Source organism: Brienomyrus brachyistius, chromosome 23 (genome assembly GCF_023856365.1).
Source record: "Brienomyrus brachyistius isolate T26 chromosome 23, BBRACH_0.4, whole genome shotgun sequence".
NCBI lineage: Eukaryota > Metazoa > Chordata > Actinopteri > Osteoglossiformes > Mormyridae > Brienomyrus > Brienomyrus brachyistius.
Window position 1 is genome coordinate 10,520,720 of NC_064555.1, and position 72,089 is coordinate 10,592,808.

Below are 72,089 nucleotides of genomic sequence, written 5' to 3' on the forward strand. Positions count from 1 at the left end.
TTCCTTAGTTGATTTTGTTTACCCATGCCAACGGTTGCTAAGGGAAGAAAAGCCATGCTTTTAAACAAGGGTATTGTTAATTTCAGCCCAATTGGTCAGTAATAGCAAATGCACATGGATTTGACAGAAAATTAAGCAATTTAAATGAAGAAAAGAAAATAATTATATGGGCGTGCGGTAGACGTTTCTAGTGGGCATTCCCAAGTTGAAATCATGGATATGTTTTTCTTGTCGTGGCGCAACGTGTTTTTTTTTGTTTCAATCTGTATTATAGTATGCTTGCCCTCCTAAATCTATATGGCATAAAGTAAAAGAACGAAAAGTAATGTAATAAAAGTAGATCTACAATCGCAAATTTAAACTGATAAAGACTTCCATGAGCCGGCAAGAAGACAAAAGGATCACACAGCTAACGACAACATTAACTGTAGCTACGAAGTTTTAAGGTAGGACAATAGGTTTCATTTATCATTTGCCCGCCGTGGCTCTAGTTGGCAAGAAATTCACAGCACATATTATTTTGACTGCATCATATTTCTTGTTGGGTCTATTTGTTGCACCTTATACCATCGTCAGATTTATACGTCAACTTGCATCTGGCAAGCTAACGCCCAGCCACCTCTCAACTACACCAGCGCACTTCTCCACAACATTCTGACAACCCACGTGTAAACCTGCTGTTTATCTAAGTTATTGGTTTATTAAATATGACACGGGTGGGTAGTATTTGTGATTTCGCTTACTTTACCATTTCATTCTGTTGGTGTCCTTGAATTTATTTGTTCCTGGCCCTGCGCATGATATGACCTCCCCCTAGCTACGAGGATGCAATTGTCTTCTTTGGGAAAGCTGCAAAGCAACAATTGCAGATTATAACAGGTACATGGCATTTTGGTTCACTTTTATAGACATTTCTATTTCGAACTAGCACATTCTGGATAATTCAAACAAATAATGTTTATTATGGTACGATCTGGTTGTGCTACGTTGCTACCTGTCTCTATAAACAGAGATGGGTAACCTGGTGCTAACATTAACGTGAGGTAATGGCATTAGGCTGTACTGATTATAATTTGAGATCCAATTTACTGTATCAACTTAAGCCACCTTCTTTTCACTTTTTCCGAGGTAAAAAGCGGCAAAAGATAGTTTTGTCAACATCATTCTGCTTTTACAACACGGTACGCGTACGACGCACTAGTTTGGACCCACAAGTGGCATGATGACGTAGCAACTAGTCATCCCAGACAATGCTGGCGTTTTTTTTTTGTTTTTTTTTTTGAGGGGGGGGGGGGCTCGCGAACGTTTTGCCCAGGGGCCCACACAACCCATAATCCGTCCCTGACTATTGAACGTTTTTAGGAAGTAAATCACTTCTTGTTAATGATATGGTGCTGGAAACTGGTGCAGACCTGTGCTTTTTAACTGAAACCTGGCTCAGACCCACAGATACTAAACCTCTTGTTGAAGCCTCACCTGATGGGTTTAGTTTTGTACAGAAATCACGTGGTTCTGGGCGTGAGGGTGGCCTGGCAACTATTTTTAACACAATGTTAAAAATTGAACCTAAGATTATCAAAGATTTTATAACATTTGAAGCATTACTAATCCACTTGGTGTCTGACCCACCCATCTATATTCTTATAGTTTATAGAACACCGGGATCATACATTTCATTTCTGGCAGAATTTGGGGAACGTTTTCTAATTATCATGAGCAACCCTTTTTGACTATAGCAGAGAAGATTATTAGGACGCCTAACCTAAATGATAGAAATTCTCTATGATTTATTAATGCAGTAGGGCATTTGGTGACCTTCTTGTCTAGTACAGATGTTAATGAAGTCACCCATGACTTGAATACCATGGTTAGACAGATTTTAGATGAAACGGCTCCTTTGAAAAATAAAGTAGTAAAAACCACCAGACACTCCCAATGGTTTAAAGATTACACACGCTCTTGCAAACAGGAGTGCCACATATTGGAGCTCAAATGGAAATCCACGAGCTTAGAAATGTTCAAGTTGGCATGGTCTGACAGCGTGCAACAATACAAACTAGCCCTTCATAGGGAATGTTCAGCCTACTATTCTAACCTCATTGATTGCAATAAAAATAACCCTCGCTACCCTTAAAAGGTAAAAAAACAATACCTATTGTTTAAAAAAACAATAGCTCATCTAATAGACAAGGCTGAACCTCTGGTACCGAGTAATTTTAGTAGCCAACATTTTATGAACTTCTTTAATGATAAAATTACAAACATGTCCCAATGGCTCACAATTAACTTCAGTGCAAACACACTCAATGATTTTGAATTAATTAATAAACAAGAGCTAAAAACTATTCAAATTAAAATTAAATCAACCACGTGTCCACTGGACCCAATCCCCACTAAGCTTCTTAAAGAATCCTCGGGAGTTCTGGCAAGACCTATAACTGCCATACTGAATGCATCCCTGTTATCATTCCATTGCTGGTGATGTCCCTGACCAACTGAAAGTAGCAGTAATCAGGCCACTACTGACGAAGCCAAGTTTGAATCCACATGTACTCAGCAGTTACAGACCTATCTTGAATGTACCATTTTTGTCTAAAGTTCTGGAGAAGACAGTTGCTGCTGAACTTAACTCATACTTGGAGAGAAACAGTATACTGGACTGTTTCCAGTCGGGCTTCCACCCAGGACACAGCACAACAACTGCCTTGACTAAAGTCATAAACGACATAATAGTAACTGATGCTGACAGTGCGACTGTGCTAATGCTTCTGGACCTTAATGCTGCTTTTGAGATGGTTGATCATTCTGTCATATTAGAAAGACTCAAATTTGACGTTGGGTTATGTTTAATTTTATGTTTTGAGGTGGTTTAAATCATACTTAACCAATCATTATCAATATTTTCAAGTGTCAAATACTTGTACTCCATCATCAATGTCATCAGTCAAATATGGGGTACCACAGGGATCCTTTATTGTTTTCCCTCTTCATGCTGCCATTAGGAAACAAACTGAGAAAACATAATGTTAACCATCACTCCATATGCCGACGATACCCAAATATGCATTTTGGTTACGTCTAACGACACCACACCCATTGTCACCTTAGCTAATTGCTTTAACGAGGTTAAAACCTGGATGGCGGAAAACGTCTTATCACTAAATGCTCAGAAAACTGATGCTCTGTTGGCAGGTCTGCAGATAGGAATTGTATAATCTCTGCACTTCACTCCAAAGGGCTGAACTTTTCCCTCAGCAGCTCAACCCATAAACTACATAGGTGTCATCTTAGATGCAAGCCTCTCATTTAAATCATATGTAAATGCAGTATCGAAGGCGTGCTTCATACAGCTATGCCAAATCGCCAAGTTGCAACAATTTCTTACTATTCAAGACACTGAGAAATTAATACATGCCTTTGTATACAGTAGGTGAAAGAACTGCAATGCTCTATTATCTGGGAGCACACACTGCACACAAAATACCTTGCATCGTATTCAAAATGCAGCAGCACGAATTCTCACCAGGAGCAGCAAGTTTGAACACATAACCCCTGTTCTTAGTTCCCTGCATTGGCTTCCTGTTAGGTTTAGAGCTGATTTCAAAGTTCTCCTACTTACATATAAGGCACTTAATGGTCTAGCTCCTGCCTACCTCACAGAATTACTTCAAGTTTAAAAGCTGTGTTGTCTACTCAGTTCACAGAACGTAGGTTTCCTTGTCATTCCACATATAAAGTGAGAGTGGATGGTAAAGCATTCTGCTACAGGGCCACTATATTTTGGAATGGTTTACCAGCCTTTGTTCGGGATGCCGATTCGGTCACGGCCTTTAAATCTCGACTGAAGACCCATTATTTCAGTTTAGCTTTCCCGCAACCTACACACCATAACTATGGCGGCTGCTATTATGTTTGTTATGTGTCTACGCATGTTCATTCTTAATCCCAGCATATACCTCCATTTTAGCAAACATGTCTACTCTTTTCTGGTTTCAGTAATGTCAGTATGCTCAGGGGGGTTGTGCAGCCAGTTGACCTTGGACCCCCCCGAGGTTTTTTTCTCCCTACTTGGGAGTTTTTGGTTCCTCTCCTCCGTTGTCTTCTGGCTTTCTTTATTCAATTTCTTTCTTTCCTTTTCTTCCCTGTTCTGTATCTCCCTCTGATTCAGTTTTATGTATCACAACACAACCCTGTAAAGCGCTTTGGAACATCTCTGTTGTGAAAGGCGCTATATAAAATTGAACTGAATTGAATTGAAGTTAGGGCTGGGTAGAGTCATTGTTGGTATGAGGGTTATGCCCAAAGAAATTAATGAATGATGCTAACAAACATATGAATACAAACATTATGTGGGTGTGTATATGTCTGTGAGTGTATCTGCATATGTGAATGAGACCATGTACAGTATGTGTGTCTGCATATGTATGTGAGACCATGTATGAGTGTGTGTTTTTCTGATTGGGTCCCTACCAATATTGAAACCAAACCTACACCCTTGGAACCATAAAACCTGAAGGATGAATAAGCAGAGGACGCAAAGAGGGGCAGCATTTGTGGATGCTTATGCTAATGATAAACAAAATATGATAAATAAACAAAAAGGAGCAGGAAAAGTGCATATGAAAAATCTGATGTAACTGACAGGTGCTGATAGAAAATATTACCCTGTTACATGCTTAACTAATAGCACATTGTCATTGTTAAACACCATGTTGTGTGCTTAACATTATCGAGGTTTTTATGAGCTCGAATACCTGAGTTTACTAATTTAAAAGTACTTGTTAAGGCAGTAGGCTCACAGCTCCTACAAAACTATTAAGGTAGGTTGTTGAGGATAGAGAAATCTCAAGTTCCTGATCTCATTACCTCGAATATATCATCTGAGCCTAAATCACCTTCCATGGTGTATAAATCAATTAATGCTAGTGTCAGATTGTAGTAACCATGAAAACCTCTGCCCATTTACTTTGGCCTCATTATCAATGACCTTAACCAATGGAGGACTGAATTATTTTAGTTCAGTTTGCATCCCTCATATGGCCCTAAGGATAAATCAGCTGAAAGACATGTCCAGTTGTTCCTTCAATTGCATATTTTGTCTGTTTCGGATTATTCAAAGGCAGAGCATAATAATGAAAATATACAAGATGATTAGCAAGCTCCATTTAGAACTGAATCCACTTTATTGGAACAAATATCCAATATCATCTGATATATATATATATATATATATATATATATATATATATATATATATATATATATATATATATATAAAACAGACATAAAAGAAGGTTAATTAAAATTATACAAACATTGCCAAAAGAAACTGTTCCGAGTTCTGAGAGTATCTGGAAGTTACACAAACTGTGTATACACACACACACACACACATATATGAAGACACAATATGAGCCTGAATGTGGTGTTATTCTGTATTTCGTGCCATATATAAAAAACAGTAAACAATAATTTTCAAAGACAAATGGGAAACACACACACATATACATGTACACACAGTTTTTGTTGTTTAGCTGAAGTGCATGCATTACCAGCTGTATGTGCCTGTCGGTTGGCGGCATTTTTTTCAAAAGCTTCACTTTGCCACTGTGCTGTCGTATCAAATGTTTTAGTAAATTAGATGTTGTGTTTTTCACTATTGAAAGCGTTTTGCTGCTGGCACAAAGTTTGTTGTTACCTGACACAAAGTTGAAATAATGACTATACTTCCAGCTGCTGAAAGTACACCTCTCGATCATCCTCCATGATTTATTTAGCTTTTTGGATAGTGGTGAGCATAATCTAGTCTGATCTGTCGTGCGATTACGGCATCATAAAATAACATATTTAGAACAAAATACTGATTGCGTTCACCCGTCGTGGTAACGCTGCGTTACTGAAATAATAACTGTAATATTATTAGTGTTTCGGAAATTGTAATCCCTTACGCTTGCCATTACTGGGAAAAGTAATAATATTACTGTAATATATTACTGAGTAACGTGTTACTGACCAACACTGTTGATAAGAATGTACTTATTAATGACAGTAAGTCACCCACCTTTCTGTCGCTGAGTCCAGAGACAGTGTCGATGTACTCCTCCTGGATCATGAAGGCAGCTAGGTTTGCAGTGTAGCTGGCCAAGAAGATGACGGCAAAAAAAGCCCACACCAGTACCATGATTTTGCTGGTGGTTCCTCGGGGGTTTTCCACAGGAACCGAGTTGTTGAACACCAGAGCCCACAGTAGCCAGATGGACTTCCCGATCGTGAACTTGGAGCCTCCTGCTTCTGACACGGGTTGGGGGTGGTAGGGGATGCAGGAAGAGAGGGGGCAGACATTTGGGGGGAGAGAAACAGAAAAGATAGAGAGAGAAAATAAAACAACCAGTTTAACAGCTACTGGTGTGTCATTCAAAACAATGCAACAGCAATGGGATGATTAGGAGAGTAATTCATATTTGCCAGTAATTCATATTTCAGATATGCCACGAAAATGGTTTCCATGAACCCATCCATCCATCCATCTTCCAAACCGCTTATCCCACTGGGTCGCGGGGGGTCCGGAGCCCATCCCGGAAGCAATAGGCATGAGGCAGGTTTCCATGAACCATAGCCATTATATAAGATGAAAAGATGCAGCTCTTACTCTTTCCAGTCTGCAGGCTGCGGTTGTATCCCACAGGGCTGAAGAACTCGAAGATAAAGACTGTGACCGCCACCACGGTCAGGCACATCACAAACATCATCACCCACACGGCAGGACTGTAGGGTTCTGCAACAGAAATCCATGGCATGCAGAGAGATCGCTCCAGATGACGACTTCTGGCAAAAGAGCCATTCTAAACACAATGTCATCCACGCTTCAAAAAATCCTCATCTATATATAGATAGCCATAATACAATAAAATGTCATGTCACCCTATCAGGAGAGAGATGAAATTTAAATTTAAAGATGAAAGTTGTTAAGTTTATAAAACTCATTTAAATAAAGAACCCATTTTCTGTCATATGGTTCTGACAGAGCAACATGAAATTTGAAGTAAGAAATTGTAAATATATACCAATGAGCCAAAATAAATGTGCATCCCCATGTGAAGTGAATAATGTAAAAAAAAAAAATTGGTGCATGTCAAGGTCTGGGATATTTGATGGTAAGTTAGCATTCGGTACTCGTAGTTGACACTTTTAATGCAGAAGAAACGAGCAGTGGTAAAAACCAGAATGAATTTGATGAGGACCAAATCATTATGATCAGATGAATAGGTCAGAGTATCCCTCAAATGGCATGGTTTTTCTTGTGCTCACAATCAGCTGTGGTGAGAGTGGGAGTCTGATGAGGGAAAAACCACAAACCGCTGACAACAATGCCTTGTAAAGCTTGATGCCTTGTGGGTTGTGACTCATTACTCCTGTGATCATCATCAAAATTTGTACCACAGTAACTCTTCCGTTGGTTTGTACCACATGTGATACTCTTCTTTCACATCCAGCATCAACGAATCCTGGCCACCCAACACACTGTCAACGGTTCATGGTGACAAGCCCTGCTGTTTTACAGATGGTCTGACCCAACCGGACCCAATCGTCTGGCCATAATGATATGACCCTTGTCAAAGTCACTCATTATGACCCCTGCCCATTTCGACTGCATTCCACATGTCAAATACAAGCACCGAGTGCTAGCTTACTGTCTATCCCAGACCCTGACATGCATAATTGTTTCTAGATAATTGACATTATTCAGTTTACTTGGTTGGTCATAATGTTTTGGCTCATTGATGCATATTCTTGAATGTTATGTTAATGTGAAAAGAATCCAAGATACTGAATGATAACTGAAAATGAGGATAAAATAATGAGCTTACAAACATTGATTTTAGTCATCTTAAAAACAGTCAGAATCTAAATGCAAAAGTGCCATGGTACATTTGAATAAAAAGCACTACTCTACAATAAGACTACCCTTATAAAGGGTTTGTGAATGGATTATAATCAAGGTTATTAATTAGGTTATAACACTTTGAATATCGTTAATAGATAATTATAAACAAATTATGAGCTTTTTTTTAATTAATGAGTCACTACCATCTAGGGGCCTTATTGTAAAGTGGTACCGAAAAACATTTATCTATATAGCAAGTACCCAAACTTATTAACAGATTCCAATTTGCAATACTGAGTTCAGTATGGGAAGTGGACCCCAGTAGCCTAGAATGTAACACATAGCAACTGTACTTAGCAACCAAAGAAATGTCTTTGAAGTCTCCATTCTGTTCTTTAGTTTAATTTTAGATTAAAGTTGGATTTTCCCTTTATCTTCTTCCTATCCACAATTAAATATATGAATGTAGTTATATAATACTGAATTTGAGGTGGTATTTCACACTATATAAGGGCCGCAGGCGGTTAAGGAACTGAGATAGAATCATGAGACTCAGTTCATTTTCAAGGATGACATTACCTTTACATGCTGAAGAAACACACAGAGCCTAATTCATTTTTTCAGATACCCAGAAGCACACTCTCGATAACAGCACTGAAAAATGTCACAGCATTCAGCAGACCATAAACATCTACAAACAATAATCATTTTGTTAACTACCTAAGCAAATTATGCAATGCTTTAAGAGCGTAAACATAAAAAAATTTGACTTTCATACATTTATGAAGTAATAAGTAAATACTTTAAATTGACAGCAGGTCCATTTATAATACTATCTCTTTTAATTTTCAATGCAGGTTAGAGCCCTTGCTAATTTTTCATTTAACACTGCAGAGGCAAACGTTCATTCTTAATTCAGTCAAAGAAAACCAAGTTTCTCAGCTGTCTTTTCCAGTTTATGAAAATATGCCCAGTTTACAAGCCATTTTCAGCAGTCTCTGTATCTGTTTTAGGCTGTTTATGTGCTCTGCTGATTCACATCCCTTTGTATGCTACACTCTCTTAATCACTGCACACACCAGAGAGAATAGTGCCTTGAAAGAGTACCCTTTGAGAGACTGGGGGCATCGTTACTAACCTATTACTGCGAGTCATGGTAAACTGGACAAGCCCACCAGCTGGTAAACAGCCTCTGAGACACCCACAGGTTGCAGTACTGGGTGCCTGTTGATAAACAAATGCTATATAGCAGTATAGTTGGGCACACAGCATGGTTTGTCATTTCACAGGGAAAACGTGGCTTTTTCAGTACTAATACACTGCTTGGATCGCTCTGGAACACAATGGCATTTAAATGCTGATGCTTTATTCATACTGTAACATCTGCCCCACTCTGTCAGAATGCCCACTTGCTCTTATTTGCCAAATCCCTGCCATGGCTTTAATTTCTCACCCAGGAAGGCAGATGGTGACACAGTGCCATTGCTGCGGGATACCATCACGCTGATGCCCGTTTCCACAAAGGGCACAGAGAAATCCACAACCTCTGACCTCTCTTCATTGATTGTCAGAGAGCCAATAGCCATGTCGGCACGCTTGTACACCACCTAGTGGATACAAGAAGAGCTGCAGTCAGAAACGAACACATGCTACATGTAGTCTGGTCCAAGTCTGATCAAACTTCAGTCTGAAGAAGTACACAAGGTGATGCAAGACAATTTTAGGCATTAAATAATACATACTTGGCAAAATAATATTTCATTTATAAATACTAAGTTATCCTGACCTCTCCCACCATGCCATTCCACTCCCCGTTAATCTTCTTCCCGTGCTTTCCATTGGTCACTAGATAGAGGTCATAGGTGAAGCCAACTATCTTGGCCAGTCGTTTGAGGACATCGATGCAGAATCCTTTACAGCACTGTTTCACTGGCACGACCCCTTCCAGAACCGCACTGGAAAGAGAAAATGGAGACAGGTGATGAAGGGGAAAGAAAGATATCATGGGTCATCATTGTCCCATCCATCAAGATGCCCAACCTGGTGTTGAGGGGTAGTCGGCAAGGCACAGAGTCACGGATGCAGGTGCCGGTGGCGGCGTCAGCGGGCTCCACAATGACAAAGGGCCGTTCCTCCAAGGTGACCACCTGCAGGTGCTGGGCATCATCCGGGGGCTGCAGGAAGATCCCGTAGCGGGACCAGGCCGGGTAGCGCAGCTTCAACACCCCATTCTCCCACGACCCCACCTAATAGTTTTAGGATCAGAATTACACTAATTCCCAATTAAGGATCAAACTAAACTCTACAGTAAAACCCCCTTTAAGTTAACTCCTAATTGTGAAATTAATATCTCATTTAGATGTATCTGTCAAATGTCAACCTGTATTCGTGTTACATGGCAGTTTATGCCAAATTAATATTGAGTAATGATCCATGGCACATGAACATCAGAAAAGGGAACTGCAGTGCAGTATAAATAGACAAGCCCTTAGACAGCTTGAGATTAAGGCAGGTGACTTCTTTCCACCAGAGGAGAGGTAGAGGAAGCAGAGGTTGTACAAGATGTTCATAGGCATAGGAATATTTTAAAAGCACATTGTGGCAAGTGCAAGAGGACTTCATACCTGTTTCCAGCAAAACTAAATCTAGAAAACTGCAAACTAGGCATTTTACTAAGGAAATTAAGAATATAGTCAGGAGGAAGAGGGCTCTGTTCCATAAATGGAAAATAACTAATGATTTCAAAATAAAGCAGGAGAATCTAAGTCTATGGGTTGAGTTAAAAAATAACATTACACTTTCCAAGAGGAATGTTGAAAGAAAGATTGCATTGGAGGCTAAGGATGACAGTAAAAGTTTATTCTAATATTTTAACTCCAAAAGAGCTCTAAAAGCTGAAATCACTAATTTGCAGGATACTAAGGGCCTAATAATTGAAAATTAAATTGATATAATAAATGAGTTTAATTATCATTTTACACGGGTCTTCACAGTACAAAACATGAGTAACTTACCACCATTTAGTACAAATACAGCGTCGTCTATGACAAATATATGTATAACTGAGACTGATGTGGTACAAAGCTGAACTCAAAATAAATAAATTGCAGGGCCCTGATGGCATCTTACCTATACTTCTAAAAGAAATGAGGGATGTTATTAGTCAACCTTTAACTTTACTATTCTAGAAATTGTTATCTGCTTGTGTGGTACCTTCTGATTGGAAGCATACTAATATAATGCGCATATTCAAAAAAAGTCCCCTTTAAAAAGTAATCCAGCAAACTATAGGCCAATCAGTTTAACTAGTATTACTGGAAAAATAATTGAAGCTATAATCCAAGAGAAAATGTTGGATTATCTGGATTCAAATAATATTTTGAGGGATAGCCAACATGGATTTAGGAGCGGTAGGTCCTGTTTAACTAATTCACTTGAGTTCGTTGAGGAAGTTACAAGAGGAGTTTATCACAAAAAAACCTACAAGGCTAACAAAGGCTTCCAGGCGGCTTTTGATGTTATCTCCTACAAACAGCTCTTGCTTAAGATCAAAGCTGCAGGGATTTAGGAACTGTAGCAGTTTGGATTGAAAACTGATTAACAGACAAGAAGCAGCAAGTTATTATTAGAGACACAATGTCACAGTGGGCCTGCGTTCATAGTGGGGTACTGCAAGGTTCAATTTTAGGACCACTATTGTTCCTAATTTACATTACTGATATTGACAGCAATACATACAGTAAACTAGTTAAATTTGCAGACGACACCAAGGTGGGTGGTGTAGCAGTTACTGATCTAGCAACACAGAGGCTACAACGGGATCTTGATTTAAGTAGGGCTGATACCTGGCAGATGAAATTTAACATAGATAAATGCACGGTAATCCATGCAGTGAGCAGAAATATAAAGTACAGATATTCTATGGGTTCCACTGAAATAAAGGTAGCTGTGTACAGTATGTTGATGCTTCCATGTCCCATTCTCACCAGTGTGAGGAAGCAATAAAAAAGGCCAATAGAATGTTGGGTTATATCTCTAGGTGTGTGGAGTTTAAGTCAAGAGAGGTGATGCTAAGATTATATAATTCCTTGGTAAGACCCCACCTAGAATATTTTGTGTAACTAGAATACCTTAAAAAGGACATTACTGCCTTGGAAAGGGTGCAACTTAGGGCTACAAAAATGATTCCTGGTCTTAGAGGAATGTCTTATGAGGAGAGGTCAGCTGAGCTGAATCTGTTTAACCTCGAGCAAAGGAGACTAAGGGGGGACATGATCCAGGTGTATAAGATTCTAACAGGTCTGGATGCTGTTCAGCCAAATGGCTACTTCAATATTAGTTTAAATACTAGAACTCATGGCCATAAGTGGAATTTAGCGGGAGAACATTTTAAAATGAATTTGAGAAAGCACTTCTTTACATAGCGTGTAGTTGGAGTTTGGAATAGTCTTCCTGCTAGTGTAGCGCAAGCTAAAACCCTGGGTTCCTTTAAATCAGAGCTAGATAAGATTTTAACAATTCTGAGCTATCAGCTAAGTGCTCCCCAAATGAGCTTGATGGGCCAAATGGCCTCCTCTGTTTTTACCTCCCTAAGGAATAGCTCTGGGAAGAGTATTAATTAAAATATATATATAGTAAATGTATATTATATATACAGTAAATAAAATATATACAGTAAGGAAACTATTTTGATTGATTTCTGGTAAGGCCTGGTCAAGGAAAATATATACTCAACAATCTCAGGTAATCAATCAATGGACTCAAAACCAGTGTTTTCCTGTTTTGAGTGGCAGAATAAGCAGCACAGCTTAATTAAGCTCAATGAACAGCAAAGACAGTAATCAGAATAAACCCTTGTGCTGAGCCTGCTCTCACTACTGCATCAGCCATCTCCCTTAGCATTAATATATATATATATATATATATATATATATATATATATATATACACATACACACATATATACACACTGTATGTATACTTATTTATATATGTATTACACTTTTGCAATTTTTAGCTATTATGCAAATTGCCCTTGATAGAAAATGTTAATAGTTACCAGAAGTCCTTTCAAAATGGAAGCTAACTGGTGTATGATAAGCAAAAATTACATAATAAGGAAGCAGCTTTAAAAGAAAAACCAAGAGAGAGGTACAACTGTCCTGTGCCTAGCACAAAATAGAAGGCCATTAGCAGATGGGGAATAAATAAAAGGAGCTTCCTTCAGATGTTTGGTCAATTATGTGCCAGATAAAATCATAACAAAAGCTACAGCAGGCTGTCTGGCTGGGCTCGGGAGATGAGCTGGAGAAATGGCAGGAAAGAGCAAAACCACAGGGAGCCTTAACAGCAAAGATGCTAAGGGATCAGAAAGACGTGGCTCTGTCCTGATGGAGGTCAGCTTACAAGCTGCTGTTTTCTTTATCTGTGGAAAGATGCCATGTTGAAATGTTTAAAAAGTAAACAAAATCCTGAAAGAACAAATGATCTTATAGATCTCAACTTCTTAACCTGACAAATGAAGAATATGAGGTCCTATGGTCAATATTTTTCTGCCAAAAAAAAAATGAATTATATACAGCATTAATAGCAAATTTTGCTGTTTATTTTATGTGATAAAAGCCATCCCTAATGTTACTTACATGATTCAAAAAAGTATTATAATAGTGAAATTTGCCAGGGACCCTCACCAAGTCAAATGGCAAAGATGGATTGTCACATATATTCCCATCATAAAAATATTTAAAGACAATTAAAGATTGGTGTTGCAGCAATTAAACCGATAGCCAGATCAGATAAGAGAGTGAATGTGCAACTGTCTAAATAGGGCAGTTGTGGGGATACAGGATCCTAATTGACATGCAGGGTCACCAAAACACAAGATCAGTGTCAGTCTCCATGGTCCAAGGCAGACCACTCCAACACTGAAGAGATGCGGAGATCCTCTGGGATGCACAATGATGGGCAAAATTTCTAATGCATTTAAATAACTGTATGACCCCTCTGAAGCTCTTAGCAGCTTCTATGAGTTTTTATAGCACTAGTGTTCATCTGGCCCCTGGCCTCATTCCCCCACTCTAATGAGCCTGCCCTGGGGAGGCACTCAAGCATCTGCCTTCAGCTCCTGTTGCCTCGGGCAAATGTGCAGGCTACTTTTAATGGCTCTCTTGTCCACAAGGACAGGCTAAATGCCATGCAGTGGTATCCACTGAAAACATCCACAAATTCTTTAGCAAAATCCAGGAAAATACAGTCTACCATTCCCCTAAAATTGCTTTTACAGGGGATGCTGAATGCATACTAAAAACAAGACTTCCCTTCTATAGCATAATCTCAAGATAGGGAACAAAACAGCTTACAAATTCATCTGAAAGAGGCAACAGCTCAGAGCTCCAGGGGCCAAATCCGCTTGCGTTATTGATATTGCTTGCTGTGGCACTATGTGTTGAAAGGTATGTGCAGCTGAATTGTAGTGCTCACCTCCTCCCATCCTTTCCCCAGTGAATAAGAGATGACATCCATAGAGGGGTTGGCCAGATAGCCGTCGCTGTTGAAGGAGTAATCACGTCCACCCAGTGTAATGTTACTGAAGTACCTGAAGGAAGCAGGCAGGCAGGCAGGCTAAGCATAAAGATGGCATCATTCCACAGAGCTGTGTGCTGACCACAACGAGATTTGGTATAAAAATCGATTCGGTACGAAGAAAATGGTGATTCTTCCACCCACACGCAATAGGGTTTCCCCAACACCTACTCGAGGACCTGAAAAATACTACAAATATCTACTATATTTCCAGTGCTTGATAACTCAATTCATTGTGGTCTTTAAAATCAGAGATGGGTAATACAGGCCCAAATATTAGAAATCCATACCGAGATTTTGTTTCAACCAACCAATTGAGCAGAGAGAGCTACAGTCACAGAGTACTCAGCTGGACCTGGATTACCCTCCACAGTTTAAGATTAATTGATTAATCAGACTGTCCGTGGGCTGACAGGAGCAATCGAGACATTTCACCTATACTGTAGGGCAAAGTTGCAATGCTATTCTGGAAACTATTTTGAATATTTGTATGTATGTGGAACTGTGCAATTTGTCCTTGATTTTTTTTTTCCCGTTCTCAGGAAAAGGGGGTTATACCTAGTTACTGGGCATCATGCAGGACATAGCATTAAGTCAGTAGTGACAGCATTAAGTCAGTAGTGACAACATTAAGTCAGTAGCGACAACATTAAGTCGGTAGTGAGAGCATTAAGTCAGTAGTGAGAGCATTAAGTCAGTAGGGACAGCATTAAGTCAGTAGGGACAGCATTAAGTCAGTAGTGACAGCATTAAGAAGTAAGGGCAGCGCTGGGGGGCAGGGAGGGGGGCATCATTAACAAATCTGGTAAAGTTAACAACCAGGAGAAGCAAAACTGCATCAATTATTATTCCCTACTATTCTTCTCATCAGTGTTATTAAATGCAGAATCCCAAATTATATTAAACAGGCATCAGAGAATTCTTGGATGCTGGCACTGCTCACCTGATCCTGCCAGGCAGCCTTTGGGTTTGATTGTTGTCTGTCTGACAGTTGCCAGCAAAGCTAGGTTCTGCTGAGGCCCCATAGTCCTTCCTCATAGCCACAGCTGCATGGGTCAGGACTAACACCCCCTTAGCGATCCTTCGGCGTGGCTCGTCCCTCCAGCCCTGAGGCCTGACAGCAAAGATAGCTTTGGGGAGTCCCTCCACTCCAAGGCCAGACAGGGCAGGCCCCACCGCGAACCACATGTGTGAGGGGCCAGCCTGACCTGAGGCCCAGGCTGCCCTGAACACCAGCTCGGCCTCCTCGTGCGAACAGTACAGCAGGCGCACCTGGGACGTACAGGGAAAATAGAGTAAACTACACTAATAGGGAGGGGTGCGACAAGGAGGGTGGAGAGCAGGAATACAAGGGCATTACAGTGGGAATCCATACAGTATTATCGAAGGGAGAGACACAGAGGGTGGAGAGCAGGGAAATAAGAGCATTACATAGGGAATATATACAGCAGTATGGAAGGGAGAGGCACGGAGGACAGAGATCAGGGATATGAGGGTGGAGCCTCAAAGTCTGGGTCTTATGCTCGCAATCAGCGTCTTTGCTTATTGGTGCCTGAACCAAATTCAGAGTTGTTTGTTTGGAGATTTTTTTACACTTTTAGGGGATGCTGTGCTGAAGAGGACTCCTTCAGAGTGTCTCACCTGCGCCTCATTCTCTTTCAGCTGTCTCCGTGTACGTGCCCCCCCTGGGTCATCCGTAAGGTTCAGCATCACCACACTCCTCTTCTCCCAGCCGATGAAGGAGCCATCCGTGAGGCCCTCTATCATCGCCAGGAAGTCCTGGTAGCCATGGTGACGTGTAGAAACAACCGAGAAGGATGTCCAGTCGTATTCTTCTAGAACTTCAAAAATAACCTCTAATTGGAGCGCAGTCGAGGAGCTGAACTGCAGGTAAATTGAGCCACTCTCCTGCCGGGGGGGGGGGGGGAGGTACAGAAAAATAATACCCAGTGGAATTTGGGTGATAAACAGATTCTATCTTCCATGACTATCAGTGATGCGAGTGGGTGTGCTGATTCACATCACTGTCATCACCAACATCCATGGTACTAAATATGGCATTGCAACATCTACATGACTCTAAAAGTGTAGCTCACACCTCTAATGCCGCTAAAGGATGCCATACAAACAGCACTTAATGTGCAGGCTTGGGCATCATTCGGGTTTTTTCTGATACCGGTGCTAAAATGATTCTTTTTAAATGGTGCCGCTGCTAAATCGGTGCCTGACCCAGTATTTTTAAGGGAAAAAAAAGCACAGACCAAAGCTTGATAATATTAAATAATAATATTAATAAATAATAATAGCTTTTTATTTCTAAGGTAATTTTGAACTTAAAATTGAACAACAGGCCTTTATTAACTTAACACCTTACATATAATTAATACAACACACTTGACAAAACATCCTGGTGTCAGAATCCTTTTCAGTGAAATAGAGCCTTTTAGATTTCAGCCTTTTAACGTGTTTCTTAAGGTAGCTATTAGCTAATGGCAGTCATCTAATGACATCAAAGTGTAATTTCAACTGATGTACAGTGATTAGGCATGTAACGATGAATCACGAATCGGTTAAGAATCAATGTAAATATATGACGATTTAAACTGGCTGATGTGGAAAATTACTCGCTATTATGGGAGTACTTCAGAGTACTTAGAAAAACTAGTATAATATTACATTTTATTTCACGACGTCACTTCGACGTCGATGTCACTGCGTACAATCAGGTGGTACGGTAGCACAATGGTTAGTGCTGCTGCCTCAGAGTTAGAAGGTCCTGCATTCGTCCCGGGTCCTTTCTATGTGGAGTATGCACACTCTCCCTGTTTTCGCGGGGGGCTCCGGTTTCCTCCCATGGTCCAAAAGCGTGCAGGATAGGTTGATTGGTGAGTCTAAGCGAGTATGTGCACCCTGTGGTGTGTAGGCGACTGGCCGAAGTTGGTTCCCATCTGCGCCCATTGTTCCCGTGGCTCGCCCCCCCCCGAACCTCAGTTGGGATTAAGCGGGTTCAGAAAATGGATGGATGGATGCACTGCCCAATCATAAATCAGCGGTGTGCCAGCATTTTATCTTTCTGGAAATCACAAACGAAAACGGCGAGAAAAGCACAGACAAGACAAAAACTGTGTGCAAACATTGCAAAAGACTGATAACATACAGAAATAGCACAATGAACATGTTTCAGCATGTCCACCGGCTCTACAGTGAGCTGAACGAAGATTATTAAAAGGGCAAACCATGCTAAAAAGCTGCACATGCAAGCCTTAGTTTATTTATTTGAATATATATATATAAATAATACATATATATATATATATATATATATATATATATATATATATATATATATACACACACACATACTTATTTTGATTTGGGATTTTTTTTTAAACAGTATTTTTAAATTTCAGTTGTACTGTTAAGAAGAGGACACATTTTGCACAGTCTAGGAAGATAAAGGAATATTTTTTAATAAATTTGCCTGAAGCTCATTCTGCTAAAAAAAAAAACGTATCGTGAATTCAGAATCGTGAATCGTACTAAATCGTCAGTTGAGTGTATCATTACATCCCTAACAGTGATACTTGTTGTCTGAGCACCAGGCAAACATTTCAATCAACAGCTCAGACATTTAAGTGGCACCTGTAATGGCATGGCATGGCGCAGGCAGTAAAAAAGGACAACTATCCACTGGCGGCTTAGTAACAAAAGGGGTTTATTAACAAAAAACAGAACACACAGGGGGGAAAAAACACAAAAAGAACCATGAGGGATCAAAAAGCAAACAGAAAAAAATAATTAAGACTCCTAAAGTAACACATGTAGCAGGATTATAAAACAAGCCACAAACTCACAGCAACATGAACACACAATGACTGACTGGGGAAATGAACAAAAGCAAGCACTTAAATACACAGGTAACGAGGGCTAATAAAGGGCAGGTGTGAATTGTCAAAAACAATCAACAAAGCACAGGACAACAAGCAACAGGGGAAATAAATTACTAATACTTGGCACAAGAAACTAGGGAACATAACACAGGGCTGATTACACTAGGAAAAAACTAGGAACAAGCACAAGCAGAAGATATTTAACTCGTGCACAAACAGGGAAGACCAAAATCAGGAACACAAAGCAATGACAAAGAAAACAATACCAAACCCTAAGGAAAATAAAACCAAAACATGCTAAACTCAAGACTATATGATTATAGCCTCCATATCACACACTCAATCCTCTGAGCCATGCAGCAGTCCAGAGAGCAAGGGAACACACAAGGGTTAGACAGGGAGTGAAAAGGCAAGATGGCCAGCGACACCTGCTGGTCAAACGGGATAGAGACACGAAAGGCAGGGGTGGACATGCGCTGACTCTGACAGTACCGAAATCTGTATTCTGTAGTATGGTCCAGTACATACCAATAGTATAAAAATTGGTACTCAACCCTATTAACACATCCTTCAACAAGGCAGGTATACATCCCAGCAACCAACTTACCTGTGGCTCCCTTCCCAGGCCTGCGCCGCCTCCCACGGCCACGATTGGCAGGGATGTCTGGGCAGAAACAAACTCCAGCACCGGGGCCAGGGGCCCCCTGGGCATGGATGGGGGCCGGTCATCCTCATACACTAAACCCTGCAGGGGCCGTGTGGCCAGCAGGTCACAGAGCTGCAGCAGGAGGCTCTGGGGGCTGCTCTCATTCACCGCCAGCCAGATCATATTGGCAGAGCCATACTGGGTCACCACGCTCTCTGAGATGCTCCCTGCAATGTGTCCGTAGCCAACCCTAGGGGGCAACACCCTTCCCATCCCTGGCTCCATGCCTATCCCATCAACCCCCAGCTCCGGGTGCAAGGATGATCCAGAGTAGATAACTGCTATGTTGATGCTTCCAGGGGAACCAGGATCTCTGTCTCTCTCTCGGGGACGGAGTAGCACAGTGGGCGAGGAGCGGGCCCGCCCAGTCCAGGCCATGATGGCCAATAGGAGAGAGAGAGCAGGTTTCGCAGCCATACAGGTGGGCAGGATGGCAGGGCTGCAGCACTTTCAAGCAAAGAGTACCTAGAATGGGGAAGACGAAAAAAAAAAAACCTGCATGAGAATGATGCAATTAGTCCTTTGGATATAAACTGTTCAAAAAAATTAAAGGAACACTTTTTAATCAGAGTATAGCATCAATTCAGTTAAACTTCTGAGATATTGATCAGGTCAGTTAAGTAGCAGAGGGGGTTGTTAATCAGTTTCAGCTGCTTTGGTGTTAATGAAATTATCAACAGGTCACCTAGAGGGGCAACAATGAGACGACCCCCAAAACAGGAATAGTTTAACAGGTGGAGGCCACTGGCATTTTTCCCCCTCATCTTTTCTGACTGTTCTTTCACTACAAAGGTTGCACAGGTAGTCCAACTCCTCCAGGATGGTGCATCAATGTGCCATTGCTTGAAGGTTTGCTGTGTCTCCCAACACAGTCACAAGGGCATGGATGAAATTCCAGGAGACAGGCAGTTACTCTAGGAGAGCTGGATAGGGCCACAGCAGGTCCTTAACCCATCAGCAGTATCGCCTCCTTTGCGCAAAGAGGAACAGACCAGCGCCATAGCCCTACAAAATCACCTCCAGCAGGCCACTGATGTGAATGTCTCTGACCAAACAATCATAAACAGACTTCATGAGGGTGGCCTGAGGGCCCGATGTCCTCTAGTGGACCCTGTGCTCACTGCCCAGCACCATGAAGCTAAATTGGCATTTATTGTAGAATACCAGAATTGGCAGGTCCGCCACTGGTGCCCTTTGTTTTTCACAGACGAGAGCAGGTTCACCCTGAGCATAAGTGACAGACATGACAGTGTCTGGAGAAGCCATGGAGAATATTATGCTGACTGTAACATTGTTCGGCATGACCGGTTTGGTGGTGGGTCAGTGATAGTCTGGTGAGGCATATCCATGCACAGACCTCTACAGGCTAGACAACGGCACCTTGACTGCCACTAGGTATCGGGATGAAATCCTTGGACCTGTTGTCAGAGCCTATTCTAGTGCAGTGGGCCCTGGGTTCCTCCTGGTGCATGACAATGCCCAGCCTCATGGGCGCAAGTATGCAAGCAGTTCCTGGGAGATAAAGGAATTGATACCATTGACGGGCCCCCATGATCACCTGGCCTAAATCAAATAGAACACCTCTGGGACATTATGTTTTGGTGCATCCAACGCTGCCAAGTTGCACCTCAGACTGTCCAGGAGATCAGTAGGAGCATGCTCCAACATTGTCGGGAATGCATACAACCACGTGGGGACCATACAAACTACTGAGTACAATTTTGAGTTGCTGCAATGAAATTTCAGCAAAATTGATTAGCCTGGTGCATCATTCTTTCACTTTGATTTGCGGAGTGTCTTTGAGTTCAGCCCTCTGTAGGTTGATAATTTTCCTTTCCATCAAACGATGTGGCATCATTTAGTTCCTAACACATTACCCAGTCCATATCAGTATAGGTATCCAGCATGATTTTTTTACCCCATTGAAATATGATATGTTTTCAAAGTGTTCATTAAATTTTTTTGGGCAGTGTATATAGAGGGAGAGTCAAGTAGAGGGAGGGAAGTAGAGAAGGAAACAGGGATGATTCAGTCATGCATGAGCGGAAGAGTAATGAGGAGATGGGTGGGTCAGTTTCAGACTGGAACATGAACAGCACCAGCAACAATAAGGAGGCTTAAATGAGGAATGATAAATGATGGGAACAGAGATCAGCACTGCGGGAAACGCACACACAAACACGTGTGTGTACAGCCATACATAGGGGCAGGCAGGTGGGTGGACACTCGGATGTCCCTGCCCCTCTCTCACTCCGTCTTAGGTTGCCTGTACCTCATGGCTTCATGTGCCTTTCATTACCAGCTTTGGGCAGGCAGCTGGCTGGCAGAACATGAACGCCCTGGCCAGCATCCTGCAGGCCTTTGACCCAGAGGAACAACTGGGGCACGTGACAGCATGGGACTGCGACTGGGGAACAGCAGGAAGTCAGGGCACTAAAAAGCAGGCAAGCAGACAAGGACTAGCAGTAAGTGGAGAGCTAAGGGACTGTAAACAGCAAAGGAGTGTGAGACAGCAAAATGGAGAAAGGGAGAGAAAAGAGGGATATGCATAAGGCAGGAGTGATGTGTGTGTGTCTAATATGTGCTAAAGCCGCGGATTATATAATAGTGTTTCCTGAAAGACCCATGTAGACATGTATAGGGTTAGGGTGTTAAGTTATTCAGTGTTACATTATTGTAGTTGAGTAGGTTTTATTTGTTATGCATTAAGTGTTTTGTATTTGAATTTAGATATTTAAGGTGTGTGTGTATGTGTGTGTGTGTGTGTGTGTGTGTGAAGGTACAATTGAGGTGCTTCCAGGTAAGCATTGTGAGAGCTATAACAGCAACTCAAAAAGTATTCAGTCAGGAGGGGACCACATGGGGCTTAAAGGTGCCCCTACCCCCACTGAGAAGCAGAAGATGACAGCTTGGTAGCTGGCTGACAGAGAGAGGACTCTGTGCACTGCTGCTGGATAAGATTGCAGACAGTTACCTGCAGGAGCACAGGACTGAGATGCTCAATAGAATGGTTATTCACATGCTTCACACATATACCAGACAATGTAATGTCTCTTCTGGAGCTGCATTACACAGTTCTTATTTTTCTTTAGAGTGCTTGGATGTCTAGCTGCCTAAAGAGCAGCTGCCCTAGTGCATTACACTTCCTATACTGAACACTGCTGAATAAATGCTGTGTTCAGTTATTAAGATTTTACCTAAAGTCAAAAGGCATTACTTCATCATAGCATTGTAAACAGTCCATTACAGGCACAGAGCTCTTATGTTGGAAGCTGACTGTGCGGTTTAGCATTTTAGAGCTTAAAGTTAAACCAGCAGTACCATTAAGCAGTGATATTCAACAAAAATGTCAATGTCATTTCAGAGCTGCACACCGAGTTCCCCAACAACGCTCATACGTGTAACCAAATTGGAAAGATACCCCCACATGTTTGGCATCTTACTTCTGGGTCAGGGAAATCTGACAAAATATGTCAAAATATACGTAATTCATGCATACAACAGCATGACAGAATAAATTTTAATTTGTTTCTGCTCTCATACACAAAGAGACGAGTCTTCAATGTTTCACAGAACTTAGCTTTAAGTGCAGTCTATTAGTAAGAGAAATTATAATTAATTAGCACTTATTTTAATGAGCTGGCCCACAGCAAATCACACAGTACTGCACAGAATATGGCATAAAGTATTACCTTCTCCGCCTGTCTTCCATATGTCAGCCGCGGTTTATTCCTCCTTTTATATAAAGCCTATAAAATAAAGGTAGCCAGGTTAAAATAGACAGGATCTATCCATATGAATAAGCCTCAAACAAACAGTCCATGCTCCTCATTTCTAGCCCTGAACTTTATCCATACTACCATTTAAATTTTCTCCTCCCCCCTGCTCTTTCTGCACGAAGGTGGGTCACCACCCTTTTTATTTTTCAACATACCAACAGAGAAAGCTGGCCCATCATCAAGGCCAGGGACTCACCACCACTAAGAAACCAATGGGAAAATAGCTTCTGGCCTGTAATAAGATTGTTCTTTTACTGTCCATTAGCTAGTGATGTTCACAGGAGACACAGCATCAGTAAATAAAGCATTAGCACCTGATTTGGAATGTATGTGGATAATTAACGCATTAATGCATGCGATCAATTTTAAAATAATATTGCGTTATTATTTTTAATTATGTTAATGCACTTGCAAAACCTGCCCGTAGAGCCCCGTTTGGGGTCAGGACATTTATTGAGTTTATTATACCACATTGATCCATCTGCTCCCATCATGTTTTTTAGCCTTTTGAAGTTACTTACCATAGTCACCTCCTTATATTTCTCACCGGAATCCCCAATTGGGACAACACATGTCCAGGGACACCAGTGTAGATTTGCAAGGCTATATAAAATCAGAAAGCAAGGCGCAACAGACAAACACAGTGACGGTGTCTAACCGCTTTCAGGTGCTTCCAGCTTTAGAGCTGGAAGAGACTGGGGAGGCAGGTGGGCCCTTGGGCACCAAGGAACTACCTACCGCCAGGAGGAGGGGGGTTGTGGTAGTAGGGCATTCAATTATTAGAGGTATAGATAGTTATGTTTGCACCCATTTTAGAGGGTCCTGTACGGTGTCTTGCCTGCCTGATGCCCAGGTCGGGGACCTTCTGAATCATGTAGACAGGCTTTTGGCCCCAGGAGGGCTGGATCCAGTGGTCGTGGTGCATGTTGGCACCAAATGACATAGGCAAGGGGTGGAGAGCTGTTCTGCAGGATAAATTGATAGAAGTCGTGGATACGCTTAGAAGCAGAACATCCACAGTGGTATTCTCTGGAATACTTCTCATGCCACGTGCAAGCCAGGCTAAGTTAGCTGAGATAAGGAGATTAAATGCATAGCTAAAATGGTGGTGTAGGGAAGAGAGGTTCAGGTTTATGGGGCATTGGAAGATCTTCTGGAACAAGTTGGACCTGTTCAAGCCAGATGGGTTGCATCTGAACCAGAGGAGAACCAGTGTGTTGGGAAGACATATGTGTAGAGTAGTTGAGGAATGTTTAAACTAGGGACTGGGAGGGCAGGGAGGTTAGTTAAGAATATTGGTGGGGAGAGACAGAAAGCCCCAATTAATATAAAAATGGGCACTGTAAAAGGCCTACCATTTGCGGTCTGTATCTAAATGCTAGGAGTATTAGAAACAAAATTCATGATTTAGAGGCTTTCATTTCATCAGACACATGACTTTATAAGAATAACTGAAACATGGATGAGCGATAATGATGGAGAAGAATATAATATGGAAGGTTATTCGTTGTTCTGTAGAGACCGGATAGGCAAGAAGGGAGGTGGTGTTGCAGTGTACGTAAAGGAAAACTTGCAGGCAAGGGAGCTCACTGGTAAAAATAAAAGTAAAGAAGCTGTATGGATAAAAGTAGATGCTAAAATCTCAAATAGCCTAATTGTTGGGGTTTGTTATAGAGCACCTAATGTAGCTGCAGAGGAAGGCAGAATGTTATATGATGATATCAGGATTATGAGTAATAAAAATTATGTGGTTATGGGTGATTTTAATTCCCTCTACCAAGGGATTTAGCCCTTCTTGATCTTGTTTTCTCTAATAACCAGGATATTTTTGGAAAATTAGAGCTTTTAGAACCACTGGACGATAGTCATCATAACATGGTTAAATTTGACGTAAATTTTTGTGTCCGAAAAGCAAACTCCAAAACATAAGTATACAATGTTAGGAAGGCTAACAGTAATGGTATGAGACTGAAATTAGAAACTGCAAACTGGATGGAGTTACATAGTAAAACTGTTGAAGAGGGATGGGGATTTTTTTAAAAGCTCATTGTTGCAAGTGCAGGAGGACTTCATACCCATTTCCAGCAAAACTAAATCTAGGAAACTATGACCAAGGTGGTTTATTAAGTAAATTAAGAATAAAGTCAGGAGGAAAAGGGCTCTGTTCCACAAATGGAAAATAAATAATGATTTCAAAATAAAGCAGGAGTATTTAAGTCTACAAGTCCTGTTAAAAAATAACATTAGATACTCCAAAAGGAATATAGAAAGAAAGATTGCATTGGAGGCTAAGGATGACAATAAAGGTTTCTTCCAATATTTTGGAAGCTCTAAAAGCTGAAATTACTCATTTGCAGGATAATAAGGGCCTTAAAATTGAAAATTTTATTGATATAGTAAATGAGTTTAATGATTATTTTACACAGGTGTTCACAGTAGAGAACACGGATAACTTACCACCATTTAGTACAAATACAGCGTCGTCTATGACCAATATATGTATAACTGAGACTAATGTGGTACTAAGCCTAGCTAAGCTTAAAATAAATAAATCACAGGGGCCTGAAGGCATCTTACCTATAGTTTTAAAAGATATGAGGGATATTAGTAGCCAACCTTTAACTTTACTATTCCAGAAATCGTTACTTGCACGTGTGGTACCTTCTGATTGGAAGCATGCTAATATAATGCCCATATTCAAAAAAGGGGATAGAAGTAATCCAGCAAACTACAGGCCAATCAGTTTAGCTTGTATAACTGGAAAAGTAATGGAAGCTATAATCCAAGTGAAAATGGTAGATTACTTGGATTCAAATAACATTCTGAGGGATAGCCAACATGGATTTAGGAGAGGTAGATCCTGTTTAACTAATTTACTTGAGTTCTTTGAGGAAGCTACAAGAGAAATTGATCACAAAAAGGCCTACGACATGATCTACTTAGATTTCCAGAAGGCCTTTGATGTTGTCCCCGACAAACGGCTCTTGCTTAAGCTCAAGGCTACAGGGATTTTAGGAACTGTAGCAGTTTGGATCGAAAACTGGTTAACAGACAGGAAGCAGCGAGTTATTATTAGAGGCACAATGTCACAGTGGGCCTGCGTTCATAGTGGGGTACTGCAGGGTTCAATTTTAGGACCTCTATTGTTCCTAATTTACATTAATGAAATTGACAGCAATGCATACAGTAAACTGGTTAAATTTGCAGACAACAACAAGGTGGGTGGTGTAGCAGATACTGATCTAGCAGCAGAGAGGCTACAACGGGATCTGGATTTATATCATTAGCGACTGGGCTGATACCTGGCAGATGAAATTTAACATAGATACAATGCAAGGTAATCCATTGCATGTAAATGCAAGGTAATCCATGCAGGGAACAGAAATATAAAGTACAGGTACTTTATGGGTTCCATGGAAATAAAAGTAGCTCATTACTAGAAAGACCTCGGTGTGTATGTTGATGCTTCCATGTCCCACTTTCGCCAGTGTGGGGAAGCAATATAAAAGGCCAATAAGATGTTGGGTTATATCTCTAGGTGTGTGGAGTTTAGGCCAATGGAGGTGATGCTATGATTATACAATTCCTTGGTAAGATCCCACCTAGAATATTGTGTGCAGGTTTGGTCACCATACCTTAAGAAGGACATTGCTGCCTTGGAAAGGGTGCAATGTAGGGCAATGAGAATGATTCCTGGTCTTAGAGGAATGCCTTATGAGGAGAGGTTAGCTGAGCTGAATATGTTTAGCCTCGAGCAAAGAGACTAAGGGGGGACATGATCCAGGTGTACAAGATTTCAATATTAGTTTAAATACTAGCACTCGTGGCCATAAGTGAAAATTAGCAGGAGAACATTTTATAATGAATTTCAGGAAGCACTTCTTTACACAGCGTGTAGTTGGAGTATGGAATAGTCTTCCTGCTAGTGTAGCGCAAGCTAAAACCCTGGGTTCCTTTAAATCAGAGCTAGATAAGATTTTAATAACTCTGAGCTTAGTTAAGTTCTCCCCAAACGAGTTTGATGGGCCAAATGGTCTCCTCTCGTTTGTAAATTTCTTATGTTCTTATGTAAATACTTTCATGACAAAATGAATTCCTTTGCTTTTTATCATTCATTACATGACACATTACAAATCTACAGTATCTTTTCCATCCATCCATTTTCCAAACCACTTATCTTACTGGGTTGCGGGGGGTCCGGAACTTCCGCAACCAATTAGGATAAGCGGTTTGGAAAATGGATGGATGGATACAGTATCTTTTAAATTTTGAATTTCACTATCATGGGGAATAGCGAGCCTGGAAAATTCAGAATTGAATCTTCAAATATCATCCATAAAGAATGATACTCAGTGACACTCAGTATACTCAGTGGCAAAAAAAAAAAAAGTTAAGCACCAAGAAAGTGTTGCAAATTAAATGAATCTGCATGTGGTAAAAGGTCATTTGACTGTATCACAATGATACCAGATGAAATGCACAACAGAGTTAGCAGTATGGGCACTACTAGCGAACACTCAACCAACACAAAAAGCACAGACGCTTAATTTCAAATGCACTGGCATATCCGATCATATTTGTGTGATAGGCATTGATTGGTGTAAATTGCAGTGGACTGTGTGCTTGATCATGTCATTAAATTAACCTATACTTGATATGAGATTGCAATTGAGCTGGCATGGTAAACATTGGGTTGCAGTGCAAAAAATACTGAGAACCACTGGGTTATGGTATGCTGAGGGGCACTGAAGACAATATGGCTACTGTACATGAAAAGCAAATAGTAAATTTAAAACCATTGCTCTGTCATTTTGACAATTTGTCAAATTTTTTTAGAATCCATTTTTTTTAGACTTTGACCTGTGTAATATGTGGATGTATAAAAATCCAGTTATTTTAAATTTGAAAAACGGTTTGAATGATTCACTGAAAACAACCGGTTCAGGGGAACAATTCGCTTATTAATTGGACATCACTGTTCTTCACTTCGGTAGGTGTATTTGCATGCAAGTAGAATTTCTTCCTATAGGACCATATCGTGTTGTAGTTGGCATCGTGCTTCTCTCCAAATGAAAATCGTACAAATACAAATGCGATTTGAAACTGATATAATTCTTGTAGCAGGACTGAAAGAAACATTATTTACTCCTGTATAGTCTGTCACTTTTTAAATCAATTTAAATTACACTTAAATTTATGTCTTAACTTCATGTGTAAATTACATACAGTATGTAAATTCTCTCCCCATGTGTTTTATCCATGAATGCAAATTTGTAGAATATAATGCTGGCTGACTGCATTTTAAAATTAACTGAAATTATGATTCAACTTCTTGATGTATAAGTAGTGGAGGAATGCAGACATTAACATAACCTCTATCGATAGTTTATTTTCTCCCTCCTGTTTCCCGTTATGGGGGCGGCATGGTGGTGCAGTAGTTAGCACTGTTGCCTCACACCTCTGGGACCTGGGTTCGAGTCTCCGCCTGGGTCACATGTGTCACGGAGTTTACATGCTCTCCTCATGTCGTCATGGGGTTTCCTCCAGGTACTCCGGTTTCCCCCCACAGTCCAAAAACATGCTGAGGCTAATTGGAGTTGCTAAATTGCCCATAGGAGTGCATGCGTGAGTGAATGGTGTGTGAGTGTGCCCTGCGATGGGCTGGCCCCCCATCCTAGGTTGTTCCCTGCCTCGTGCCCATTGCTTCCGGGATAGGCTCCAGACCCCCCACGACCCAATAGGATAAGCGGTTTGGAAAATGGATGGATGGAAGTTTCCCGTTACTTAACTTTTTAAATTTGTAAGTAACACAATGTAAGCAAGGCAAGCAGGATTGGCAGGCAGGAGCAGGACGGCAGGCAGGGCAGGCAGGACCTGGGAGGATGGCAAGACGAGCAGGAACAGGGCAGGCGAGACGGCAGGACACGATGAGGCAGGGACGGAAGGCAGAGCAGACATGAGACAAATAAATGCTTAGTAAAGGTCCGATACATGGCAACAATACTTCACAAGTGCTGTTAACGGGTTTGATCGTTAATTAAGGGAGTAGATCAGGAAGTGATCGTTATCCGGTGCACTGCCCCGCCCCTGTGGGCGTGACAGTACCCCCTCCCTCCAACGGCTGCCTCCCGCGATGCTGGTTTCGATGGATGTAGGAGGGAAGATCCGTGATAAAATCAATAGCTAGGTGAGACCAGGGACATGATGGGACAGGAAGGGGATGGAGCAGACCGGCTGGAGGTTGATGGGTAGATTTCAGTTGAGCGCATTCTGGGCAGGCAGCGACGTACCTTTCCACCCCGGCCACCAATACCGTCATGACGCAAAGCGTTGAGTTGCTGGGACCCCAGGATGCCCTGAGCTGGAGACCGTGTGAACCTACTGCAGCACAGCTTCTTGGAGGTGGCGAGGCACAAACCACTGACCTGAGGGACATCCATGGGCAGGCATCTGGCGTTCATTGGAAAGACAGAGTGCCTCTTTCAATGACCAGGTAATGGGCAAAACGAAACAGGTGGGTGTAAGGACGGTCTCGACTGGGGAACTTGTTTCTGGCGGGTCGTACTGTCGAGAGAGGGCACCCGCCTTGGTGTTCTTCTTTCCTGGAAGGTAAGTGACTTTAAAATCAAAATGGGCAAAGAACATTGCCTACCAGGCTTGATGTGGGCTGAGCCTTTTCACTGTCTGCAGGTACTCCAGGTTCTTATGATCAGTAAACACCTGAAACAGGCGAAGGGGTCCCTTCAACCAGTGCCGCCACTCCTCTAAAGCCAGCTTGATTGCGAGAAGTTCTCGTTCCCCCACATCATAATTTCGTTCCGCTGGTGTAAGTTTCTTGGAAAGGAAAGCACAAGGGTGCCGATGGCCTGTTACCGGATGTCGTTGGATGAGGATGGGTCCGACCCCAACGTTGGAGGCATCCACCTCTACCTCGAAGGGAAGGTCCCGGTTGGGTTGTTGGAGCACCGGGGCTGAGCTGAATGCCTGTTTCAGATGGTCGAAGGAACGGTCTGCCTCCGGGGTCCACATTAGTCTGGAACTCTGGCCCCTGGTGAGTGAGGTAATTCAGCTACCTGGCTGAATTTATGAACGAAGCACCGGTAGAAATTGGCAAACCCCAAAAACCAAAAAAAAATTGCAGGTCCTTCATGCTACGGGGCCATTGAAGAATAGCGGTTACCATACTCTCATCCATAGCCACCTCTACTGGGTGGATGACGTAGCCCAAGAACTGTACTTAGGTCTGATGGAATTCACATTTCTCCCCCTTGGCAAAGAGGCGGTACTCTTGCAACCGTCGAAGGACCTAGCGAACATGGGAGATATGTTGAGTACAGGAAGATGAATAGATTAGAATATTGGCTATGTAGGCGATTACAAATTGATTTATCATGTCCCGGAAGACCGTGTTCATAAATGATTGAAATATAGAAGGGCTGTTCACTAGCCCATAGGACATGACCCAGTACTCATATTGACCAGTACTGGCGACAAATGACGTCTTCCATTCATCCCCCCGACGGATCCTTACCAAGTTGTACGTGCTGCGGAGATCCAACTTCGTAAAGGTGACACCTTTACTGAGCTGTTCCAGGGCAGAGAGGATGAAAGGTAGAGGTTTCCTCCACTTCACGGTGATGGAGTTGAGTGCACGATAATCTATACATGGGCGCAAACCTCCATCCTTTTTAATAAAGAAGAACCCTGCTGTGATTGGGGAAGTCGAGGGAATTATGATACCTTAGGTAAGTCTTTCCCGTATTTACGTCTCCATGGCATCCTCCTCTGCTATAGAAAGGGGGTATAAGTGGCCCTTGGGCATGAGTGTCCCCTCCAGGAGATCAATGGAGCAGCTGCATTTCCGATGTGGGGGAAGCTTGAACGACAGTTCCTTACTGAAGACGTCTTGATAGTCCACGTATTCTGCTGAGATTTGGGACAGGTCCTCGGGCTCGGGGCTTTTGATCGATGACACCAGGCAAGACACAGGCATACAATGGCGGAAACAATACGAGGACCAGGCAGTGAGCTCACCCGTGCTCCAAATGATGAGGGGATTGTGTCTCTTCAACTAAGGATGGCCAAGAATAAGGGGATCCTTACCCTTATGGAGGACCAGAAAGTTGAGGGTTTCGCTATGAAGCAAACCTACTTGGAGGGACATGGGCCTTGTTCGCAGACTCACTCTTCCCTCCTGTAAAGGTTCACCATTAACTCCCAGCACGGGCACAGGGTTGGAGAGAGGCTGCAAAGGAAGTCCGATCTCACGGGCAAAGGAGAGGCTTATGAAATTCCCAGCGGCGCCCGAATCAACCAAAGCACGTGCGTGCTGCCCCTCCCCCAAACCTGTCAAGGTAATGGGAACTGTAACCTGAACCAGAGAAACCCCAGGAATCGAAGAGGTGCCTACCTTAGTTTGGGTACCAGGTCGTGGTGGTCGGATGGGGCAGGAACGCAGTACATGTCCGGCTTCACCACAATACATGCACAAGCCTTGGGCAGCCCTCCGGTGCTGTTCATTGGTGGAGAGGGGGGCGGGACCCAGCTGCATGGGTTCTGTGGGTTCGTTGGGAGGCCCTGCTGAGGCAGTGGCTGGTACAGGGTACGGTCTTCATCTCTCTTTTACTCTATTATCAATGGTAACTGAAAGAGCGATGTACTCCTCAAAGGAGAGGGCGGAGCCACCGGAGGTTAGCTCGTCCTGTATCTCCAGGTTCAAGGCTCTACAGTAAAGTATCCGCAATACCTCCTCCAGCCACCGGAGGCCTGTTACTATGGTGCGGAATTCTAGAGCGAAGTCTGCGACCGGGCGTGCTCCCTGTTTAATATCAAATAGCCTCTCACCCAGGCTGCGTCCCCCAGCGGGGTGATTGAAGATATCCTTAAAAGCTTGCTGGAAGTCGCGTGCGGATTCCAACAGTGGACTCTCGTCCATCCATAATGCCGTGGCCCACTCACATGCACATCCGGTGAGCAGAGAGATCACAAAACGTACTTTAGCAGTTTCCTTCACAAACCACTCCAGATGCTCTTCTATTTATATAACGCATTGCATTAAGAATGCTTGGCAGTGGTCCAGGTTACCATCATATCGGGCATGATGACAGGCACTGAGGCAGATGCCCTGGGCGGGGACTCTAGTAAGCTGATCGGTGTGGCTCATACCGCCAAGAACTCTGTGACCCCAGACGTCGGACGATCGACCTGCTGCTGCAGTCTCTGGTGCTCCGCGGGGTCCATGGAGTGGCGAAGTATTCTATTACAACACTGATCCAGGTATGAGACATAAATCCTTGTCAATTGACCCGAATCGTCGTGGAAGGGTCAAAGCCGGGTTGATCAGTCCTACAGATAGAGACAGGATGGGGAGACGAGGGCCAGGCAAGCGGGATCGGCAGGCAGGAGCGAGATGGCAGGCAAGGCAGGCAGGAACCGGGAGGATGGCAGGACGAGCAGGAACAGGCAGGAAGGCAGGGCAGGCGAGATGGCAGGACACGACGAGGCAGGCACGGAAGGCAGGGGAGACACGAGACAAATAAATGCTTAGTAAAGACAATAATACTTCACAAGTACTGTTAGTGGGTTCGATCTTTAAGTAAGGGAGTAGATCAGGAAGTGATCGTTATCTGTTGCACCATATGTCCCTGAGACAACCACCCATCCAACTCGATAGGGAGTCCGCGAGGGACTAAGGGAGCGCCAACCCCCGTACAAGGAGGCCCGCGGGGGGGACAGGCAGCGAGCCACCCAGTCCCGCCCGCAACCCCCCACCGAGGAATCCGGGTCCAGGGCCGAAGGACCCCATCAACCAGCCCCCCCCCAGCCCACTCCCGGACAGGATGGATCGCCGCCCAGCACAGTCACCCAGCATGTCCCCCCCCTCCCCCGACACTGCAGGGTGATCTAAGGGAGGCCCATACAAACAAAGTGCCCCCTCCCGACACCCAGGAGCAGACCCGCAACAACCGTGGAGCGGGAGACCTCCCTCCCAGCCCAAACCGAACCCCCCAATTCGCCTAGAAGGTCCCAGAGCGTCCCAAGATACCCTGAACTGCCCACCAGGGCCCCACCACAACACAGCAGAGCCAAGGACCACCCGGTCCGCAACCCATTAGAGGAGGCCACCCACACCGGCCAGGGCCGCCTGATTCCACCCCATTATGGATCTTCCAGCCGGCAGGCCCCCCCACCCATGCAGGGCCAGAGACAGAGAGTTAAGGAGGGCCCCTCAGCCCCCACAGGAGGGGGGGGGGGCAGAAACCACCATCCCCCACACCTCCCCCAACAGGCCGGGCCAGTGGCCACCCAGAGACACCAACCATGTGACCTCAGCCAAGAGGAACACCAGAGGACCCCAACCACCCCAGGGGCGGAGGGGGGCAGGCAAGACCACACCACCCCCGACAACATTACATTAAAAAATTTATTATTGGAGTCAAACTATGTTCAAATTTGATCAATTGATTTTTCTTACAGGCAGACATCCTCTCCATGGAAACATAATCCAAGAGTAGATTTTTTAACTGAGTTATGTTTAAATTCTCTTGATTTCCAGTTCAGAAGGATTGTTTTCTTGGCAATGGTTAGTACTGTGAAAAGCATGCAAGATTTATTTGTCTATATTAATGCTAGTGAAAACAAAGATTGTTCAACATCATTGTTTAGGGGAAGGATACAAAATATAGACTCAAATAAACTTCATTTCACTTCTCAAATATCACTGTGTTCATCTGCTATATGATATATTTATCTGAAATCGTTGATCCAAACAACCAGTGATTCATAACGGAAAAGCATGAAAATGATCAAGGGTGCCCAAGCTTTTTCATTCCACTGTATATGACTGATAAAAGGCAGGTCCTGGATTCGAATATCATTACAGAAAGTTTGCTCAATATCCAGCCAGTTAAGGTCGTTGTTTTGTGTAGTCCATTTTAGGACAAATATCAATCTATTGGCAAGAAAGTAGTAGAAATTAGGAAGGTATTTTATTTTTTAAGTTTATCCTAACTACAGCAGCAAGTCGTGACATCAATAAAGAACATTTATGAATATTTTTAAAAGTATGGTTTTTATTCATTTTCATGAACAATCATTTAGATTTAGTTTGCTAGTATAACCAATGACCAATATTACGTTAATAATGTATATAATTAGCTGATAATTACTTCCAATTTAACAGCATGAAAATACTGTTAATCGACTAGTCTCAAACGTGACACATCTAATCTGTTACACACACAAATACACACACATAGCGGGGGCGCGATAGGTGAACTGTGATACAGCGGGGGATCACTGTATAGACCTGGTGGTATTCCACAAAGCAGGATTTGTTGCTTAGCCGGATAACTTCCCTTACGAAAAGTATACTTATAAGTATAGTATACTTTTTCTAAACTAAAAATTAGTAAGTATACTCTCAGTATGTACTTAACAGAGTCTGACTTAAGTATAGCTGGCTTAAATTGACATGTACTGAGAAAAGTCTAGCTTATATGTAAAATGTATTTTATCTTTAATTTTGGCATTCAAAACAATAGCTCTCTAAGCATGTTTTGTTAGTGTAATCTACAAGTAGTTATATCGCTACTGTGCTGTTTGTAGCAATTTTAGGTATAAAATTACAAATAACTATCATTACTAAATAAATACACTTAAAATATATACTTTAATAAACTAAAAATGGGCCAATTTAGTCCCAAGAAGTATACTTAATAAAATGAATATACTTTTTTTTACAAATACATATACATACACTTTTTTCCAAATTACATAGAAAATGTGGCTGCATATGTATACATGATTCATCCATTCAGTATTACTTCTATCATCTTACACTTACTTAACATGGTCATGAGATAATACATAAAATACATAATACCACTGGATGTCAAAAGTGCTGTATAAATGTAACTAATTCATTTAATTACTTAATTATGTTCAATATATATTTTTACTTTTAATATTCTGATTACGGTCCCTGGTGCTCTTCACATTTCCTATGGTAGCAATCCCCACAAAACAAAATCAATTTTGTGATGAATTGTTGTTGTTTCATTCACACATTCACTTCACTCACATTCAATCCTCTTCCTGCTTTCTCATTACCACGGACTGCCAGCACAGAGCTCTACAAATGCCAAGGCTCTGATTTAACATAAACACCAGCACCAAAGGAGCTTGTTTCACCATTAGTTAGCCCGTAACAGCTTTTAACAGAATCTCTGGCTGTTTGTTTTCAGATAAGTGAATTGCTGATGAATGCCAGTGGTATAAAAAACACAGTACTAGGCTGGAAGCACATCCTGCGATTGATCTATTGTTTCTGTGAAATTTCTTGCCCATTTTGTTACCCCAAAAAATCGATGCGTAACTGGGCACATTCAGGAAAATATTTATATAATTGAAACTATATTGACCTAATTTCATGCTTATGTATGTGATGCTTAGACCATCCATTAGTGAGCCCAGCAGCCATTTCCAATAAGAAAATGAGAGTTGTGCAACTGGACACTAAACTGAGGGCATGTTAGCAAAAATCAATTAGAATGACCACAGGACTACTCTAATATAATGACTGGTGATCCAGTTGGGGGCAGTCTAATAGGTGTCATTCCAAAGATCACTCTGGCCACTGGTAAGAGATTAATTTGAAGCAGTACACAAATCAGCCCAGTTCCAGAACAATTCCACACAAAATAACACTGGATTTGAAAATTACACCTGTATGTTCACAGCATAATTTCAGTTTCTGTACAGTAGAATTGTTTTGGCCAGTCACTTGTGACTGTGGGTGGCCCACACTCTCAGTGGGTAGCATTGTTGTGTCATTCTTCCAACATTTGGTGCTTGAATCATGCCTTTATGATATGTGAATTCCGCATGTATTCCCCAGGCCGTGGAGGGTTTTCTCCAGGTGAATTGGTTTCCACCCACATCCCAAGGCATGCAATTAGACTAATTAGCATCTTAAATTGTTTGTTGCATGTGAATTTTTATGTATGCAGCCTGACATGCTGTCCAGGTTGTTACTGTTGCTGGGAAAGGCTCTAGGCACTTTCTAAATAAGTGGCTGGAAGGTGGATGCATGTTTACATCACAACAATTTCCATTAATTGTTAAGATCAGACGCTAAAGAATTTAGGGAGTGTCTCTGTCAATACACACAGAAATTAAACAGCCTTTAATGGAAGGGCTGAAATTAAATCTGTGTTGACAGGAATACATTGCTGTGTTGGTAGGTGAGTGACAAGCCTGCAGGGAAGGTGGTGAAAGCTCTGGTCGGTTTCTAGGTACAATTAAACAGAACCCTCCATAACAACCAGGTACAAGTAGAATGAACCAGCACATCAGTCCTGCTCACCCCAATACAAATAAGCAGAACACTCCAGTTTATGCACATCACAAGAACATGGAGCAGGTATTAGCACACCAGTCTGATTCTCAAGCAGATTCTCTCTCTTGGCTCTCTCAGCACTCTAGGCCCATTTTTGCCACATTTAGTTTAGTTAAATGTCGTTTCCACTCAAAAATAGTACACAATGTTCACAATCCATAATAATGAAATAACTAGACACTAGCCGCTTTTTTTATTAAAATTTTTTTTTCAAGCCGCACGGATTGGTCAACCACACCATGCGCGTCTGCTCTGAGCAGGATGGTGAGGGGCGGTGATGCAGGGTGCGTTCGACTTGGGCTTTATGTTTTATGTCGCCTTGCTCTCGTGAGGTTTTTGTACCATGTGATATGGTCACGGGTGGTGATGTTTTGCAATGCCGGCTGAAGTTGGACAAAAAAAATGTAACCGTGATGCATTGCGTCGGGACCAGAATGCATTGCTTTAAGCCAGCGCTGCAAACGGCTGCGTGAAATCGAACGCACCCATAGACAAATACAGCAATCGCAGGAACAGACAGAGAAACGGGGGAAGGAGACGCGCACGACAAAATGAGTGACTGCAGAGAACGGAGTGAAAATTGGATACATTTCAATTACATTGATAATACAAAGGCAGAGTGTAGAGCGTGCAAGGTTAAAATCTCATATCGAACAGGTTCTACAAATAACCTGCATTGGCACCTGAGAACTGTACATCCATCAGTGCAGTGGGAAGAAAAAAGGCAAGCAAGTGAACCTGCTACTAATGAAAGTCACAGTTTGTCTACTGCAACTGTTGAAAGTGCCAGTTTGTCAATGTCTACACCGTCATCCAGTACAGCACCACAACCACCTAGGCCTACAACCCTATGAAACCTATGAGACAGTTTGTGCAAAAAGCTATGACTCCAGTAAAACAGAAAACAATTGATGAGGAATTGGCTAAAATGATTGCACGTGATTTCCAACCATAGTAATTCATTTCACTAATAATTTTACATTATTTTTGGTAATTAATTTAAGCACGAAATAAAATCTGAAGAGCCACTTGGGAGCCGAAAGAGCCGGCTCTTTTAAGTGAGCCGAGCCATAAGAGCCGGCTCTCTTAAAAGAGCCGGAATTCCCATCACTAGTAGCTAAGTTGCTGAGTTGCTGAGTCCCAGGACTGAGCTTTGGGAAACAGAGAACACACTGGGTGCTGCCAGAGGGGTTTGATTTTTGTTTTATTATTTTTTATTTATTCATTTTTTTCGGTTTATTTGGAGGGCCTTTTGGTGAGAGGACAAAGGCCCTGGGCATTTTAAGTTTTTTATTTTTTCCATTTACTTATTTATTTTCTCTTTTTTGCCTTAATGTGTGGCACCATTTATTTAATGTTGGTGGTCTGGTTTTGTTCTGTCTTGTGTTAGGTTCCCCCATTCTGTGTGCTCCGTCCCCTTGATCTTCTATTGTGCTTGTGTGCAGTGTTCTTAGGTAGAGTGAAATTCATGAGTAGAGCTGAGTGCTGTGTAAGGGTGTAGCGGTGTTACAACTGTCTGCCGTGTTTTCATTGGGTGTTGGGAGGGGGGACTAGAACTAGGAGGGTTGCTAGCATTTGTGGAATAGGACCCCAGAACATTAATAAATGTGCATTTAAACCTCAACCTTGTTTGTGAATGTCCTCTCTGTTGGCCGTACTCCAGGAGATTCTAAAGGGTTAATAAATTTAAGTGCAACTAAACCAAAAATAGTAGTGCTAGCGGTGGGGGTCTCTTACTCTAAGCCACCACACCGTATGATATTGGCACAGTCGGCAGAATCTCCTCAAGCACGGCAATGGAGGGGGCTCAGGTGGGGGGAATGGGTTCCGCTAGCTGGTTACCCTGGTTCTTAGGGGGCTCGTGGGTAACAAAATTTGATGGGTCTGAGAAAGCTAGATTTAAGGAATGGAGGAAGACCATCGAGGTAGGCATCCGAGCCCAGACTCTCACACCCATCCAACAGGTGGACTTTGTTTTGAGCGCCATAGAGGGCGAGGCAAAGAGGGAAGTAGAACTTTTACCTCAGGGTCAGAAGGACACAGCAGTAAAAGTACTAGACTTTTTGGGGAGGTTGTATGGGGAGGATATAGGGCTGGCTAGGCTGGAAGCCGACTTTTTTATGTGTCAGCAGTGGTCCGGGGAGAGGGTGGGTGTCATTTCAGATGGTGTACCAAGGAGCCCGTGAGAGAAGGAAAGGATGATGCTGATGATGTGGCGCTGAGAAGCCAGCTGGTGGCTGGACTGGTGAGCGGCCCCACCAAGAAGGAACTCTTGAGGCAAATCTGTCGTGCAAACACTCTAACGTTTGCGGAGGCCTGCAAAGAGGCTCGAGAGGTGGAAGAGGAAGATGGTCTGGTAGATGGAGCTGAGGAGGTGGAGGTCCAACACTTGACAGCAGCCCTGGCTCCTAGATCCATCCCAAGCCCCCCGGTGGAGGTGGAAGCTCTGCGGCAATCCCTCACAGAGGAAGTGAGGCTCAAGGAGGTGTTGCTGGCCGAGTTAAAAGCAGGAGCCCAGAAACCTAACCCCATGTGATATCCACCGTGCCGCCGGAGTGCGAGGGCCATGAAGCCAGAAGGCTCCCGATGGGACGAGCAGGGGCGGCCAATTTGTTTGATGTGTGGGGAAGCAGGCCAGGGAATGCCCCCGGCGAGAGGTGGCTGCAGCCAGTAGTCGTAGTGTGCGATCAGAGGGGCAAGTGAAGCCAGCATCTAATGTCCTGCGGGAGGCTTTAGTGGGAGAAAGCCTGATTCTTGAGATGTCGATCGCCGGGAGACCCGTCCCATGTATTTTGCATATGCTCGCAGGTTATTCTTTTTAGCCGTAGTATGTTCGCCCGCTGTGTGGGGGGGCGCAGGTGTCGAGGAGACAGGGGATCTCCCCTTGCTGACGCTGAAGGCGGTGAATGGATTGTCCCTCCCGTACGTGGACTGTGCGGTGCTGGACTTCACGGTTGCTGGAGTGGAGGTTCTCCCGCGGGGAGTCGTGATCGTGGAGGACCAGCATGCCGGCCCTGTATGGGGTATTAGGCATGAATGTCATCAGGCATTGTTGGGAGGTGCTGCAGGCGCAGGGTGGTTCCCAGGTGTCTTTGTTTAGGGTTGTTCTCCCTGACAAGTGAGCATGGGATCAGGCATTTCTGGTGTGCCAAGGCCTCAAGGCCATGATTTGGCGGGCGCCAGTCGAGCAGGCGGCCCGGAGGAAGATGGAGAGGCCCAAACTGTTGGAACCAGCCATGGAGGAAGGATTGTGGACGGACGTGCCCAGGGGTGTGCTGCAGGAGGGGGAACATTCTTCTTTGGCTCTCAGCGGAGGCGGACGCACTTCTCTGCCTCCCCTTATCCTCCCTGCTTTGCTCCTCTCATCTCGTCTAGTCTACTGTCTTATACTTTGAAAGACTCTCTCAACCCTGCTCTCCAAACTAAGTAAAATCATGGATTTGATGAACTGGTCTCTCAACGTAATTGACACCATCTTCTCGACACGAAGCCTAGGTTCGGGGGAACCTGACTGTCCTGCAGGAACGTACGCAGCTGGCTACATGATGGACGGATGGGGGAAGTGGAGGGTGGTGTGCCTGGCAGCTCTTTCCGTGGAGGACATTGAAGCAATCTACCTATTCGGAACCATGATTACAGGTATTATGCTGATTGGATTAGGCATTGCCCTGGTTTATCGAAGATTGAAGAAAACGGTGACAGCTGCTCAAAACCCCACTAGGCTGGCCGGAATGATTGTTGGAGTGGCCAGAGCTGTTAACACTCAGACTGTAACAATTGATCGCAAATTGAATAACATCATAGAGAAGCTCACGGCTTTGCAAAAATTATTGGATGGCGGAGACCAACATGGACATTAGGGGAGCTGGAAATTACAGCTCAAGGACTCACCCTCCCCCCATCCCACGCCTTCGCCGCTTCATACCCCCAGCGTGAACAGGCGGGTCTGTGACCAGCGCCCTCGTGGCTGCAGGACCGGATGGCTGTTTGTCTATGCTGGACTACCTCTATCTCCCCATTTCCTCCACCTGTTGCAAGTCGTATCATTTTATGTTGTAAGGTGTGTAGTGACCATGTGCTTATGTTGCTGAGGTGTTTTTTTTTCGGTTCCCACAATGTCCTCCCCACTGGAGTACAGTCTGGGGGCTGTTTTTTTATTCTCCTCCTCTCTCCTCATGTTATTCTGTTTCTTTTTCTTCTCTCTGTTTGCCCCTGTCTCCTGATCTGTCTACCCCCTACTGTGATGTTTGTGTATATGTATGGTCGGGTTGATGGCCAGTTTTTTTCGCTGGTACTTGTGACTAGTGACATGGTGCATTGCAACAGCAATAAAGGGTTCTCATCATCAGGTCCTGGTGGAGGATTACACAGGGGGCAGCAGGAGTGGTGCGTGGGCCAAGCTGTGGCCTGCGTTACAGGAGGGAAGGTACCCCTGAGAGTATGCAATTTGCACCCCTACCCCGTGGAGCTGCCTCCCCAACGCCCCCTAGCGCGGATAGCCCACCTTGACACTGAGTGTGTGCAATCCTCCTGTGAGTTGGTGATCCGACCCTCAAAGGAGGGTGTGGTTGAGGTGGAGGTACAGCCGGTGACAGGAGCACTCCCCAAGCAGCTGAGGGCGTTGATGGAAGGTGGGGAAAGATTAACCCTAGAAGAGGAATGTCGCCTGCGGGAGTTGTTGGAGAGGTAGAAAGAGGTGTTTGTTCAGGATGAGGAGGACCACGGGAGGACTGACATGGTCTAGCACCACATCCCGACTGGGACGGCGGCGCCTATTCGAGAGCGGTACCAGCCGGTCCCACCCAGATTGTACTCTGAGTTGCAGGAACTATTGAGGTCTATGCTCGAAGGGGGAGTGGTCAAGGAGAGTTACAGCCTGTGGGGGGCCCCGGTGGTCCTCGAGAAGAAGGATGGATCATGGAGATTTTGCATGGGCTATCGGAAGCTCAACGCGGTGACCCACAAAGACACATTCCCCCTCCCCTGCATTGAGGAGTCCCTGACTGAGCTGAAGAGAGCCGCGTGGTACTCCACCTTGGATTTAGCCAATGGATAATGACAGGTTGAAGTACATCCGGAGGACAAGGAAAAGATGGAGTTTGCCACCCCTCTTGGTCTCTACCAGTTTAAACGGATGCCCTTTGGGTTATGCAATGCACTTGCCACCTTCCAGCGCTTGATGCAACATTGCCTCGGGGAGAAGGTCCATGATTACCTGTTAATCTACTTAGATGATGTGATTGTATATTTTGACTATCCCTGCCGGCCCCTGGAGGATGGGCTCCCCCTTTGAGCCTGGTCCCTCCCAAGGTTCCTTCTTCTAGGGAGTTTTTCCTTGCCATTGTCGCCTATGGCTTACTCACTGGGGGCTTTGGGTGAGGATGCTGTAAAGCGCTTTGAGACAATGAAATGTTGTGATAATGCGCTATATAAAAATAAATTTGTTGTTGTTGTTGTTGTTGTATTCATGTGACATCTAGAGTGTTCCGGCGGCTGGAAGCACATGGCCTGAAGATGCAGCCTGAGAAATGTAGGCTGTTCCAGAGAGCGGTGCATTACCTGGGGTATGTGGTGAGCCAGAAGGGGGTGATGACGGACCCAGAAAAAATGGAGGTAATTCAGAAGTGGCCTGTCCCGGGGACGGTGCGCGAAGTGCGGTCCTCTTTGCAGTTTGTTGGATACTACAGGCGGTTCATCTCGAGCTTCACCAAAAAGGCAGCAGCATTACATGCATTGCTATGAGGAATGGGGGCAGCCTCGCGGCAGAAGGTGGTGTCGACCAAGGACTGCCAACAAGCATTTGAGGGCTTGAAGCGTGCCTTGGTTGAGCCCCTGGTCCTGGCTTACGCCAATTACACGCTGTCGTTTTGCCTATACACTGACGCCAGCCTCCAAGGATTAGGGGCCGTCCTCACCCAACTGCAGGGGGGGCAGGAGAGGGTAATCGCGTATGTCAAAGCCTACATGATGCAGAGAAGAATGGCCAGAACTACAGTACATTTAAGTTGGAGTTGTTGGCGCTCAAGTAGGCGGTGGTGGAAAAGTTCAAGGACTATCTGTGGGGGGCCCAGTTTGACGTGTACAGAAACCGACTGGTGAAAGAGGGGCGAATGGATGAAAGAGGGAGAGCACGACACAGGCCCACAGCAAACGCTAGTCAGCACAAAGGGAGGTGGTTTTGCCTAACCAAGTACGCGGGTGTTCTTTTTCTTTTTTTCTTTTTAACCCTTTAGGATCTCCTGGGTCAAAAGAGAGGACACTCACAACCAAGGTAGGGGTTTAAATGCACATTTATTAATGTTCTGGGGTCCTATTCCACAAATGCTAGCAACCCTCCTAGTTCTAGTCCCCCCTCCGAACATCCAATGAAAACACGGCAGACAGTTGTAACACCACTACACCCTTGCACAGCACTCAGCTCTACTCATAAATTTCACTCTACCTAAGAACAGTACAAAAAATAAATAACACAGGGCCATAGTAAATTGCTGCAGTTAAAATGACTATATGGAGGCGATCCACACATACGCCCACAAACACACTCACATACCCACATACACATGATAACCAAACGTTCCCAGAGATGGCAATAATGAGAAGGAATGATGGTGATCTTGTGCATTATATACATATAGTTATTTTCTATACAAATCAACTCAGGTGAAACAAAAAATGTACGTATTCAGGGTTGCAAAATCTTTCTGACTTTCACGCAATAAATTTTACAGCAAATCTGTATTCCATTCTGGGGGCGGCATGGTGGTGCAGTGGTTAGCACTGTTGCCTCACACCTCTGGGACCCGGGTTCGAATCTCCGCCTGGGTCACATGTGTGTGGAGTTTGCATGTTCTCCCCATGTCGTCGTGGGGTTTCCTCCGGGTACTCCGGTTTCCCCCCACAGTCCAAAAACATGCTGAGGCTAATTGGACTTGCTAAATTGCCCATACGAGTGCATGTGTGAGTGAATGGTGTGTGAGTGTGCTCTGCGATGGGCTGGCCCCCCATCCTGGGTTGTTCCCTGCCCCGTGCCCATTACTTCTGGAATAGGCTCCGGACCCCCCACGACCCAGTAGGATAAGCAGTTTGGAAAATGGATGTGTGTGTGTATATATATATATATATATATAAATAAATAAATAAATATATATATATATAAATATATATATAAATATATATATATATATATTTACACACTCACCGGCCACTTTATTAGGTACACTTTGCCAGTACCGGGTTGGACCCCCTTTTGCCTTCAGAACTGCCTCAATCCTTCATGGCATAGATTCAGCAAGGTACTGGATACATTCCTCAGAGATATTTGTCCATATTGACATGATAGCATCATGCAGTTGCTGCAGATTTGTCAGCTGCACATCCATGATGCGAATCTCCCGTTCCACCACATCCCAAAGGAGCTCTATTGGATTGAGATCTGGTGACTGTGGAGGCCATTTGAGTACAGTGAACTCATTGTCATGTTCAAAAACCAGTCTGAGATGATTCAAGCTTTATGACATGGTGCATTATCCTGCTGGAAGTAGCCATCAGAAGATGGGTACACTGTGGTCATAAAGGGATGGACATGGTCAGCAACAATACTCAGGTAGGCTGTGGCATTGCAATGATGATCAATTAGTACTAAGGGGCCCAAAGTGTGCCAAGAAAATGTCCCCCACACCATTACACCACCACCAGCCTGAACCGTTGATACAAGGCAGGATGGATCCATGCTTTCATGTTGTTGACGCCAAATTCTGACCCTACCATCCAAATGTCGCAGCAGAAATTGAGACTCATCAGACCAAGCAACATTTTTCCAATCTTCTGTTGTCCAATTTTGGTGAGCCTGTGCGAATTGTAGCCTCAGTTTCTTGTTCTTTGCTGACAGGAGTGGCACCCGGTGTGATCTTCTGCTGCTGTAGCCCATCTGCCTCAAGGTTCGACGTGTTGTGCGTTCGGAGATGCTCTTCTGCATACCTTGGTTGTAACGAGTGGTTATTTGAGTTACTTGCCTTTTAATCAGCTCGAACCACTCTGGCCATTCTCCTCTGACCTCTGGCATCAACAAGGCATTTTCACCCACAGAACTGCCGCTCACTGGATGTTTTCCCTTTTTCGGACCATTCTCTGTAAGCCCTAGAGATGGTTGTGCCTGACAATCCCAGAAGATCAGCAGTGTCTACAATACTCCAGCCCGTCTATCACCAACAACCATGCCACATTCAAAGTCACGTACTGTAAATTACCTTTCTTCCCCATTCTGAAGCTCGGTATGAACTGCAGTGGTTTGTCTTGACCATCTCAACATGCCTAAATGCATTGAGTTGCCACCATGTAATTGGCTGATCAGTAATTTGCGTCAACAACCAGTTGGACAGGTGTCCCTAATAAAGTGGCCGGTGAGTGTGTGTGTGTGTGGGTGTGTGTGTGTGTGTGTGTGTGTATATATATATATATATATATATATATATATATATATATATATATTTTTTTTTTTTTTTTTATCAATGTCAGTTTTACTTAATACTTAATGAATCATTTCAGAGTGTCAATCTGAATTATTTAAACAACATTCCCACAAACTGACTCTCATTCAACAGTGAATTTCCACCGACAGATTTCCACCAATCATTTCTCTTCTTGGGCGCTCATCAAAGCGCTCCAAAAGTGCAGCGAAATAGGCAATCGTGTATGGTTGCTAGGCGAATATAATAAAGATTTTGCCTATCAGCATCGCTGAATTAAATGGTTTTGGGGCGCTGGAAATTTTGCCCCTGCTACAGAAAATGCGGGAAAATTTTTGTATCACTCTCAGGTCAGTCAGTCAGAGAGAGATGACGGCAATGACAGCACTTGAGGGGCAGCTTCCAGCAAGTTTGGTGAGATCGTTATTGACTGACCCTTTTGCGAGAAGGACAATGGTGGAAAAAATCTAAGTTAAGGAGCTTGGACCTGACAAGCCCGAAATAAATATCACTCAGTCAACTAAGGAAATTAAATTATGATTTGAAATTGTTGTCATTTTCTAACTTCATTTGAATGCTTATAATTGACTAAGAAGGGAAATCTATTGGTACGTCAGCCCCACCAAGAATTTTTTTCATCAGCTGCCACTGATTTTAATAGAAATATCCTCTATAATATAAATAACATCGTAGTAGGAAAATATTTACACATTTCACATATATCATGCAATACAATAAATACCTTCCCCATACACATAAGGCAGCTTTAGCTTGCCCTTATTATTATTGTGTAAATTCCACTGATAAAAAATACAAACTGGAGTTTATACTGCAGTTCAGCAAATATTCTCTCCATATTCAAATTTAACGGAACAAAGTTAATTTACAACCAATTTTGCAGAACCAAACTCAAGGTACTTCCACTCGGCAAACTTATCCTTTAAGAAAAGCGCTACAATCGCCGACATAGCTATACTAATTATCAGCCGCAACAGCACATTTCACCGGCAGCAGCAGTAAACTTGTAATTTCTGTTCATTCCGGCTGCCTTTCCAGTCTTTGATAATGTTATATTTTGCACAATTTCCCACAGAACGCCGAAGCGGTAAAGCGTTTAGCACAGTTTCTTTTGGTGTCTTCAATGAATCATTTCAGCGTGTCACTTAAACTTTCACCTGTTACTTGCAGGCTATGTAGCATGCATGACGTCACGGGTGATTTCACGAATATATATATATATATATATATATATATATATATATATATATATATATATATATATATATTTGCCTTTCTTGTGATCCTCACTGGACGTGGGGGGAAAAATAAACTTGGGTCCTCTTTCAGGCAGGTAACAGTAACAAATAACAGTTATTATTGCCCTAACAGTAGAAATGGACATTTTAAGGTGAGTAGCTATTTTTAATACCCATTCCCTGACTTATGAAGGTCAACACACTACTTCCTTATTTGGTTTATATGTTATCTTATCTTTCCCATGTTGATGGATGACTAAGGGAATTTGGGCTCTGTGACACCTCATGTTCGTATCCCTGTTAACCAGGAGGTCGTGGATTACATTTTGAAGGTTCCTATTCACTCCACTCAACTCAAAGATGTACAATTTACAGGGGAAACATTCTTCAGTTACATTGTGTTCACTATAATTTCTAGGGGTGCCAATAATCGTGGCACATGTGACATATATTGTGTATGAGTGTACTGCAATAGACTGGTTCTCCTTGCAGAGTCTGCTTCTGCCCTGTGCTGCCCAATGCCCATGACCCTGTCCAGGAGAGACAGCTGGAAGATGGATGGATGAAAATGCAAAGAGCCTCATTTCATGTGCATACTATCAGTCAGCCACTCGTAACCCAAGGTCGTTGTTCTTAAACAGCCACTGATAAAATGCTCAAAATGCTTTATTGGCCAGGAAGCAAATGGAAGCTGATGTGCCCTCTGGTTCACAGGACTGCCAATTCACTTCCTTACTCACAAAGAATAATAGTCACAAGGCAGCCGGTTGGAGAAATAGCGATGACTTAAAGACAAAATTTTTCCATCCTCTTCTTATCATACCCATTAATGAATCTTCAAAAAGACATGCCACTATACTATACTACATACATTGCTAAATTAATGATATTTTGAGATGAATTATGTTAGTAACATCTCTGCAAAGGAGGACATCACCTAGGATACGAAACCCAACCTAAAAACTCATTCTTCAGAAGCAGCTTCTGAATGCATCATACTAAATGAAGATATCAGAAACAAAGGCAAGGAGGAGTAAAATTTCATAATGAATAATGATACTGTAGACATGCTAAATTGCAGTGTCACTGAGAGCTATAGTGCTGAACAGGGTACAGATTGAAGAGATTAAGGGGATTACAGGCCATTTAGTGAGATAAGAAAAGGCAACATAATAATGAAGTTCCTTATTGAGATAATGGCTTTCTCCTTGGTGAACAATGGCATTATGGGGATTTTCAGTACTCCAATTCCACACAGGGGGACAACTGTATTTAATCACCTTCTGCCTTTACTGGATTTACCAGCCTAAATGATTCCATCTATCCATTTTCTGAAACCACCTATCCAATTCAGAGTTGTGGGGTGGGAAGGAAGCGAGCCTATCCCTGAGGCTATGGGCAGGGAACAACCCATGATGGGATGCCAACCCATTGCAGGGCACACTCACACAGAATTTACTCACACATGCACGCCTGTGGGAAAGTTTCATAACTCCAATTAGCCTCAGCACGATGACACAGGGAGAACTTGCAAAATCCCTGCATGAAATCCTGCCGGAGAGTTCACACATCCCAGAGTTGTGAGGCAACAGGGGTAACCACTGCACCACCATGCCTCCTCAACTTAAATGTGTGACTAAGAACAACCACCAGTAAGTAATCTGTGATACAATTCAAATACCACCCTGATTTAGAACAGTAAAAATAAATTATAATTAGACTAGACAAACATTAATTCACATAAAAAGATTAAAATGTGTGCAATCGTGTCCTGGATCTGTAGTAAAACAGACACAAGAATACAACTGAAAAATATTTAGGTCACCTTGTATTGATTATGATAAATGGATGAAAGAGGAATATGCTGAGAGGAATAGTTATTTTGTGTATTATCATTTAGGCAGTAGCAGCCATTTTGTAAGTTTGGTATTCAATTAATCAAATATCTCATGTATGTTATTCAATCTCTATGTTGTTACTCAAAAGAATTTCTAGGTATCACTAATGGTGACATTTATAATAACTTACAGAATTATATCTCAGAGTATATAAGCGATATACTAATAACACACACACACACATATATATATATATATATATATATATATATATATATATATATATATATATCGGCTCTATACACAGACAATTTATCACCTCTAATTTAACTAAACACCATGACTATGGACTTTGGAAGAAACTGTAATACCTGCAAGAATGCAATTATGGGAAGAAGGTTTAAATTTGAACCTGCAGCTGTTGAGACTGCAACGACAATGTGAATAGTTGAGTGCACATGTATAAACACTGATTTTTCTACTCATTCACTATGGTTAATGTAGGCGTAAGATGAAAAATACTTCACATGTCAAAGTCCATGGATTCAAAGGGACATGGGAAGAAATTCATTCATCGCAGAACTTCATTGCACTGCCCTGTACACAGAGAAACAGCTAAGCTCAGAACAGGATATAGCACAGTGGGAAAGCTTTAAAAAGGACAGAAACGAGATCAGACTCATATGGTTCATCACCGGGAGTGCTTTATGTATCCAAGTGAATGCACTTGAACAAACTTTCACTTGTCCCTTTGATTTTCAAAATTAAAAAGGTGTTCTTTTAGATCACCTACAGACATTTCTTCCCCAGTTTGTCTTAGAAGTCAAATGCAGGCAAACGTCTACCAGAATTTATATGGTATTTTCTGATAAATCCAAGACATTTATTTTTAAAAAGAGGGTCTCCCCTGGCACTTTCTCGCTTTCTAATTTGCAGTTTGCCATAAATTGCTTCTGGTAATAAAAGATGGCGAATAGTCTAGATCATAGTGAATATATCCATATATCACCTTCTATATCACCTTTAGTATTATTTAGTATTATTATTATTATTAATATTATTTATTTATTTATTTTTATTTTGTACAAAACTCAGACCAACGAATACAATTAAGGAGAATTTGATGGCATCCTGGTCTTAGCCTGCCTAAATTTGAATATTTGTAGGTGACATCTCCCATATGCCCTATAATTTACCTCCACTAGGAAGCCTTATCCACAGTCAAGTGACTTGCATAGTGCTGATTGCTTTTTAGAGGTGGACAGGAAATATGCATACTGCCTTATCTTGGGAACAACTTCAACAGTTTCTGTTCTTTTGAGGTTATAGACCAAAAAACTTCTTCAGCTGTCCCCCAAATGGAAGTGAAGAAGAAATCTCATTCATATTTGCCTAAATCTCAATTAATTCAGAGTGTAGAGGTTCAGAATCTTAAACTGCTTTGGGTAGCATTTGCTTAGCAAGCATGAAAGTAACCATGATCTTTGATGCATACCTTAACTTATACCCAACCCTAACCTTAATCATAAGTAACCAAAACAAAATGCAAGACTTTTTTTGCATTTTTAGTTTTTTGCTTGGATTCACAATGGTCCCCACAATGGCAAAATAACAGGTTTTAACCACATTATGGGGGTATTTGGTCCCCACAATGTAATATAAACGTAATCTACACACATACACACAAGCACAGTTCATATTGCCTAGTCATTGTAGGGACTCTCCATTCATTTCTGTGGGCGTAACCCTAATCCTAAGTATGAAAACCTTAACCCCTACCCACCCCTAAGCTTTATGACAAGTAACCAAGCAAAATGCAAGACTTTTGGCTATTTTTACTTTTTGATTGCAGTCATAGGTTTTTATAAAATTGAGCTTCCCCAAAATGTCCCTGCAATGTAACATATACATAAGCCACGCACATACACACACATCAGAGGGCATGCTGGTCTTTATTCCACCTGGCGCGGCCACACAATCAAACTTAATTAAAACATATACTTAAAATTTGTAAATGTTTTAATTTATAAAACAGAATTTTTTTCAAAAATCCTGGAAAATATTGCAGAAAGATTTAAGATTCTAAGCTTTACTAAAACATAAATAATGTATTGCATATTGAAAATCATAGACATTACAATTTCTTTAATCAAGCAGAGGGGCGGCATGGTGGTGCAGTGGTTAGCACTTTTGCCTCACACCTCTGGGACCCGGGTTCAAGTCTCCCCCTGGGTCACATGTGTGTGGAGTTTGCATGTTCTCCCCATGTCGTCGTGGGGTTTCCTCTGGGTACTCCGGTTTCCCCCCACAGTCCAAAAACATGCTGAGGCTAATTGGAGTTGCTAAATTGCCCATAGGTGTGCATGTGTGAGTGAATGGTGTGTGAGTGTGCCCTGCGATGGGCTGGCTCCCCATCCTGGGTTGTTTCCTGCCTCGTGTCCATTGCCTCCGGGATAGGCTCCGGACCCCCTGTGACCCAATAGGAAAAGTGGTTTGGAAAATGGATGGATAATCAAGCAGGAGGAATATAATGCAAGACAAGTTTGGAAAATGGATGGATGGATAATCAAGCAGGAGGAATATAATGCAAGACAAGTTATACATAAATCCTTTATACAGTATATATAGGTATTTGCATATGTACGGCAAATTGAAATGTCATATTAGATATAACACTACACAACATTTTTTTAAAGGTTTTGCTTCCTGGAAAGTTTGTGCTGATTGAGACAGGTACCTGGTGGGTATGCACTAATATAATTTTGGTTTTGCTGCATCACATAGGAACTCTGAGAAATAGACAGTTAACTCTTTACAGGCAATAACATATTTAATCGTTCATTTAAGCGTTTATGTTTCTCATACGCTATTAAATTCAACATAATTAGAAGTGTTTTGATCTTGATTTTCATTTGTATTCAATGTCAGGTACATCATGTTGCAGTGTTAAACAGTAATCAGCAGAAAAATTCGTACTTTCATGACCTGCTCGTCCGATCCTCCTGAGTGCCACACCGCCTTGTTACCTCGTGTGGAATCCCGGTGTTCTCAGCTGTGTCTAATTGTTGTTAATTGATTCTGTGTATTTAGTGCTTCCGTGTCGGTCATTGACGTCTGTATGTGTTTCAGCTCTGTGTTTTGGTGTTTCCCAAAATAAAACCCAGTTTACCCGACTCGTCATGTTCTGCTCTTGCTTCCTTGGCCCGAACGTGACAGAATGACTGGCCCGCAAACCTCCCCTCAGCGAGGCAGTACACCTCGATCTGTTGGACGAGGTAAATTACAGGCTCAGACAGCCCGAAGTAAAGGCGCGAGCCATCGCTTGCCAGTCGAGGGAGATCCTAGAACGGATCTTCCCTTCCGAGGCTCTGCACCTCACGGAAGAGGTGCAGATGCATTTGACCCCGCTGAGAAGCCAAGTCACTGAGGATATGATTTGGCAGGTGACCATAGACTGTGGTTTTCCTCCTCCCTTGCCGTGTGAGCTGCCAGACCTTGCAGCACCAGCTCGCAGGGGGAGAAAGAAGCAGAAAGTTTCGGCCTGGGAGCCTTCTCGATCTCCGCTACCTCATCTACGGCGTGTTCGTGCACGATGCCCGCCTGCTTGCTGCATCGCCTGCACCTGGAGCCCACCTGCTAGCTGCATCGCCTGCTCCCGGACCCTGCTTACCAGCTTCATCGCCTGCACCCAGATTCTGCCTGCCTGTTGCATCACCTGTGCCCAGAGCCTGCCTACCTGCTGCATCACCTGCCCTCAAAGGCGGTGACCTAAGCCTGCGCTGTCACGCCTGCTCCAGCCCCCATGGCTCCCGGTTTCCTGGAACCTGTTCCTGCTCCAATTCCCATGGCCCCTGTCCCTGTCCCCAAGGAGGTCCCGCGCCAACAGACCACCACTCATCCTCCATCTCCGGGGGGGAGAAGCTTGAGTAGAACCTCTTGGGGATATCCCTGGTGATTGCCCTTCTGGTGATCCCGGTCAGGAGCTTGACTCTCCATGTCCAGAAGGGGGAGAGGACATAGGTTTCTTACAGAAATGAAAAATTTTGGACACAAATATGAGAAAAATACATGACAAAACTGAAGATTTTGAAGAAACGGTTTGTGATGGGCAAATTTGGATGTGATTTTCGTGATCAGCAGCCAAAATTGATAAGGACGCCCAATAGTGTTCAAGAAACAAAAACTTTGTTGTGCAGTGTAATTAGTGCTTAACATGCAAATCAAAAGTCCAGAACTCAACATAAATGGAAAAAAGGCACCAATTTGCTTGAGGACGACATAGTCATTAATATCAAAGTGATTCATGCAAGGTAACACAATACCATATATGTCACTACTCTAATTGCTGGTGTTTCAATGCTTTAAGCTGTTGTGTTTGGGTTTGTTATTCTTAGTGGTGGCTGACACAATGGCTCAGAAGGTCACACTATGGCCTCACACCTCCAGGGCTGTGAGTTTGATCCCAGTCCCAATGTAGGCAGTATGCATGTTCTGCCTGAACCTGCTTGGGTTCTGTCTTACAGAAATATATGGGTAATTTAATTGATGTCTCTAAATTGCCCTTAGACTGGATATGTGTGTTTGCCCTGTGACAGACTGAAATCCCAGCTAGGATCCTGTGCTTCCAAAGGATTACTTCAACCAGAATTTAGATGGGTATTAATTACGGATTGAACAGAATAGGCTTACCTGCATTAATGCAGCATCAGACTGAGATCAAACTAACAAAATTTTCCCGCATATGATTTTTAAAATTTCACAAACATAACACTTATGAATAAATCATTCCTGAACAAATATTCAATTATTCTGTATGAAACTGAACTTATCCCCCAGCAAATTTTAGCAATTCTGTACTTTACAGAGTAACGGCAGCCTGTCACCAATACTGAAGATTGTTCAGCAGAGTAGTATGGGAGTTAAAACTGCCACCTGTTTCCCTCAAAATTGTCATGAATTCTGCAGTATGGGGCAAAGGAAAGCCTGCCCCCTTTGGTTAGCACACCATACACTTTCCATAACTGTAATATCTGCAATAGTGTTCAAGGGTCCCAATTTTTCACTGTAACTATGTAACTACTGTTGAAATATGTTACCAAGACCCCATTAAAGAGCAGATGTTGCCACTGCTTTTCCCCATGGCATATTATTTTTAGGAGCTAAACACCTGAGGATAAACCAGTCAGTTCTCTAACCTCTCAAGCCAGATCTTAAAGTGTTCACATAAATGGAGCATCCAATGCATGCAATATATGATAGATCCAGTTTGTCGGTCAAAATGTTAAGAACCAAAGCAGGCTAGTTATCCATAGCTTGTGTTAACCCAAGTTAAGAAAGAACTGATCACTATACTTACATTTAGATATAGACTTTACCTACAAGAGGAGAACCTAGAAGAATCTACCCTTCAGTTAGTCTGTAGACATTATAAAGACCAAATACCACATAAAACAGTCCTCTAGCAGAGCTGCAGCATCTTGCTGAGGTCCAAATGAAATCCAGGCTCTCAGATGTGGGCAAATAAAATATCTGGTTGTGCAGCCGGAATCCAATTTGGTGCACCATACTTAAGTGCACATTGACTCCAGAAGAAGTGAACAGCAAGATCACTGGCAGGTAAAACGAGCAAGCAGGACATTGTCACTCCCCAGCGATCACAAGCTACACTGGGTTGAATAGTATGTTCTCATTTCGTCAAACTTTCCCATCTTCTCCTGTGTCAAGCTCCTTTGACATAATGGAGGTTGACATAGTGTATCCTTACAGCTAGGATTACGGACAACTGAATCTTGGAGAAGCACTTTTGTATGCAAATTATCCACACAGAACACCAAGAACTGTTTCTTTTTAATGAAATGCTTTACACTGGTGGTTCAAGAAGGAAAGGGATGAAGATAAATGTGTAAATTTGGAGGGCATGAAGGGGACTATCATTTGTTCTTTAATCTAAATAGTCTTTCTAAATGCTCCGGCAAAAACAATATAACTTTTGCACCTAGTGACTTGATAGAATAGAATATTCAAGAAAACTGTTCCAAGTTTATTTACGTATACTTGATTTAGAACTTACAGCTTAAACTTTTTTAATTTGCTCACCTTCAGTAAAATTATTTTAATTACATTATTACAACTTGTTATTACAAATTGTGCTATTTACAGTATCTATAATCATGTGAAAGTAATTTTAAGTAAATTATAAAAAACAGTATAATAAGCTGTTTATTCTATTAAAGGATGGTCATTCATAATGCAAACAAATAATACTTGACATAGAAACTGTATTTTGTATGAGTAAACCAATTAGGAGGTTACATTTAGTGCATTCTCATCTGATCTGCAGATGCTATACTGGCACATGACCTCTGGGATTGAATTTGTTATTCTGTCATTAGCTGTCTGTCCACAGGCCTTGACTGAAATGATAAGAACATAAGAAATTTACAAACGAGAGGACACCATTCGGCCCATCAAGCTCGTTTGGGGAGAACCTAACTAATAGCTCAATAGCTCAGAGTTGTTCAAATCTTATTTAGCTCTGATGCAAAGGAACCCAGGGCTTTAGCTTGCGCTACACTAGCAGGAAGACTATTCCATACTCTAACTACACGCTGTGTAAAAAAGTGTATCCTCAAATTCATTTTAAATTTTTCTCCCGCTAATTTCCACCTATGGCCACATGTTCTAGTATTTAAACTAATATTGAAGTAGCCATTTGGCTGAGCAGCATCCAGACCTGTTAGAATCTTATATACCTGGATCATGTCCCCCCTTATTCTCCATTGCTCGAGGCTAAATAGATTCAGTTCAGCTAACCTCTCCTCATAAGATATTCCTCTAAGACCAGGAATCATTCTTGTATCCCTATGTTGAACCCTTTCTATGGCAGCAATGTCCTTCTTAAGGTATGGTGACCAAACTTGCACAAAATATTCTAGGTGGGGACTTACCAAGGAATTATATAATTGAATTCCCTTAACTCGAATTCCACACACCTAGAGTTGTAACCCAAAATTCTATTGGCCTTTTTTATTGTTTCCCCACACTGGCGGGAGTGAGACATGGAAGCATTAACATACACATTGAACCCATAAAATATCTGTACTTTATATTTCAGTTCCCTGGCCCGATATTCAGGGTCCTGATATTCAGAAACATCATAACAGTGTGCAACCCTTTATATGTCTTGTATATAAAGAAAATTTTTTACGTATTTTGAATGAAATGCACATCTGGAAAATCATTCCATCCATTCATCCATCCATCCATTTTCTATAACCGCTTATCCTATTCAGGGTCGCAGGGGATCTGGTGTAACAGATTAATATAACAGATTCTGCTGGGGATAGACCAGTAATAATTAAAAGTATTCCTTTAGATCAGAATTTGAAAATGTTAATTGTTAAATAAGGGGCGGCATGGTGGTGCAGTGGTTAGCACTGTTGCCTCACACCTCTGGGACTTGGGTTCGAGTCTCACCTGGGTTACATGTGTGTGGAGTTTGCATGTTCTCCCCATGTCATCGTGGGATTTCTTCTGGGTACTCCGGTTTCCCCCCACAGTCCAAAAACATGCTGAGGCTAATTGGAGTTGCTAAAATTGCCCTTAGGTGTGCATGTGTGAGTGAATGGTGTGTGAATGTGCCCTGCGATGGGCTGGCCCCCCATTCTGGGTTGTTCCCTGCCTCGTGCCCATTGCTTCCGGGATAGGCTCCGGACCTCCTGTGACCCAGTAGGATAAGTGGTTTGGAAAATGGATGGATGGATGGATAATTGTTAAATAATTGGTTAATTGTGAAATCTTAAAAACACCTTACAAGTTTTGAGTCTCGATTAAATTAACTTTAATAGTCCATTTAATTGCAACAAGCAGTCTGAATAAACAGTGGATGTGAAATAACTGTCTTCTGGTAAAGGCAACAAAGTTCCTGGATCTTGTGCTCACTGCACCAAAGAGACTCTATTAACTGAAATGTCTCATGGGAAATCATTTCTCTGTGTCTGCCAAGCACAGTCATCAGTACCAACATCCTCCTTCTCCGATTTGATATTTCTAAAAAGTTCCTGTCAAGGTTCACAGCAACCGGGTTTCTTACACTGTACAGCCTGTTTGTTGGATGTGTGTTTATCTGACACAATGCATCTTTATATTATACATGCTATAACTGCAAATGAAAATCATAATCTGAAAAATTTTATGGTCATATATGCAAATGTCTTAGTAATTTTCAACACATTTCGGTCTGAATGGTTGTAAGAAAATGAACTCTTTTTTTCTCTTGTAATCAAATAACGGCAGTAGTTTAAACATTGAGACACATTCCATTGGCGGTCTAGAATCACATTCCCCACTTGTGTTTTGGAAATGAAACTATGGGCTGCATGCTAAACACATCCAGCTATGCATTATATTGTGAAAACCTGTGATTCTTCACAGGTAGTGGGCCAAATGAGAATGAGGACTATATGTTTCCAGTGTTTTAAGTGTGAAGGATTGTCTTCAGGTGCTCTGGGTCTCCAAGTGCGGTTTCTTCTGTCTTGATGAAATTGGCACCAGCTCTGGGAGCTGTCTTCGCCTTATTCAGTCACCCTTGCCATATTCCACCCCTCCAAGATTATCACCGCTAGCATCTTTCGGCATGAGCCCCATTTTTTTCCTATTGGCCGGTAGAAGAGTCACATGACGGAAATGCCAGCCAGCACCTCCCACCAAAGCATTAAATAAATCTGCTAAATAAATAAGATTTCACAACGTTGGTGCTGGAATTTTGAGCCTATGATGAAAACAGGCGGCTAAGTCCATTTCTGTGCCCCTTATTTCCTAAATCTATAATTTTAAATTGGCACACATTCTGTCATCAATATTAAAATTCTGAAATTGTGCAGATTCACTAATTATATTGCCCCAGAAAAATATACATATACAATTTAATTCAAATGACACTGCAATGCACCACCTCCATTTCGGAACATATGGTAATCATAAAATTGCATATGCCTGTGTAGTTAATTTTCAGATATATTATTCTCTTTGAATGCATTAAATATATTTCAGAATGCATTCTTTCACAGACACAACTGTCCATAAAGCCTGTGGTCTCCAATCTTTATAATTACGAGCTGAATTAGAATTGCGCTGCTGTCACAGCTGAAGTTAATACGCTGTCTCAGTGTTACCCGTCTGAATATACAAGAAAAAGAAACATTCCCAACATCGGTCTGTGATCATTTTAAAGGCCATCTCCCGTTCTGTATCAGCAGTCCCTAATGAGACACATTAAGGGGAAAGAGGGTGGGACTGCTCTGCGTGATGTGCGGGGGGTGGGTTACAAAGAGCTCAGGAGAGAGCACAGAGGGAGCGGGAAAAAGAGACGGAGCACGGAAGAGGAATGCAAATACACGACCCATAGAAAGCAATAGCAAAACAAGAAAACGGTATAAGACCTACAAATATGCGAGAGGAAGGCACCGCGTTATCTCAGCGTGTGCGTGTGCACAGTCAGCAGAAACGTCCACTTACGTGTAATTTAATTTTATCCAGAACAATAAAAAGACTGACAGTGTCCACAAAAATTATTTATCATCTGAAGACAGTTAATCGCGAGTTAAGAAAATCGCAAGAAACAATATTAAAGAATACTGTTGTGAATGTTTCGCTGCTTAATTGTTACACACACAATTAAATTATTAAATTTAAGACTTCTTCAGTAGTTTATTCTGTAGTGTCAAGAAAGACATCATTACCGTCCCATAAAGCTATCACAATATTAACTTACAGTATAAGCAGTTCATTTAACCCATAGTATGTCTCACTGAGAATCCCATATAACAGGAGAAAATATACTTTTAACTTTAAAAATCCAAACGTTGTGAATTTTATAGTAATTTATAATGTATTCCTCAGGCGTTTTAATCGTATTACTATGTTTTTCGACATGCTTGTTTAATAATTTTGCCATATATATACATTATTATACATATATATGTGTGTGTGTGTGTGTGTGCGTGTGTGTGTGTGTGTGTGTGTGTGTGTGTGTGCGACGATATATTTCTCTCTTGTATGACACTGGTCAGCGATAGATTTTAGTGTGATTAGACCGTAGTTTGTCTGTGAGAGCTCTTACAGTACGAGTCGTATTGCCCAGGTATTTCTCTCACTTCTTAGGAGCAGAATTGGGACAAGTTATTTCAATGAGGGAAATAAACACATACAAAATCACAGTTTTTTCTAAATAGTCGGGAAAACGCGGGATTACTGCTCCAAATGATTTCTCATAATGTACTATAGTCTCGTAGGGTTTTAATAGTATGGATAGGTCTGCCATAATGTATAGCATTATTAAAATAGTAATGAATTCAGCAGTGACTTGCATGCTTTTTTCATTTCTTTTGTAACGATAAAATGTACAAATGGCATAAAAGATATTTTTGTTGGACTATAGTGTCTATTCACATAACACATTTCACACTTTTATTTGAAGCTTTACCTACATCAGGCGTACGTATTCATATAAATATATGAATATTTAATTTAATAAATATATGAGTATTTAACAGCTGAAATTTTTTCCTATCTAAAAAAGAAAACAATAGATTTTTAAAATGTGCAAGGCGTCCGCTTTGTTAACTTAATCAAAAGGTTGAAATGACTGTGTAATATGAGAAAGGAGGGGTATGAGTAACATAACCTTAGAAAGCAGAAAATGTTTAGGTTTGATTGTAATATTCAACAGTTATAAACATAAAATTATCGTGACTGTCTTTTATAAAAAACCGTAGGCAACAACCAAGGTTTATAGCAAAATCTTATACAGTTAGTAATTAAGTGTCTACTTCCACAGAGACGCAAGATACAATGAAAACATAACGTTATTAAACCGATATTACAAAATAAAAATGCCTGGGAGATCTCCGGTTACCAGATCCGTTAATTAATTCAGCCGTTCATAACCAGGAATTCTAATAAATTCTCATATGCAATTAAAGTTCGAGTGATCCTTTTTATCTTGCACGAATAAATACCTTATACAAATAAGGGATCATCTACATTTTTCGCTAAAAAGAGATATAGATTACTAAGAGTACGGACATAGACATTACAGTTCATGTAGGTAATGGCACAAAAGTGCCGGTGTATAATGTGGGGTAAAGGCCTATACTCTGGAAACTCAAACAGGCGTACAGAGACGCATCATTTGTGGTATAAGTCATTTGTTATTGACTGATAAAGGATCGCGATTAGTAATGCGCAAATTGCCCGGTGCCCGGTGAGTGTGTCAGTACGCACGTGTGCGTTGGCCATGGAGGCTTTTAGACTGCGTGTGTCCCTGTGTGGCATGAGAACAGCGTCTGGACGCGTTCATGGGCATCAATGACAGAAGGGTCAAAGCATCGCTTACTGGTGCTTTATACGTCAGGATTGCCATCCAGATTGTAATCAGTACGACGCAGCTCCGCGGCTCACAGTGTTAATCTTAGCATTTCACATTAACATTTCTTTTTCAGCACGAAATGTACACCGTTTCTTAAAACTGACGTGTCTGCTGCAAATAAATATAAAGAACATGCAACACTTACTGTTTTTCACGAACCTGTCACCTTTCTACCCAGCCAGTCTCCTTTTCCTTCAAAGATCCCTTCCATTCCTGAATGCTTGTTGGAGGCTTTCCCGTGTAAATGGCAATACAGTAGAATATTCTACAAAGAGTCTGTCTACATCTAGCAACACGTAGATAGCGAGCTAGCAAGCGCTCTCCCTCCCTAAATCTGTCTTACCACAAATATTTAGTTGGAATTCAGTATATACACCGCGTTACCTAGCAACCTGCCTCTCTGCCCCCCTTCTCCCCCACCACACACCCTATTTTTTTTCATTCTTTTCCACACGTGTTGAATACTAAACTTATCGTTGTGTAATATTTCCACATAGTACAGTAGGCATTTGAATATTCACAAGAACATAACAACAACAACAATAATAAAAAGGATTATAATTATTTAAGATGTAGTTGAGTTAAAACATATAGACAGTTTTTCTTTTTTTAAAAAAAAAGTCTTTCTGCATCTAGTAAAGTGACTTGTAATGTGAGTATTTAGTGTCGTCAATTCACCTATCACGTTAGTAATAAGTCGTTATTGCGACGCTTAGACTAATAAAGCACGTTCAAATTTGATGTTTATTTATTTGTTTGCTTATTATAGCTACTTTATTTTCATGTAAACATATTTTCATATTTAAGTTTATATGCTGATTTTTTTTCTTGGCCTGGTGCCCAACTTCACAGGAATTTATAATGTAATCATTATGATACTTAATGGAGAGCAAGATAATATGGTACCGGAGTTCATTAAGCAGCACTGTGTCCTCACATCTCCAGGCTTAGGGGTTTATTCTTTGCTTCCTGTCCACGATTTTCCTAAGCCCTTTGATTTTCATAATGGGCTTCAGGATGCTTGCAACTTGTATGATTGGGAGATGGACAGGAAGCTATACATTAATAGGTAATGCACCTAAAAGCATATTTTTATATAAAAACCCATCATATCATAGCAATCATAGCAATTAATAACTAACACTGTAGGGGTAAAAAAAGTTCGTGTCAGGGCTTTAAGGACAGAGAGAGCTAAACACGGGGTATAGTTTTGTGGAATGCAACATAATGAGTGCTTTCTCTGTGTCCTCCATCCAGCCTTCACTTACTTTTCCTTCCTAGTTCCTGCAGTCCTTTGCCCTCAGCTCCCTCAGACCTTACCGGTGTATTTATCTTTTGTCTTTTATGTATGTGTCAGATTGACTCCCCCAGGTACCAACCTCCTTTATTTCATTACTTGGACCAAGACACATTCTTGTCTATTCCCTATCCATTTGTTGTTCCTTCAAGTAAAATTCCTGCATTTGGGTCCATTCAATTTGTGACACTGATAAAAAATGTACTGCTTGTATTTGTGATGTTGAAATTAAATGAGGAAAAATGAATATACACAAAATTAGAATTTAAAAGTTGACTACTTTAACTGAAAATGTGTATGCTAACACACTATTGTCACACCTGCTTCCCTTCCCCCTCATTCTCTCTGGTGTGTGGCTCTAATGAGTCACACCTGTTACTTGGTTAATCTTGCCTTTTGTTACAGCCTTTGTGTGGATCACCCCAGGTGCCTCTCATCTGCTCCTTCGTCAGTTATGTATATAGTGTCTCCTTGACTTGAGCTCCCCAGTCCAGTCATTGATGTAGCTGCCTACATGTGTGCCCCAGTTTGCCCTATGTCCTGTACTCTCACCTGATCCTCCCTACCCTGTTTTGACCCATCGTGGTCCATTTCCTTTTGCCCTGTCTGTAGTTTTATTTAATAAAGCCTCTTTTGGTTTTTCCCATGGCTGCCTCCGTCCTTGCCTTTGATGTGATAACTGTAATACCTATAAGTACAAAGAATTTCACCTTGGTATTAATGAAGTACATCTTTGTTATATATTTTTTTTTAAAACTAAGTAGAAAGAAAAGCACACTGACCACATAAGTTACTGTAAACTCTTCAAGAAACGAAAACTGATTTTGTTTTCTTTTTAAACTGTTTTGTCATTATCAATGTTAGTAGCAGCTAACAGGCCCTCAGGTGATGCATCTACATTGAGTCACACTGTGACTTACACACTTGACATTATAGTTAGTGATGTACTACATCACATTGGTTCCATGCATAAAATTTACACCACAAAGTTCCAATTTGGTCACATCAGACCACAACATTCTTGGTCACAGTTTCAGAGGATTACTAAGGTGTTTTTTTTGGTGACTCCTTATGGATTTAGTATGGCCTATTTGTAGTATTGGCTCCCATCGTGCACCTTCACCACTTAGGCTTAGTTTTTGAAGTGCTCTGGACTAGTGCACATTTTCTTCCAGTTCTGCTGCTTTTCCTCCATCCTCGGGTGTTTGCTTTTGGGGAAGAAGCCAGTCTCAGCAGGGTCTGGCTGGTACGGTACACTGTTTTTTAATTGACAGTTAGGTGGATTGTGCTAACAATGATATACATTTCCTGTCATGTTATCCCATTTTTAAGAAATAATTGGAATCTTATGGTGAATGTGAAGAAAACTTCCGAACAAATGTGCCAGCAACCTGAAAGAGTGATTCAGACATGCATTAAAAATTAAAAAGTGCAAGCATTATTGGCAATGTGCAAAATAGGAAGAGTTTCAAAATGTCCTGTAATTGTAAGTGCTGCAATAGTTATTTCAGATGGTCAACATGTTTCACTTCCCCTTAAGTTAAAATGTATGTAATCAAAATGTATATTTTCTCTTAGAAATCTCCAAGCTGCTATATATACATAATTTTGAAGAAAAAAATAAGGTAAGAAAAAAACCTGTGTATCATTTAGCACTTTCATAAAATGGACCCATAATGAAGTTCTGAAAACTTTTACCCGATCCTCTATCCAGGAATACCTTAAATGCTGTTATATTTTTGCATAAAATGCGATTATAAAGCTGAAAGACTGGTTACTCTTGAATAATAGATAACATACCTCTTTTTCTTAAATGCCTGACATGGACTTTTTTACCCTCACAATGTTAGTTGATGTGATGACTAAATAAGGCTCTGTGTGCATGTGGGATGTAATAATCAGTTGCTAAAGAAGCAGACTGTGATGAATAGGTGGTCAATCCCTCTTCTGTGGGGGTGCCACCTTGCCAGCCAATTTCACTTTGCCTCGGATGAAATTCACCGGCAGTGAGGCTCATCTAAGGCTCATGGATATGGATTATAGTGCAAGTTTTTCAAAATTATGGGGAAAAATAAAAATAGATTTAAGAAAAGGGCTAGCTAACTGTGTGTGGGCATTAGGATATTGGTGTAAGGGCTGGGAGAAAACATAATAAATATAATAAAGCATTGGGAAAGAGGAGAAATTTCCTTATAAGGGGCCATATTTTTAATACGTACGCACGGGGGGGGGGGGTCTAAAAATTTGACCGAATTTTGCATACGTGTGCGTATGCTGGAGCGGGGGGGTGAATCAACTTGAGAAATTTAAAAATTAAGTGTTTCATTCACGATACCTGACCTGCTGGATTGCATTCCATACGTGCATATAACTCAAAACGTCTTTAGTTCATCTCCCGATCATCAGCCGACCGACCGGTGGATAGTCCATCAACATCAAATCAACATGCAAGCAGAATTATAAGCATGCAACACTAACCATTATTATTAATGTCTGTAACAACTGTTCGCCTGACATACAAATTTGAATAAATCCAAGTTGAATAGAAAGTTTGACGTTATTTTTATTCTGTTATAAATTACCACTCTCTTACAACCTCATTCAGTGCCCCATTGCCCCTGAATGCAACGTAACAAATGACAATGGGGCCGAGTTTAAGACTTTAAAAGGCGCTGTAACATTATGGAAATGGCGACCCATTTCGTTTTATTTGAAAGTGATTTTATTACAGTAAATCTCATGACATCATTCTTTTGTTATCCCTAAAGTTAATAGGAACGTTTGTAGCTCCAAAAAGCAGTGCATAAGTCGACTGACGATCGCCCATGCATACGTACGCAAGGGGGTGAACTACCCAGCGTATGTGTGTGTAGGGGGGGTCCAAAAAATCGGTAAAATGTGCGTACGTACTAAAAGTATGGCCCCTAATCTGATTCACCCAGCCCTGGGATACCCACACCATACTGTGTCACAGTTACGGATTTTCTGTCCTCATTTATAGGGAACAAGGCAGAGGATACCCTGGATGGGATGCCTGTCCGTCACTGGACACACACATACACACCCCAAACTCACTACAGTGTATCATTAAAGGAGATTTAAAAGGCAGCTACAGAACTAAAAGCCCGCCATCACCATGCCTTACACCAATATGTACATTCCTTGTAACTGTCACCTGGTTCTTTTTATCATATCAATTGCATAGACTAGCTTCCAGCTGTGAACACAGAATTTTCTGGGCTCTACAAAAACCAACCATCGCATATAGAACAAGAAAAAGGCAGCTATTTAGAATCAGTTGTTGCTATTGATTTTTAATTGATTGTTTTGTTCTTTATATATTCATTTGAAGTTATTCAAAGGTGGATGGATGGATGGATGGATGGATGGATGAATGGATGGATGGATGGATGGAAGTGCCGCAGTGGAGCTTGCTAGTCCTTCTGTGCTTTCCACAAACTCCTGGCTATGCTAATTGAAAATCAGCACCCTGGGGTCCAGCTAAATTATACTCAGCTGCAGCTCATCTCCCTAATCAGTGCAGGAATAAAATGAGTGTCATTCACAGCTAAGCGCTTTCAGGCCCTACTCTGCTGTTTGTTGCTTGAGCTATGGGTGTGATCAGAATTTAGCATCCCTAGTCAGCTAACCACTGCCTGTATCTCACTCTGTGGAGGTTTATGCTGGTAACTGTGGTGAATTGACCCTTTCTGCTAAGGTCAGTTTAATTAATCACCATCACACCAACCTCTACAGGCAAAAACCGCAGTCAACATATCCCAAACTGAACATTATGCCCCATATTTCTGTTTTACCAAATACACAATCCATACTAAACTAGAATGGGAGCTGTTGGAATTACAGCGTTATATTCCCTGGACAGCCCTGTCACCTGCCCCACCCATCTAATCCTTACTCCTCCCACATTCACCAACCTGTACAATCACTAGAATTACTGGATGGGTCATCTGTAAATGTGAAACCCAATAATAAATGTGTCACGCCCACAGCGTGACGACAACAAGCACCTCCCACTACCAATTATACAGATGGTACTTAAACTATTGTTGCTATGCACTTCCTGAGTGGTTTAACTTCGTTTTGTCTCCCTAGTTACAATCTGCCTTCCTTGCCCTTCCCGAACCTCCTGCGCCTCCTGGCAATCCTCCTGCCCGTCCGCCCCTCTTGTGACTTTCCCCGTGTCTTTACCTGTGTGTGCCGTCCACTTTTCCGGATTGATCTCCTGGCTTATCGACCCCTGGCGACCCCTCATCCGACTACAACTTTGGAAGCCTCTCCGGCTTTTGGTGATATGATCGGATGGATATTGGCAACGACCCGGACTTGGCTTCTGACAACCCCTTGTATTTCCCACAATAAACCTTGTCACCTGGATTTTGGTGTTCGTGTCGTGATAGGCAGGACAAAATGTGTTTTTACTTGAATGCTCTCAGTCGTAGTTCTGGCAGTGGGTGGCTCAGTGGCCTAAGCTGCTGTGCTTGTGATTGGAAGCTCATTGGTTTAATGCCCGAACTCGGTATACCTAAATATACAAAGAATTTAAAATATGGTTTCCTCCAGGTACTTCATTTCCCCCCATGGTCATGCTGTGGTTAATTGGAGTTATCAAATTGCCTGCAGGTGTGTGCCCTGTGATGGATTGTTACCTGAGAGTGGGTGCAAACTCTAATCCTCACATTACCATCATGTTCCTTTCACAAAATTAATAAAATGAAAATTTTTATTTACAATATGTAACCCATATGGGATTAGTTACAATAAACAAGAATAGTATTTACAAACCAAAGTATTTTAACTGTTAGCTCTTTTACATAAAGTATATCAATTCCTTGCCCACAAACCAACAGAGAATATTAGCAAAAAAGTGAGTTTATCTTGACTGATGACTGAATTCATGTTCCGAATGGTTAAATGTGGTTAATTCCAAAGGTGATATAGGGCAAACAGAGTAATAATGTCAAATATAGTTATCCTGTTCACAAGATCCAGCGTTAATCTACTCTGCCTCATACTGGAACAATTTGTTTGAAATTTTAAGAGGTTCAGGGGTCTCATTTATCAACCCTGCGTATGAACAGTTTTATGCATAAACCGTGCATATGCTCACTTCTTATGCACAGAATGGTATTCATCAATTTCTTCCTCTGCATAGAAATGTGTGTATGTTTACTAATACTTCCAACTATGTGTATGCAGAAGCTATGGAACTATGTGTATGTACAAACCCCTAGCAGCAGAGGAGCATAGCTGAAGTCAACTGATCGGTACATAGGATAAGCACAGACTCCTGCTTAATTATCTACCTTGATGGATTAACAGACTGTTATAATCGCTGGGATCCTGGCGAGAAGGGAAAACACGGGACTCCACGTGTTGGGAGAATGCAGGGTTTAATCCAAAAAAAGGCACAAAAAACATACAGCGAGATGTCACAACGTTAATGACTGGACTGGGGAAACATACTCTGATGTGGACTTAAATACACTGAACTAATCAGAAACAATGCAAACAGCAGGTAAACACAGGGAATCCACAGAAGGTAGATGAGGGGGCATGGCACATAGGAGGATCGGATGAGCGGGTCATGACAGAACCCCCCCCCCCCCCCCCCAAAGGCAGGAACACAAGACGATACCGGGAACAGAGGACCTGGAAAACAAGAACAAAACATCAACGGGGCACCAGGAACAAGACAGACATGCAACGGCAAGAACCAGGACAACACCTGACAAAAAACAGGAAACGCAGACAGGCACACCAAGAACGGAGACACCGTGGGAACATAGACCGGAGAAACAAAGGGACCGGGAGTGAACACAGGAGACACTAAGGGATGAGGAGCAGACACAGAGGGCACAAAACCGGGAGGCAAGAAGGCAGACGAGTGAAAACTGGGAGCCCAAGGGAACTCCAGCGGGCAAAATGGGGCAGTCATAGGGGCCACAGGCAACCGGGAGGTCGAAGCAGGAGGGATCCTCAGTGATCGTAAGACCAGAGCAGGAGGGGACCTCATAGGGGTTGAGGAGGTAGGCGGAGGAACAGGTGGAGGAGATGGGGAGGAAGTTAGAGGGGGCACTGGGGGAGGCGAGGAGGAAATCTGAGGGGACCTTGGTGAAGGCGAGGAGGTAAGGGAAGCTGCAGCAGGCAACGGTGCAGCTAAAGCTGGCGAAGGCACAGCTGACCAACGAGCTGGAGTGGGGGAACCCACAGGCGATTGACGAGTTGAGGTGGGGGAACCCGCAGGCAACTGACGAGGTGTCGGAGCCGGGGCTGAAACGGCCAACAAGGTGCCAGAGGGGGACCTGCAGGCGACCACCGAGCAGGAGCCCGGGGGACCGCAGGCGACAGCTGAGTGGGAGCCCGGGGAACCACAGGTGACCGCCGAGCCACAGGAACAGAGGGTGAGTCAGGGGGCAGGGTGGGTGGGACACGACCTCCAGCACCTCCTCAGAGACAAGGACTGGGGTCATGGGAGCTGGTGACACACAACCAGGGTCCAGGTGATCAGGAGCTGAAGGAATTGGACCCTTGGGAGCAGGAACCACTGGGGCAGGAGTCTCAGGCAGCAGATCAGGAGTCACAGAAACAGGGGCTTGAATCTTGGGAACCAGGCGGGGCAGAGTCTTATCTGCCTGTGTAGGCATAGGGGACAGAGCATTGTCCACTGGTGAAGGAACAATGGCGGTGCAGGGACCTCGGATGGCGAAGCAGGCAGTTCAAGGATCTTGGGCGACAAAGCAGGCGCCACAGGGACCTCGGGCAATGAAGCAGGCGGCGCCAGCACAGGAACCACTGGGGGCACTACAGGACCCACTGGCACAGGAACCACTGGAGCTGGGGTTGGTATCTGGGTAGCTCGCGGAGCCCCTTTGAGAGCCTTAGGGATCCGTGGTATGGTGTCCTACACTGACCTGACCCAGGGTTTAATCCAAAAAAATGCACAAAAACATACAGTGAGACATCACAACGTGTGCAACATTGCGAAGAAGATGTGTGTGTCAGTAACGTGCTCTGGCCCCATCCCTGCTAGACGTGGCGATGAAATGTACAGCAGATTATCGTTGCTACATTGCTGGCTGTCGGAATAGTGCCCGATAAATGGTGTAGGTTATATAGACAACTGGCGGATGTTCTGGGGTAGGCCTGGGCTTTTGAAGAGGGACGCTATTCACCCCTCGCGGGCTGGTGCCTACCTCCTGTCTAAAAGCATAGCTCGTAGTCTACAGGCAAATCGCTAACTAGAGCCAAGTCCAGGCGGCAGGCAAACCGGCATAACCGACCGCCTGCTAGTCGCTTAGAGTCGTCACCTATGGCTCATTTCATTGAGACTGTGTCTGCTCCCCGCGTCTTTAATCATGGAGGACTATTCCACTGTGGAGTGTGCCATAATAACTTAACTAAAATCACAAAGAATCCGTTACTAGAAAACAGTTGTGATGCAATATTTAAACTTAAACTTGGACTTCTGAATATAAGGGCTCCTAAAGCACTATTAATAAATGAAATAATTACTGATTTTAGTCTTGGTGCCCTGTGCCTTACTGAGACCTGGCTTAAACCGGATGAATTCATGGCACTAAATGAATCTACTCCAGCAGAATACAGTTATAAGCATAACCCTCGACCAAATCGCAAAGGTGGTGGTGTTGCTGCAATTTTTCAGTCCAACTTAGGAGTGTCTGAGAAATGTGGTGTGAGTTTCAGCACATTTGAAACTCTTGTTCTTAGCCTTGCTGGCTCATCTCTTTGTAGTTCTTCACCCCAAATCACCATTGTTATTGTGTATAGACCGCCTGGGCCGTACAGTGATTTTCTTAAGGAATTTGCTGATTTTTTAACAAACCTGGTGGTCAATACTGACAAAGCCGTTATTGTGGGTGATTTTAACATTCATATGGAGAAGGATAATGATCCTTTAAAAATAGCGTTTGCAGCTATTCTTGACTCTGTAGGTGTATTTCAGAATGTAGTCGAGCCTACTCATGTCTGTAACCATACCCTTGATTTGATCATTAGTCATGGCATCCTGGTAGAACATGTGTTTATTATGCCACAGAGTCCTCTGCTCTCAGATCATTACTTGTTAACATTTGAAATCCAGTATAGCCTCCTGTTGACCACCACTCCAAAGTATAGAATCAGACATTCTATTAAGGCACTAACTACAACAACATTTATGAAACAACTTCCACAGTGCTTCAGCCTTACATCTGAAGCATCGTGTGTAAATGAACTTGAACAGGCAACTTCAAACATGGAAAAATCCCTTCGCAGCACTCTAGATCTTGTGGCTCCACTTAAGAGGATAAAGCATAGCAATAACAAACCTGCCCCCTGGTACTCTGATAATACACGTGAACTCAAACAGGCATCACGCAAGCTAGAGCGAAAATGGCACTCAACTAAACTGGAAGTTTTCAAATCTGCCTGGAAAGAGAGCCTCTCTAAATACAGACAAGCACTAGTGACTGCTCGGTCTGTGTATCTCGCCAGATTAATAGACATGAACAAAACCAATCCTAAATTCCTATTTGAATCCGTGGCTAGGATAACACAGAATTCCTCATTAAACTTGCAAATCCCGCAAGCTCTTAAGAGTGATGACTTTCTTACATTTTTTAATGGTAAGATAACTACAATTAGACAGACTATCCAGTGCACACCTTTACCTACTTACGGCTGCCTGCCTCCTGCTAGTCTTATGCCTACCAATAATGAGACCTTTGAATCATTAATTCCTATTACACATTCAGAACTTTTGAGTTTAATTTTCTCCTGTAAATCCTCTACTAGCCTTGGAGACCCAATTCCTACAAAATTCTTCAAGGAAATTGCACCACAGATTGGCACTACCGTGTTAAATGTGTTAAACTCTTCTCTTATGCTTGGATATGTTCCAAAACCTTTTAAAATGGCTGTTATCAGACCCGTCCTAAAGAAACCAAATCTTGAACCCAGTGTTTTAGGAAACTATAGACCTATCTCAAATCTTCCTTTCATTTCAAAGATCATGGAAAAGGTTGTAGTTCGTCAGTTGTCCTCTTTCCTACAAAAAAATAATGCCAATGAATTATATCAGTCTGGCTTTAGACCAACCCATAGCACAGAAACTGCTCTAGTCAAAGTAATGAATGATTTACTTGTGGCTTCTGACCGTGGCTGTGTATCTCTGTTGGTATTGCTAGATTTAACTGCAGCGTTCGATACTGTGGACCATAATATCCTCTTGGACCGGTTAGAAGGTGTAGTTGGCATTACAGGGACAGCACTTTCTTGGTTCCGCTCATATTTATCTGATCGCTATCAGTATGCCCATGTGAACAATGAATCATCCAAGGCCACAAATGTTGAATATGGTGTCCCACAGGGATCAGTCCTGGGCCCGCTACTGTTTACACTATACATGATACCTCTTGATAACATTATTAGAAATCATGGTATTGGGTTTCATTGTTATGCAGATGATACACAGTTGTACATATCTGTTAAAAATCTTGGCGTTCTTGTTGATTCAGATCTATGCTTTGATGCTCACATAAGAAGTATTACTAGAACTGCATTTTATCATCTACGGAACACAGCCAAGCTTCCTTGGTCCACAGTGTCCTTGGATTGCCAGACTGGGGAATGTTTTCCAGCTTCAGGGGAATCACACTCTTCATCCTCCCTGGGAAGGTCTATGTCAGGGTCCTGGAGAAGAAAGTCTGTCTGTTGGTAAAACCTTGGAGGAAGAATGGGCATCCCATCCTGGTTGTAGAATGCTAAATCAACTGTTCACCCTCACAAAAATACTGGAGGATTCACGGGAGTTTGCCCAATCAGTCTACATGTGTTTTGTGAACTTGGAAAAGGCATACAACTGTTTTTTTGAGGGTCCTGTGGGGAGTGATTCAGAAGAATGGGGTACAGAGTCTGTGTTTACAGGTCATCAGCTCTCTGTATTGCTGCTCCCGTGACCTGGCCCCAAATAAATGTTGAGAAATGAATGAATGAAGAACTACATTAACTAGATATAATAGAGATACAATATCTATACTGTGCCATTTCACATAAAGGAAACTTACTGTACTATAAAATGAAATGTGTCACTGTAGCTTCAGGTGCCATCTTCTTTCTCAGCTCCCATTGTTTGCTATCATGTGTGTGTTGATTTCATAGTGCAATCTGTGTCTTATTTTTCATGAAATTTAAGTGAAAATGTTTTTATATCAAGTGCTGTGATCTTATACATTATTTACTGTAGAGTTCTGTATGTATATTACACAGCTTTAACTGTATAAATCACCTGTCTCCATGCTAGGTCTTTATTTTCTTTGACCAGCCACAGGTAAAGGGTAAAAAGAAATTAATAAATACCATTCTGTGCTGAAGAACATAAGAACATAAGTGAGAGGAGACCATTCGGCCCATCAAGCTTGTTTGGGGAGAATTCAAGTAATCGCTCAGAGTTATTAAAATCTTGGGTTCCATAATCTCACTATCACATCAAATGATGCCATTAACTGGGAAGTCCTAGTTGAGTTGGTATTGAATGACAAATGCATTTTCCTCTTTCCCAACTTCCTCTATTTTTGCATCTTTGTCACACTTAATCGCTTCAACTCTTCAAGCAAAGTTTAATGTGCAAGAAAGACAACCTGAGCAAACAGAGCAGTATTTAAATGATCAGTAGTGGGTTTCCAGAAAGCTTCATTACGCAAAGTAATTTGTTATCTAGTACTTACGATTGATCGTTATGTAGCACCCTTTGTAATTAAAGTTTATCTCATTTGTAGATTAATTAGTGCTTCAATCCACTCATTATTTTCTACTACGTTCTTTGTTTGAACTTTTGCCTGCTGTCCTGTCACAGAGATCGACCAATATAGATGACGAAAACACATTCATGCTCTTTGTTGCACATAAGTAATAAGGCTGATAATATAATAAGATGTCAATATTGCAATATAAAACTATAATGTTTGCTATAAATTAACGCAAATGAGGCTCATTGTTGTAACACCTGTATGCCATTTGAGTACATAACAGGGTTAGGCACCATTCAGAATTGATTTGAGAATGACCTTGAAAATCTAATTCAGTTCACAAATTGGTTGAAAACACGATGCAGAATGTTGTCCTCTGGGGAGGGGGACAGTTGGGTATTAAAAAATTAGAAGTCGGAGGCTGAAGTTCTCGGAACATTGCCCTTTATTATGCTACACGACCACACTCCAGGGAAGAGGTGTGCATGCACACACCCAATTTGAGATCCGCCTACTCACTTTACATATTCCGGAGCAGGTGACCACTAGAGTAGTGGGATATGTAGTCACATCACCATCCATTTTCATATTCGCATTAAAACACAACACAGAATAGCAATTTGATTTTTATGGAACCCACCTGGGTTCAGGTGAGAAAAAAATTCGTAATCCGACACTTAATGACACGAGGTAACAAGGGAGCATAGCACACAGGAAGATCATACGAGCAGGTCATGAAAATTATTATTATTATTATTATTATGGGCCTATTCATTTCAATGAAGATGCCCATATTAC

At 42.3% G+C, this 72,089-nt stretch overlaps 1 protein-coding gene across 1 annotated transcript; it reads right to left on the reverse strand.

Annotated features, from left to right (window-relative positions):
• Positions 1 to 6,280: 6,280 nt before the first annotated feature.
• On the reverse strand, positions 6,281 to 59,576 carry LOC125718950 (glutamate receptor ionotropic, NMDA 2D-like). Its single transcript, XM_048993291.1, has 12 exons — positions 59,374 to 59,576; positions 22,756 to 22,812; positions 18,965 to 19,528; positions 16,109 to 16,375; positions 15,411 to 15,739; positions 14,366 to 14,480; positions 9,926 to 10,131; positions 9,672 to 9,840; positions 9,339 to 9,492; positions 9,024 to 9,109; positions 6,650 to 6,775; positions 6,281 to 6,291 (listed from the first exon to the last, which is right to left on the reverse strand). The coding sequence occupies exons 3-10, from the start codon at positions 19,478 to 19,480 to the stop codon at positions 9,027 to 9,029; spliced, it is 1,839 nt and encodes a 612-aa protein (XP_048849248.1). The 5' UTR covers positions 19,481 to 19,528; positions 22,756 to 22,812; positions 59,374 to 59,576; the 3' UTR covers positions 6,281 to 6,291; positions 6,650 to 6,775; positions 9,024 to 9,026.
• Between the last annotated feature and the right edge of the window lie 12,513 nt (positions 59,577 to 72,089).

Bases quoted from the DNA above. Each gene is read 5' to 3' on its own strand.
- LOC125718950 (XM_048993291.1), bottom strand. From the start codon at position 19,480: ATGGCTGCGAAACCTGCTCTCTCTCTCCTATTGGCCATCATGGCCTGG. The intron at 16,376-18,964 runs GTAAGTTGGTTG...CCCCCCCGGCAG, and splicing joins GCCTGGGAAGGGAGCCACAG to GAGAGTGGCTCAATTTACCT. The intron at 14,481-15,410 runs GTGAGCAGTGCC...TGCTTCCTTCAG, and splicing joins AGGCTGCCTGGCAGGATCAG to GTACTTCAGTAACATTACAC.